The sequence below is a fragment of the Leuresthes tenuis genome, unplaced genomic scaffold (genome assembly GCF_036924035.1).
Source record: "Leuresthes tenuis unplaced genomic scaffold, fLeuTen1.0.hap1 SCAF_6, whole genome shotgun sequence".
NCBI lineage: Eukaryota > Metazoa > Chordata > Actinopteri > Atheriniformes > Atherinopsidae > Leuresthes > Leuresthes tenuis.
Window position 1 is genome coordinate 33,390,200 of NW_027325360.1, and position 72,089 is coordinate 33,462,288.

At 41.8% G+C, this 72,089-nt stretch overlaps 1 protein-coding gene across 3 annotated transcripts; it reads right to left on the minus strand.

Annotated features, from left to right (window-relative positions):
- Window positions 1–22,874: 22,874 nt before the first annotated feature.
- pias2 (protein inhibitor of activated STAT, 2) lies at window positions 22,875–37,133 on the minus strand. Of its 3 annotated transcripts, XM_072388572.1 has the most exons (15): window positions 37,048–37,068; window positions 36,375–36,474; window positions 35,234–35,412; window positions 34,243–34,330; window positions 34,109–34,159; window positions 33,187–33,277; window positions 32,963–33,097; window positions 32,734–32,839; window positions 32,309–32,382; window positions 31,954–32,114; window positions 25,950–26,083; window positions 25,410–25,602; window positions 24,082–24,218; window positions 23,960–23,997; window positions 22,875–23,285 (listed from the first exon to the last, which is right to left on the minus strand). In XM_072388572.1, the coding sequence occupies exons 3-15, from the start codon at window positions 35,343–35,345 to the stop codon at window positions 23,064–23,066; spliced, it is 1,542 nt and encodes a 513-aa protein (XP_072244673.1). In that variant the 5' UTR covers window positions 35,346–35,412; window positions 36,375–36,474; window positions 37,048–37,068; the 3' UTR covers window positions 22,875–23,063. The 3 variants fall into 3 exon arrangements, with proteins under 3 accessions (XP_072244673.1, XP_072244674.1, XP_072244672.1); XM_072388573.1 differs by lacking the exon at window positions 36,375–36,474 and having other exon boundaries at window positions 32,734–32,806; window positions 37,048–37,133; XM_072388571.1 differs by lacking the exon at window positions 36,375–36,474 and having other exon boundaries at window positions 37,048–37,133.
- Between the last annotated feature and the right edge of the window lie 34,956 nt (window positions 37,134–72,089).

A 72,089-nucleotide genomic window follows, 5' to 3' on the forward strand; every position in this document is an offset into this window, starting at 1 on the left:
GGTGTACATTCGGGCATTCGAACCTTTTCTTACCCGCTTTTTACAAACCATGGTCGGACTTTCACACCTTCTTGCAGCCGAACACCACCTCTCCCGCTTTTGATGATGTATGGTCCAGCATTCTTACCTTTTCTAACACATTTTTCAGCAATTATGGTCGGACATTCACTCCTACTCACAGCCGAACACTTCCGCTCCCGCATTTGATGGTGTATAGGCGGGCATTCTCACCCTTTCTTATCAGCTTTTTGTAAATTATGATCTGACATTCAAACCTGCTTGCAGTCGAACAGCTCCGCTTCCGCTTTTGATTATGTTTGGTTGGATATTCGAACCTTTTCTTAACTGCTTTTTACAAACTTTGGTCGGACGTTCACAACTTCTTGCAGCCGAACACCTCCGCTTCCGCTTTTGATGGTATGTATTCGGGCATTCGAACCTTTTGTTACCCGCTTTTTACAAACCATGGGTGGACTTTCACACCTTCTTGTAGCCGAACAACTCCGCTCCCGCTATTGATTGTGTACAGTCGGGTATTTTAACCTTTTCTTACTCGCTTTTTATTAACTATGGTCGGACATTCACACCGTCTTACAGCGGAACACCTCCGCTCCCAATTTTTATGGTGTATAGTCGGGCATTCGAACCTACTTGTTGCCCGCTTTTCATTAATTATTGGTGGACATTCACACCTTGTCGCAGCCAAACACCTCCGCTCCCTGTTTTGATCATGTATGGTTTGACATTCGCACCTTCTCTCACCCGCTTTTTACTATGGTTGGCCATTCACAGCTTCCTCTCCACCATACTTGTATGGTGTGATATTCACACCCACTTGCATCCGAAGACCTCCGCCCCCACTTTTGTTGATATTTAGTCAGTCATTCGCACCTTACCCGCTTTTGGTAAACTATGGCCTTCTTGCAGCCAAACACCTCTGATCTCGCTTTTGATGATGTAAGGTTGGGCATTCAGACCTTGCTTCACCTGCTTTTCACCAAATATAGTCGGACATTCACACCTTCTTGCAGCCGAACACTTCCGCTCCACCTTTTAGTGTTCTATCACACCTTTTTTTTCACCGCATTTTATAGATTATGGTTGGAAATTCTCAACCACTCTCATCCAAAGACCTCTCCTCCCGCTTTTGTTAATATATTTGAACTTTAGTCGGACATTCACACCTTCTTGCGGCTGAACCACCTCCGCTCCCTGTTTTGATCATGTATGGTCTGGCAATACTACCTTTTCTTACCCGTTTGTGAGTAATTATGGCTGGACATTCACACCTACTTCTTGCAGCCGAACACCACCTCTCCCGCTTTTGATGATGTATGGACCAGCATTCTTACCTTTTCTAACACATTTTTCAGCAATTATGGTCGGAGATTCACACCTACTCACAGCCGAACAACTCCGCTCCCGCATTTGATGGTGTATAGTCGGGCATTCTAACCCTTTCTCATCAACCTTTTGCAAATTATGATCTGACATTCACACCTACTTGCAGTCGAAGAGTTCTGCTCCCGCTTTTGATTATGTTTGGTTAGATATTTGAACCTTTTCTTACCCGCTTTTTACAAACTATGGTCAGACACTCAAACCTTCTTGTAGCTAAACACATCCACTCCTGCTTTTGATGATGTCTGGTTGGGCATTGGAACCTACTTGTTGTCCGCTTTTCATTAATTATGGGTGGACATTCACACCTTGTCGCAGCCAAACACCTCCGCTCCCTGTTTTGATCATGTATGGTTTGACATTCGCACCTTTTCTCACCCACTTTTTACTATGGTCGGCCATTCACAGCTTCCTCTCCACCATACTTGTATGGTGGGATATTCACACCCACTTGCATTCGAAGACCTCCGCCCCTACTTTTGTTGATATTTAGTCGGTCATTCGCACCTTACCCGCTTTTGGCAAACTATGGCCTTCTTGCAGCCAAACACCTCTAATCTCGCTTGAGATGATGTAAGGTTGCGCATTCAGACCTTGCTTCACCTGCTTTTCACCAAATATAGTCAGACATTCACACCTTCTTGCAGCCGAACACTTCCGCTCCACCTTTTAGTGTTCTATGGGGTATTCACACCTTTTTTTTCACCACATTTTATAGATTATGGTTGGAAATTCTCACCCACTCTCATCCGAAGACCTCTCCTCCCGCTTTTGTTAATATATAGTCGGGCATTCGAACCTTTTCTTACCCGCTTTTTACAAATTATGGTCGAACATTCACACCTATTTGCAGCCGAATACTTCCGCTCCACCTTTTAGTGATATATGGTTGGTATTTGCACCTTTTCTTACCCTCTTTTTATACTAATTGCTGAAGATTAAGTTGTTCTTTCTCAAACTATAAATTTTTTTTAATTGTTGAAACTTGATTTGAAGTGGATAAATAAGGAGGACAAACAGTTTTAAGTCAGGCTGATAGAAGGAATTAATTTTATAGCAAAATCTGTATTTCGTCATATGTCGAGAGATGCTTATTGCTGAAGAAATTCTTTCTCATTCTACAAAGTACAACATTGTTTATCGTTGAAACTTGATTAGACATGAATAAATATGAAGGACAAAGCAGTCTTAACTTGGTTTGAGTTAAGGAATTCGTTTTATAGGAGAATTTGAATTCGTGCATAACTCGTAAAATAGAGCTTATTTTCGGATTCCTGTAGAATGAGTCTGGTTCTTTCTCATAATACAACGTTTGTTGTTTATTGTTGAAACTTCATCAGAAGTGAAGAAATAAGGACAAACTGTTTTAAGTCAGTTTGATAGAAGGAATTCATTTCATAGCAAAATCTGTATTCCTTCATATCTCCTCGAGAGAAGCTTATTGCTAAAAATGCTTAAAATGCTGTTATGCATGTCTAAACCAATCCATTAAATTAGATGATTTTGGCAGTAAAGCGATCTACAATGTGCTTGGTCGCAAAGCTGCTCATCTGTGGTAAACAGCTCTTCAGAAAGGCATTCTTCAATTGATTTCACTAATTTTATGTAATAATTTTGTGATTTCCTACAAAACTACACTTCTTCTCCCATCTGTCTGAGTATTTAATATTGTCTGGGTCCCGTTAAAACATGTATTTTTCCCATCTAATCTCCTTGTTTGCTTTAAAACAAGTATTCCCCATTTTCTATCCCTTCAGTAGCCAACCAGTTTGTATGGAGTACACTGGAGCAACTTGACTGATCAGTAAAACACTGCTTTTGTTGTCACCGCAAGGCTTCCCCCGTCGGTTGTTTCACTGAGACACTACTGAGTAACTATAACTCAACACAGTTTATACACATAACATTCATATACATACTAACAAACAAACAAACAATTATTTATCGCAATTTTCTCATCTCTGTTTGAACGTACACCCAGGTAAATATTCCTGTAGTCTTCTCATACCAACTATGGACCCATTTATTGTTTATCTTCACTGTTTTGCAAATCCTAATTGAATATTACACATTGACATTGAACTTTACTGGATAAGCAGGTCTTCATTGCATTCAGCAGCCTATATGTGAGCATCTATGTGTAAGCTGTTCTTCTTTGCATTTATCAGCAGCAAGCAATTCTTCATTGCACATGCATATGAAAATAGTAAAACAATTCCAATGCGTTAGCGAAACCTTCTATATCAGGAGTGTCCATCATGATGCTGGGAATAGAACCTCTTTCCCAGAATAGTTCAACCTTCATTACTCAACTGATCATAACTCCGCAATGAGCACATTTCAAAGTATCATTCCTCTACATGTATTCAAAAATCTATGTATAAATGTTTAATATTTCTTATATTTGTTGATGTCATTCTGTGTGCATGTGGCCTAAACCCAATCTCTGTGTGGCAATTTTAATTTAAACTTTAGTTGAACTCTGCCTCTGATCATTTAAAAAAGGTGTGTACCAATATCAACCTTTCTCAGGTAATTACTGATCCTACAAAACCAAACTTAAGAGATCCTTCAAGGTTGTCCCTGATTGGCTCAATCTTAACAAATCAAAGGTAGAAAATCCGCAGTATCTGAACTTGGTGTTAGTTATCACTGCTCAATAGCCTGTATCAGAATTGCAAAAATGAAAACATTAGGTCCACGCTTGGTATCCAGATCCTGAAACATCTCCATGAGCAGGCTTTTTTTTTTACTGATCTGTTGAATAGTTATACTCATGACACTGTTAAAATCCCAGATGAAGATCTAGCACCTGACCATTTTTGTAAATCTTCTAATTCCATAGTTGATAAACACACCCCTTTTAAAAGGTATAGAACTTAGAACAGGTCTAGTCCCTGGCTTTCGGCAAAACTGTCTTCTTTACTTTTTTTTTTTTTCCCCCTTGTCCTCTTCAGCATTATGGCAGCAGAATTGTAGTCTGAATACCTTTGATGCCAAACAGATTTGCTTTGCCAAGGAAAGTTTTATAAATGTAAAGCTCCCCTTGATGGCCATTTATTTATTTCTGTTTACAATATATGACATGTAATAGAACTGAACCGGACCGGGGACAAGGAAAGAAGAAGAGGAAAGAAGAGGAAACAGAACAAAAATAGAAACAAAAACCAGACAACCAGCTGCTACACCTGTAAAAAACAAAACAGACAACAATCCATGGCCTCTGAGGGGAATCCAGCCTTAGCGCCACCAGGAGCACCTCAAAGCAGACAAGCAGAGAAAAAACAAACACACAAACAAACAAAAACAAGCACAAGAAGCGGCAATCGCATACAACACAGCTGTGGATATAGATGACCTGAGACGACATGATAATACATCAACTGCTTAGCGACCATGCTACTGGACTAATGAATGTGTGTGTGTGTGTGTGTGTGTGAGAACATGCAACACCCATGGCATAGGACCTTCATGATAACCGTGCTTAGTTATGAGTGTATAAGCGTACAGGGCCACAATCCACAGCCCCCCCAAGCAATCAGAAGCAGGCAGAGAGGGCCACAAGACCCAGGCCACCAGCAGCCCCCACAGAGCACAGAACCCAGGAAGCCCACCGCAGGGGCAACCACGCATCCACCCAGAAGACTGCAGAGGAAGCCCCCGGAAAGAGCCCCCATAAGCATAGGGCAGAGGCCCTCCGGGAGCCAGGGGCAACAGCAAGTCCCAGATCCAGCCCCAATTATTACCACACACACTTTCACGTCCCATACATCCACACGTCCTCCCTCCTTCGACTCCGCTGGGGTGTAGTGCAGCGGGCACACCAGGGGGCCAGCAGCCCCACAGCCACCACAGACCCCGAACCAGCAGAACAATTAATTAATCCTCTTGGCCCCTCCCGCCCCGAGCAGCAACCAGGAAGCAGGGGTGTGGGAAGAAGACCCCTCCCCTCTCCCTTTTGGCTCTTCAATATTTTCTAATAGTGAGCAATTAAAATTGAGGGGCAGCCAAACTTGTAGAACTGGGAGCGCGGCCCTCTGGGCAGCCTACATACCCAAAGAGCCCCGCCCACCAGATGCCACTCAGTGTAACCACCCCCCAAGACCTAATGTGTGTGTGTGAGTGTGTTTGATAAGTAGTAATGTCTAAGGTGTAATTAAAACAGGGGCGGGGAACTGCAGAGTGCAACCAAAGGGGACCACCTATGTGGCCCCATCCACTACACCCCACCGAACACACACGCCCCCAAAACCCTTCATGTGTGAGTGTGTGCTGTGTACAGGAGCCAGAAGGGAGAGGGGTATTGGGATATACACCGGGGGAGCTACTCTCCCCCAGAGAGGGCAGCCCGGGACTGGCTGCAATAGGCATCCCCGCTACCTGGGAGCCAACACAGGACTCTACAGTTAATGGGCAGAACTGTGGTCTTAGACCAATTGATAGAGTAGTCAGAAAGTGCTGAGAATTTATTTATGAGTGTGATCGTGTGAGTGAGAGACGTTTGAGAGTTCTGAAGGAAAAGTAAAACATCATCAGCATAAAGACTTATTTTATGCTCAATATTTTGGGGTTGGATGCCTTTAATATTTCTATCTTGTCTGATAGCAGCTGCTAAAGGTTCGATGAAAATAGCAAAAAGTGAGGGAGAAAGTGGGCAACCCTGTCTTGTACCTCTCTGCAGACTGAAGCTTGGAGAGGTTTGATCATTTGTCCTGACACACGCATTTGGGGAGCTATATAATATCCCTATCCAGTTGATGAAGTGTGACCCAAACCCAAATTTGTTTAATGCTGCGAATAAAAATTTCCAGTTCACTCCATCAAATGCTTTTTCTGTATCTAGAGAGACTATTGTGGTTTCCAGGTTGTTGAAGGCAGAATAGTCTATGAGCTTAATTAGCCTGCGAGTGTTAGTGGATGAGTGTTTACCCTTTATAAAACCTGTCTGGTCAGGAAGTATTATAAGTGGAGTTATTTTTTTCCATTCTTTTGGCAAGGGCTTTACAAATTATTTTGAGGTCTGCATTTATTAGAGATATTGGGCGGTAGCTGGATGGAAGTATGGGGTCTTTTCCTGGTTTCTGTAGCAAGATAATGTTAGCAGAGTTCATGTGTGGGGATAATCTGCCATTCTGCTTAACTTGTAATACCATTTTGTGAAATGCAGGTGCCAAAACAGTCCAAAATTCTTTGTAGAACTCTGCTGGAAAACCATCTGTTCCCGGGGCTTTGTTACTAGGCATATGTTGAAGGGCTTCATGGAGTTCTCCTATTGAAAGAGGTGAATCCAGAGCCATTGCCTGTTCGGTTTGTAATTTTGGAAGGTTGATATTACTAAGAAACTGATCTATGTTACTGTCTGATGGATCATTTGCTGATGAATATAAGGTTTTATAGAAGTCCCTAAAAGCATTGTTGATTACATCGGGGTCATGGGTGACATTTCCTTTTGAGTCTTTAACAGAAGTGATTGTTGTTTTCTCTTTGTTTCTCTTTAGTTGGTTAGCTAGGAACCTTCCAGATTTATTGCCGTGCTCAAAGTTCTCCAAGCGAAGTCTTTGTATCAGAAACTGTGTTTGTTTATCAATAATTTAGTTTAATTCAAGTTTAGCTTTTCTTAGTTCATTCAGTATGTGTTCCTCTTTGGAGGTACTGTAGACAATTTCTAATTATTTAATCCTGAGTTCTAAATCTGATATCCTTGAACTTTCCCTCTTTTTCTTATTTGATGAAAAAGAGATTATTTTGCCTCTCATAACTGCTTTTCCGGCTTCCCATGGAGTCCAAGCTGACATTCCTGGCAGGTCATTATTTTTTAAATATACAGACCATTCCCTTTTGAAATAATTAATAAAATCAGGGTCTTTTAGTAATGATGTATTAAATCTCCAATTCCTAGCTGGTGGTGTAACTCTGTTATTCTTCAGTGTGATAGAAACTGGAGCGTGATCACTGATAGTGATGGGGTGGATTTTGGCGTCGGAAATATCCCTCATCAAGGAACTGCTAACTAAGAAATAATATATTCTTGAATATGAGTGGTGTACCGGTGAGAAGAAGGTGTATTCTCTATGAGTGGGGTGGTGGGAGCGCCAAGCATCACAAAGACCAAAATCTTTCATATACTGTTTAACAATATTCCTGAAGTACTGAGTTTGTCTACTCCTGAGTCTAATACCATGTTAAAGTCCCCTCCTATGATGAGTGTGTTATCTGAGTGATCAGAGAGTGAAGTGAAAAAGGAGTGAAAAAATGAGGGGTCATCTACATTTGGACCATATATATTTGCAATGCATAAATTCATATTTTGAATAGATAAATTAACTATTAGAAATCTACCTTCTGGATCTATAACTGTGTTGTTTACGGTGAAATTTACTCTTCTATTTATCAGAATGGCTACACCTCTTTGTCTGGAGTTGTAACAGGCTGAGCAAATAGATACAAATAGATAGTGATAGTTAACAGACTAAACAGAAGAGATCTCTCTACTTGTTAATATTGGTATTCTGCTAAGGTTTCTTCTCTTTTTCTTTTTTTTCTTCATCATGTCAGTTGATGACTGTGTTTTGACTGTGGGAGTACAAATGGTCTTCCATACCTTTTCTCAAATGGAGTTCATCTTGTGCTAGTTGGAGGATGCATATATAGGATGGTAAACAGTAAACCCAATATTTCCCATTTCTTCCATGATTTTTTTCAGTCTTGACTTAATTATTCCATTGTGTCTCTCCACGAAACCTGCTGATTGTGGATGATATGCACAGTGGTTTCTAAGGTCAATTTTAAGTTATTTGCCATCAGTGAGATGACATTGTTTACAAAGTGTGTCAAATTATCAGGAATTTCAAATCTAGAAATGATTTATTTTACCCGTGCTTTTGCTACTGAGAGTGCATCTGCTTGTGCACATGGAAATATTTCAGTCCATTTGGTAAAAACCTCTGTTGTCACTGAGCAGAATCGTTTCCCTTAACATTAATTTAGTTCAATGAAATCTACACAATAATGAAATAATGAAATCCAAACAAATATGTTGAAAAAGATATACTGGCTTAGGGAATTATCTTAATTTTGGTCTTAGATTGCCCTGTGGATTGTATTTTGCACATATTTGACCTGCTAGACAAAACTTTATTCATTTATTTATTCTAAAAAAAATAGTTCAATAATTAGTAAAACCATATGCTGTAAAAACCTTGTTTATTATTGCTTCCATCCCTCCTGTTGAGACATGACATGGTCCATGGCTCAATACTGCAGCATATTTAAACAAATTCTTTGGCAGTATGGTTTTCCTTCCGGTCATTCATACGAGTCTATTGTAGATGACAATTGAATAACATCTAATAATGCTAAAATATTTGTAGTTTATACATTTAGCTGTGGATGTCAACATACCTGTTTTTCCAATGCTGTGTTAACACATGTACAGTTGAGAAGGCATACTAACTGTCAGTGTAAACGTTAACAACCTTTTTGTTATTTAATTTACAAGCTTCAGTTAAAGCTACCAATTCGACTGCTTGAACAGAGTAATTTTTTGGTAGTTTTAAGAAAACTTCAGTTTCTGTTACTACTGCAAATCCTGTAGCATTTGTGCAATCAGGGTTTTTTGCTTGACCTGTCGAATAAATATAGTTATTTCTGCATTTTCATAACGTATATCAGTTAAGTCTGGCCTGGGTAAAACACTGATGGTTATTTCTGACATGCAATCATGAGGCTTTCCATCTGTGGGTAGCAGTAGCAGTGTGGATGGATTAAGTGTAGCACATCTCTCGACAACAAGGTGTGGCTGTGAAAGAAGAACAGTTATGTAGGAGAGATGTCTGGTAAAGATATTTTGTTAAGTAACCATATCACAGCCACTGCATGAGGTACCTTAAGTGTTAATGGGTGAAATAACACCATAATTGTTGATGCCTGCACTGCCAATGGCTTCTGGCCATTGATTCCAAAATACGATCTCGTCACTTTTTCCCCCTTTCAGTGGAAACTGGCCCCTAATTACCGCAATTCAGCAGGGGGTCTTTCATTAGGAGTACTGGACTCCCCCTGTGCACGGTTTCAGCTCCGACCCTGGATGGCGGAAAAAACGTTGAGATCTGGTTTGAGGACCCAATTGTTGAGAAAATTCTCTCAATGAGACTCAGAGTTGCTGGAGTCAGTTAATGCAAAGGTTTAATCTTGCAGCAAGCTCAAGATTGTGTGTGTGTATGGGTGTATGTGTGCGAACGTGTGTGAGTTTGTGTGTGTGAGAGAGTTTAAAGAACCTGTTATCCACAGGCAGGTCTTAACTAGTATGGCACGGGTCCAGCCTGTCTAATCTTTTTGTGAATGTCAAACTATAATTACTGAAAAATGGGTAAGAAAAGGTGCGAATGCCCAATCATACATCATCAAAAGCAGGAGTGGATGTGTTCGGCTACAAGAAGGTGTGAAAGTCCGACCATGGTTTGTAAAAAGCGGGTAAGAAAAGGTTCGTATTCCCGAATATACACCATCAAAAACGGAAGCGGAGGTGTTGGGCTTCAAGAAGACGTGAACGTCCGACCAAAGTTTGTAAAAAGCATTTAAGAAAAGGTTCGAATATCCAACCAAACATAATCAAAAGCGGGAGCAGAGCTGTTCGACTGCAAGTAGGTGCGAATGTCAGATCATAATTTGCAAAAAGCTGATGAGAAAGGGTGAGAATGCCCGACTATACACCATCAAATGCGTGAGCGGAGTTGTTCGGCTGTGAGTAGGTGTGAATCTCCTACCATAATTGCTGAAAAATGTGTTAGAGAAGGTAAGAATCCCGGTCCATACATCATCAAAAGCGAGAGAGGTGGTGTTCGGCTGCAACAAAGAACAACATTGAACTTTGTAGTAGAAGAAGTTGAAATCGATCTAGACATAGATAAATATGAAGGACAAAGCAGTTTCCACTTGGTTTGAGTGAAGGAAAGAATTTTATAATAAAATCCGAAATCAGGCATAAATCCTCAAAAGGAACGTATTGCTCAACCAAAGGGATTTTTCTTTTTCATTCAGGGTAATATGAGGAACTTTATGCTTGATAAAAGATCTAGACATTGATAAATATGAAGGACAATGCAGTTTTAACTTGGTTTGAGTGAAGGAATTCATTTTATACATAAAATCCCAAATCATGCAGAACGTTTGAAAAGAAGCTTATTCTCGGATTCCTGCTCCTTCAGTGTTGCTCTTTCTTCTACTGCAAAATACAACGTTTTTCTTTGTTGAAGTCGATCTAGACATTGATAAATATGAAGGACAAAGCAGTTTTAACTTGGTTTGAGTGAAGGAATTCATTTTATAGCAAAATCCCAAATCATGCAGCACATATGAAAAGAAGCTTATTCTCGGATTCCTGATCCTTCAGTATTGCTCTTTCTTCTACTGCAAAATACAATGTTGTTCTTTGTTGAAGTCGATCTAGACATTTATAAATATGAAGGACAAACCAGTTTTAACTTGGTTTGAGTGAAGGAATTCATTTTATACATAAAATCCCAAATCATGCAGAACGTATGAAAAGAAGCTTATTCTCGGATTCCTGATCCTTCACTGTTGCTCTTTCTTCTCCTGAAAAATACAATGATGTTCTTTGTTGAAGTTGATCTAGACATTGATAAATATGAAGGACAAAGCAGTTTTAACTTGGTTTGAGTGAAGGAATTCATTTTATACATAAAATCCAAAATCATGCAGAACGTATGAAAAGAAGCTTATTCTCGGATTCCTGATCCTTCAGTGTTGCTCTTTCTTCTCCTGAAAAATAGAATGTTGTTCTTTGTTGAAGTCGATCTAGACATTTATAAATATGAAGGAAAAAGCAGTTTTAACTTTGTTTGAGTGAAGGAATTCATTTTATACATAAAATCCCAAATCATGTAGAACGTATGAAAAGAAGCTTATTCTCGGATTCCTGATCCTTCAGTACTGCTCTTTCTTCTACTGCAAAATCCAATGTTGTTCTTTGTTGAAGTCCATCTAGACATTGATAAATATGAAGGACAAAGCAGTTTTCACTTGGTTTGAGTGAAGGAATTCATTTTATACATAAAATCCCAAATCATGCAGAACGTATGAAAATAAGCTTATTCTCGGATTCCTGATCCTTCAGTGTTGCTCTTTCTATTACTGCAAAGTACAACGTTGTTTTTTTTTAAAGTTGATCTAGACATTGATAAATATGAAGTTAAAAGCAGTTTTAACATAGTTTGAATGAAGGAATTCATTTTATACATAATATCCCAACATATGCAGAACTCATGAAAATGTTATTCTCGGATTCCTGATCCTTCAGTGTTGCTCTTTCTTCTACTGCAAAATACAATGTTGTTGTTTGTTGAAGTCGATCTAGACATTGATAAATATGAAGGACAAAGCAGTTTTCACTTGGTTTGAGAGAAGGAATTCATTTTATACATAAAATCCCAAATCATGCAGAACGTATGAAAAGAAGCTTATTCTCGGATTCCTGATCCTTCAGTGTTGCTCTTTCTTCTACTGCAAAATACAATGTTGTTCTTTGCTGAAGTTGATCTAGAAATTGATAAATATGAAGTTAAAATCAGTTTTAACATAGTTTGAGTGAAGGAATTCATTTTATAGCAAAATCCCAAATCATGCAGAACGTATGACAATAAGCTTATTCTCGGATTCCTGATCCTTAAGTGTTGCTCTTTCTTATATTGCAAAGTACAAGTTGTTTTTTTTTTGTTTAAATCTATCTCGACATTGATAAATATGGAAGGACAAAGCAGTTTTAACTTAGTTTGAGTGAAGGAATTAATTTTATAGCAAAATCCAAAATCGTGCAGAACTCATGGAAGCAAGCTTATACTCGGATTCCTGAAACTTTAGATTTGCTCTTTCTTTTACTGCAAAGTACAACGCTGTTTTTTGTTGAAATCTATCTAAACATTGATAAATACCAGCCGAACATCTCTGCTGCCGCTTTTGATAATTTATGGTTGGGCATTCTTACCTTTTCTTACCCGCGTTTTACAAATTATGATCTGACATTCACACCTACTTGCAGTCGAACACCTTCTCTCCCGCTTATGATCATGTGCGGTTTCATATTCGAAAATTTTCTTTCATGTTTTCTAGCAATTATTGAGGGACATTCAGACCGTCTTACAGCGGAGCTCCTCCGCTCCCTCTTTTGATGGTGTATGTTCGGGCATTCGAACCTTTCCTTACCCGCTTTTTACAAACTATAGTCGGACATTTAAACCTTCTTTTAGCCAAACACATCCACTCCTGCTTTTGATGATGCTGTCTGATAATGTTACCTAATGGAAGCAAGTATAAAGTAAAAAAGAATCGGTCCAAGCACAGAACCCTGAGGAACTCCATGACTTACTCCAACGTGTGAGGAAGATCCTTCATTTACAAGAACAAACTGGAATCTATCAGATAAATATGAACCAGCCTAATGCAGTTCCTTTAATCCCAATAACATGTTCAAGTCTCTGTAACAGAATGCTATGATCGATCGTATCAAATGCAGCACTGAGATTCAACAGGACAAGCACAGAAACAAGTCCGCTATCAGAGGCTAAGAGGAGATCATTGGTAACTTTCACCAGTGCTGTTTCTGTGCTATGAGGCACTCTGAATCCTGACTGAAACTCTTCAAACAGATTATTTCTATGTAAATGATCACAAAGTTGAACTGCAACTATTTTTTCAAGAACTTTAGACAAAAAAGGGAGATTGGATATAGGTCGATAATTAGCCACCACTTCTGAATCAAGAGTAGGTTTTTTAAGTAAAGGTTTAATTACAGCAACCTTAAAAGTCTGAGGTACATATCCTGTCAACAAAGACCGATTGATCAAATCCAATATGGAAGTGTCAATTAAGGGGAAAACCTCCTTGAACAGTCTGGTTGGGATTGGGTCTAACATACAAGTTGATGGTTTAGAAGAGACTATTGCTGTTGTTAGCTCAGAAAGATCAACTGGACAGAAGCCGTCTAATAACAAATCAGGTTCTAAAGATACTTCTGAAGCTGCTCTACTTGATGATACATCAGTGATAATAATGGGAAGGATTCCATTAATCTTCTCTCTGATAGAAACAATTGTATTGATAAAGAATCTCATGAAATCATCACTGCTGAGAGTTAAAGGAATACATGGCTCAACAGAGCTCGGACTCTTTGTCAGCCTGGCTACAGTGCTGTAGAGAAACCTGGGATTATTCTTATTCTCTTCTATCGATGATGAATAATAAGCAGTTCCAGCTTTACGAAGTGCTTTCTTATACGTTATTAAACTATCTTTCCAGACTAATTGAGACTCTTCTAAATTAGAGGAACGCCACTGTCTCTCCAGCTTTCTTGCAGTCTGCTTTAACGCAAGCAGCTGTGAATTATACCAAGGAGCCAACCTCTTCTGACTGATTACCTTCCTTTTCAGAGGGGCAACATTGTCCAGTGTTGTACGCATTGAAGCTATAGTGCTGTCAACAAGAGAGTCAAGTTCTACTGGAGTAAAATGTAGGTAGCCGTCCTCTGTCATATCAGCATATGGCAGTGAAGAAAAGGATAATGAAATCAACTCTTTAAATCTGGTTACAGCATTCTCTGACAGACACCTTCTATATGTAAAATTCTTCTCAGAAGCCGTATAGTCAAGTAATGTAAATTCAAAAGTTATCAAAAAATGGTCTGACAAGACAGGGTTATGAGGGAACACTGTTAACTGTTCACTCTCAATGCCATAAGTCAGCACAAGGTCAAGGGAATGATTAAGGCAGTGAGTAGGTCTGTGAACACTTTGAGAAAATCCAATAGAGTCTAATATAGAATTAAAGTTAATATTTAGGCTGTCCTAAATTCCAACGGAGGCCCCAGCCACCCAGACATGGGCTGTGCACCGGACCCAGGCCCCAGGAGCCCGAGCGCCCCCAAACCCCCCGGCAGAGGCCCCACCCAATACCCAGGAGGGCCAAACGCCCCAGACAGCCACACAGTGGGTCAGCGCCTGCCCCAGTGCCCCTGGCCAAGTGCCCACAGGTGGGTGAAGCTGCGAGCATAAAGGAGAGGCAATGCCGCCCCCCCATCGGGAGAAGCACAAGCAGGCCAGGCGACAGCAAGTCTCAGATCCAGGCCCAATCATCACCACACACGCTTTCACGTCCTCCCTCCCTCGACTCCGCTGGGGTGTAGTGCAGCGGGCACACCAGGGGTTGTGGTTCTCCTGGCCCCTCCAGCCCGAGCAGCAACCAGGAAGCAGGGGTGTGAGAAGACCCCTCCCCTCTCCCTTCTGGCTCTTCAATATTATCTAATAGTGAGCGATTAAAATTGAGGGGCAGCCAATCTTGTAGAACTGGGAGTGCGGCCCTCTGGGCAGCCTACATACCCAAAGAGCCCCGCCCACCAGATGCCACTCAGTGCAACCACCCCCCAAGACCTAATGTATGTGTGTGTGTTGGATAAGTAGTGATGTCGAAGGTGTAATTAAAACAGGGGCGGGGAACTGCAGAGTGCAGCCAAGGGGACCACCTACGTGGCCCCATCCACTACACCCCACAGAACACACACGCCCCCAAAACCCTTCACGTGTGAGTGTGTGCTGTGTCCAGGAGCCAGAAGGTAGAGGGGTCTGGGGATATTGACCGGGGGAGAGAAGCTCCCCCGGAGAGGGAAGCCAGAGACTGGCTGCAATAGGCACCCCCGCTACCTGGGACCCAACACAGGGCAGGAGGGCCTGATGTCCACCAGGCTCAAATTTGGGTTTTAATTAGGCAACTTTTTTTTTTTCATGATTTCCACAGTTGGCTAGCTTTTTGACATTTGTAGTTTTATCACAAAATGCCTTTAGCCTCTTATCACTTGTAATTAAAAAAAAACACGAAGTGTCTCGCCTTTTTGTTTTGTTTCGTCTTTCTTCTTAAAGACGTAGTGTGTGGAGCCTTTCTTTTCCACTTGTAGCTCTAAAAAGAAAACGAAGCCCATCGTGGAAATCATGAAAAAGAAATTTGGGGATAAAAGTCTAAATTATTTAAACGTATGGACAAATGAGCTCGGATTCCCAATAGGGGGGTCCCTTAGTTTAAAGAATATAGAAAAGTTATAAGAAAAACTGAAGCAAAATGAACAAGAAATGAGAAGAAAAAACAAAATTTCTGTTAAGAAATTAGAATTTATGGAAGGTCAATAAGAATTTTTAGAGATGTGGAAAGCAGAAGTACAGACACAAAGTAAAACAACTTCCCTTTGCATGCAAAAAAGTTGAAACCAATGACAGACAACTTCCACACAGAAAAAGAACAGGAAAGGGACATGGCCGTTACAGGAACAAAAGAGAATTCCAAAGTCTGTTTTGTTTGTGGCCACCGAGGACACTGAAGGTGGTTGGGGGTTGCCAGAAAGAGATGGACTCCTGCTGAGAAGCCCAATCAACCTGTGGATGGAGAGGAAGGTACTACACCACACTCACAGACACATGCAATTGTCCTAACATATGTTCATTACACATCTGATCATTTCAAGAATTTCCACAACACACACTGAACATCACAGAACAAAACATTATATTCTTAGTTGACTCAGAAGCCACACATTCAGAACTTCAGAATTCACAAAAAAGCCAAAGCTAAGTGGAAATAATGTATATTCTATTGGTTCATCAGGTCAAACAAGTAGAGAGAACATGACCTTCCCACTCAAATGTGTAGATGAGACACATTCAAGCTTCCAACTTGCATTTTGCTCTCTACAATCTGTCCCAGTAACCTGACAAGCAGGAACTGGATGTGCAAATCAAGCCTTTGTCTAATCCCAACCCCAGAAGGCGTCAGAGTTCTCAGACTATCTGACCTGGCACCAAATGCTTCACACACCTTTGTCCACCACACCCCGAACATGACATATGCACATCAATAACAACTGCAACCATTAACAACCTTTCCTGAGTTTGTTTCAGCAAAAAACACAATTTCAACAGCCTCAACAGACTTCATGGCAAAAGAGGACCTGCAGTGTACCTCCCATCTGTCACCGGAATCTGATGAATCATACGAGGAAGGCTGGTTAGGGGATAGGGTTAGGTTTGACAATTTCACATTGAAACACATTTATTCGACACAACATAAATGTGCTGTGTCAGTTCCTCTCACACCAGCTCAATGGAACATGTACATCATGGACCACACATCCCTCTAGCAACGCACACATCGGATAGCTGGGAAGATTTGAGCCCAGTTATGAAATCATGTAAGCGTGCGGCCGAAAGGAAAGAAACATCTGATAGATGTATTATTTTTTCACCTTCACTGCAGTGCAACTCAAAAACGGTGACATCTGTTGTGCACACACAAAGAACAGTCACCGGTAAGTATGATGTTAACCTCGTCAAAGATTGTGAAAATGTTGTCATCACTCCAAAATCAGACTTTAAATCTGGCAAGGCTCAATAATCACTGAAACAAAAAGCCATTGATAGTATAACATCATTCTTTGAGTCACCAACAGAATGGCGTTTTTATTCAGGATCTGAATGCAGGTAATGCAACCAACTTTCAGACACCTTCAGTGTTCCAGGTCACCCAGGAAGCTAATTCCGGTTTGCTTTCAGCTTCAATAGGAGGGGCTACACATTCACACGTCTGTGCCAAGGATACTGTGAAAGTCCCACCATTTGCACTGAAGCTCTCAGACAGTCTTGAATCCTTCTGAATCCTTTGTTCTCTCCCCAGGCACTGCTTTGTTACAGTATGTTGATGACCTCATGATCTGCAGTCCGACCAATGAGCAGCCAGCACAGTCAAACCCTTGAAACATCTGGCTGAAACTGGTCACGAAGCCAGCTTGTCTAAACTTCAATTTGTCCAGGAAAAAGTTGTCTGCTTAGGTCATGTCATCACTTCTGAAAGAAAGACTCTTTCACCAAAAAGAGTTGATGCAATTCAGACTTTGTGTTTTTAATAACGCTTATCTGTAAACATGTGTTAAACATATAAATTGCATGAACAGAAAGAAGGGGCTCACCTGTTGAGTAACTCACATTTCCTTATACGGAAAGCCTTGTCGGAATGGTGGGACGTTTGAATGTCGGAATACCGGGATGTCGGAATGGTGGGATGTCGGAATAGCGGGACGTCAGAATGGTGGGATGTCGGAATGGCGGGATTTCGGAATGGGTGTTGCCACCCTTGTGTATGTGCTTGGCTGAGGAGCCAATGGTGCGAAGCTACCATCTGTGGGATTATGTCTGAACGCCTCTAAGTCAGAATCCCGCCTAGACGTAACGATACCGTAGCGCCGCGGATCTTCGGTTGGTCTCGGATAGCCGGCTCCGGCCGGTGCGGAGAGCCGTTCGTGACGGGGCTGGGGTGGATGGTCGCCCCTCTCCTATCGTGCACCGCATGTTTGTGGAGAACCTGGTGCTAAATCACTGCTCTTGCATTTCTTCGCAGGATCTGCGTTGTTAGTGTGAGCAAATCATTTACAAACAGAAATTGACTTTTTGGAGTAAAATGGCATCGAGAAGAGCTGCGACTTTGTCATGATGGTGAATGGGTTTGCCGTTAGATTTTAGGAATTGTCTGTGTTTCCACAGAGTGCCAAAATCATGCACAATCCAAACGCGTATCTGGAGTCAGATTAGATGGTTACTGCTTTGTTGTTAGCTAGTCTGCATGCCTCTGTCAAAGCTATCAGTTCTGCCGCCTGTACCAAATAGTGATGGGGGAGTGAACTGGAGAGAAGAGTTTCATGATTAGTGACAACAGCAAAACCAACTCTGTTGTGACCCGTTTCTGGGTCACGTGAAGCTGATCCATCTGCAAAGAGAACCAAATCAGGGTTTGTTAATGGTGTTTCTTGAAGGTCTTGGCGAGCAAACCGGTTGGGGGACAGCAACACAGTTATGTTGTGTTCTGTCATCTGGTGTGGGGAGGAGGGTGGCAGGTTTTAACACAGAGCGTTTGACGGTGATGTTAGACCTTTCTAAAAGTATTGTGTTGTATCGTAGCCGTCGTGCTCTGTAGAGGTGAGAAGTCTTTTGTTTAAGTGAAATCATGGACACAGCATGTGGAACCAGGAGAGCTACATCAGAATAGGCCACAATATCTCTGGAGGCCATAACAGCATTTTCCTCTACCACCACAGATCTGAATATATCTTTGGAGTTTTGAAGAAAAATAAGCTTATTTCCATGGTCCTGCAACAAAACAGAAGTCGTACATCTATCTTTTCCATCTACTGTTTGAGTGAACGGTCTGGTAGGGTCAGACAGGCCCAAAGTTGGAGTGCTTTGTAAGGCAAGTTTTAGTTCTGTGAAAGATTGTTCTGCTTCAGGAGTCCATTTGATCTCATGTTTTGCTTGCAGGCCTTTGCCATGAATGAGGGAGGTGAGTGGAGCTTCAAGAATGGCATAGTGAGAAATGAACTGTCTACAATAAGAGCACATACCAAGAAAATTGTGATGGGTTTTGGAAGGTTCTGAATTGCATCAACTCTTTTTGGTGAAAGAGTCTTTCTTTCAGAAGTGATGACATGACCTAAGAAGACAAACTGAAGTTTCGACAAGCTGGCTTTGGGACCAGTTTTAGCCTTTGTTTCAAGGGTTTGATTGTACTGGCTGCTCATTGGTCGGACTGCAGATCATGAGGTCATCAACATACTGTAACAAAGCAGTGCCTGGGGAGAGAACAAAGGATTCAGAAGGATTCAAGACTGTCTGAGAGCTTCAGTGCAAATGGTGGGACTTTCACAGTATCCTTGGCACAGACGTGTGAATGTGTAGCCCCTCCTATTGAAGTTGAAAGCAAACCAGAATTAGCTTCCTGGGTGACCTGGAACACTGAAGGTGTCTGAAAGTTTGATCACTGAAAAGAATTTTGCATTAGTTGGTTCCATCACCTGCTTGCAGATCCTGAATATAATGCCAGTCTGTTGGTTGATCTTTGCCTCTGATTTTATGACAGGAAACAAAGGCGTGCGTATTGGAGAATTGTTACGTGGAACAATTACTCCTGCTGCCTTAAGAGACTCAAAGAATGGTGGTATATTATCAATGGCTTGCTGTGTGCCATGTCCATCAGGAAAAACTGGACAACACTGACCTGACAGTAGGAGTTCATTTCTGTTACAGACCGGCATAGGCATGTGTTTGGTTATTTCAAATAGGGACCAGTGCACACTAATCTGCTTGTATTTGAGTATTAGTGAAAAACACATGGACATTTCATTTATGTTTATTTATAATGTTGTATTTATGTATGTCCAATGTTATTTATGGATAGTGTATGTTAATTATTGACATTATGATGCACAGTTGCAGTACAGCCCTGCACTACAGAGTAAAGATGAGAACTCTTTCTAGTTGCCTCCTTGTCTTTCATTAGTTGCTGTAACCTATAACTTGTGGAATGCATTAAATTCTTATTTACTCGTATTCTCTTTAAATATTCAGATATGCATTGTAAACATGACAGTTTTCTGACTATGATTGTTTGCTTGTTTGATCAGATCTACATGACACAAAATTGACTGCAAATGCAAAAAAACAACTTTCAGTCAGACAATTTTGTGTCCCGACCACTGTCAAAATCAAACCTACTCCCTTGCATCAAACAGTCACAAAACATCATTGAGAGCAGGGGCAGTGTAGCTTTCAAAGTTGATGTCCATGTCTTTGTCAGCCAGGAAGTCTCTTAGTGTTTTAACTGCCCATGTCGTGGTTTTCTTTGTTTTACCTCGTCCTTGTCATCCTCTAATTTGTGTCACCTCCTTGTGTCGCTTCTCTTTTTTTTTTCCACATTCTCTTCTCTCTTCTTCTTCTGCTGCATCCCAGTGTTCAAAGTTATCGTATTCACAAAATAAGTAAAAAGAATGATAAAATCCCTCATGTTTTTGTCTGTCTCACTGTTGTGAGAAATAAACTGTGAAATAACAGTCTCTGTTGCCATGGTTACCAACTAGCATTTGAGCCAGCGCAATCATTTAGATCTGTCATCAGGCAATTTGACCGGGATGTCTTTCCTAGGTGTCCATTGTCACTTTTTAACCTACACCCTCCATCCAATCAGAATTGAGTATCCACCCAGATCATGGTATAATATGAAGTAATGCAACTGTTAACCAGTGTTTCCTGCTGTTTCTTTTTGTATTCCATGTTTAGCACTGGAAAAAACATAGTTTGGTTAATTATTCATGTCATAACTTTACAGATATCCACCTGATTTTTGAGACACATAATCGTTACCTATGTTATATTATGTTATGTTGTTATTTGATGTCCTTTTATCATAAGTGTGTGTTATATCTTTAACCTTCATATCTTAACAAGTTGTGGTGTTTTCAGAATGGAGAAATCGAATTTCTTTGTTTCCAAAATCTCTTACTGATAGAATTAGTCTTACAAAATACGCCCAGGCAGACGTCACAACAGTTTCAGGCATACCATTGGCTGAAAGTGGAGCGTAGGCCTACGTCATGCCCCGCCTCCATGAGTCAAACCCCGGAACCCGCGTTACGACAAGCGAGAGCAGAAAGAGAACCGAAAAGGAGGCAGAAGAGAGAAATTAAGTAACCGGTAGGATGAAGGAAGGAAGAAAATGGAAAGAAAGAAACAGGATGAAGTAGAAAGAGACACTTTTGTGTTTTTTCATTGTCCACCGTCTCGTCTCCATGTCTGTTTACATTGCACGTTTTTTTAAACCTCCGCTGCTGCACGCCTCATCACATAGTTTTTCTTACCAAGAGAGCCAGCGTTAAGCTTGTCAACCTTTTTGTTAATATTTTGTGAATTTAAGTTCACCTCATCAGAGTTGGTCAGCTACCAAACCAACTCCAACACTTTTGTCAGTCTTTGCAGTGAACCCTCAATACCACCCAGTTCCGTCTCCTCGACCACCAGAAGCCCATTTGGCGTATAAGAGCGACCTGTCTCAGGTGACTTGAAAGTCCACAAAGTCACCTTCTACTAAGGAAGGCCTTGAGATGCAGAACCGAGAGAAATCCACTTTGACCCGCTGACGACTGTTGTGTTCCGAGCTGACTAATAGGGCTAAAGTGTGTCGATCAAATAAGTTCTGCCTCTTCTCACCACATCTCAGACGGTATGCGGTGGGTGTCGAGAGAATTCACTGTTAAAATGATAAATTAATCTAAGCTGTTAGCCTTCAACCTCAAATAGTACCAAACCTAGACTATTTGAATGATTCCGGTATCCATCCATCCCCTCTCCTTAGTTCCTTTCAATTCACTAAGTGTTTCTTATATAATCATCCATATTCAAAGCATTTCTTCTGTTGTCTTAAGGTTCATGTCTTTGGTCATATCGTATTAATGAATAATTCATATATAATTAACAGACTGTATTGTATGTTTTCTTTATGTATTTGTCAGTCATACCAAACAAGAATTCATGAGTAGCGCTATAAGACTGGAATATTTTAGCATACCAGAATTGTAAGTTTCTGTCTTTTTCCTTGGTGCCCATACATGAGGTTACATAAGGTTTAGATTGTGAGAACTTCTGGTAAATCCTTATATTTGATCACATTACACTACATAAGTTGATCCTCAACTTACTGCCATGATGTTGCACTGCAACAGTAATTTGGCTCACTAATTTTATTTTCACAACTCTGTTGAGGTTTCTGATCCCTCTTGAAATGCCCCCCCCCCCCCCCCTTATTAAAAAAAAAAAATATTCAAAGAATTTGAGGCCAAACTAATGTAAGCTCTGCTTAGGACTTTTTATGGTGCTGCCTGGCACAGTGAGAAAGTATGCTCAAATATATCTGACCGCATTAAGACAATGTTCATGTTGGGTCCCTTAATCCAGGCAGAAACACCATACACGTGATGTTTTTTTCAAAGCATATGCCAAGTTCTCCATCACCATATGTACACAGGACGAGGTCTAGAAGAACAGAAGACTTTGCACTACATGGATTTGGCTGGATCTGCAAAACTGACAACTGGAAAGAAACATACAGGAGTGGTGAGACAACAGTGCATACGCAGTGGCTGGGCAGGAACCTTACCTTGCTTGGTAAATTCAGCAAAAAGGCTAGTCCATCTGACATGGATGACGTGTGCTTTCACATTCAGCTCTTCCAGAAAATGTCTGAAATATTTCAGCTGCAGACTGAAAACAGTTTCATATAAATAAAATCCACAAAGCCACTTAATTACCTGCTGGTACCTGTGGTCCTGAAGCTGCATCCTTCACAGTGTTTCTTTTAAAAAATCTTGTTTCGCATTGCACTCGTTTCCTGTTTTTGCTCTTCCAGACATAGTGAAGGCACAAGCTGGCCTATCTGAGCCTGTCTCTGTTGGAGGTTTCTTTGAACACGGCATTGCACCGTTCACAGGGATTTTTTTAAAACTTTCTCTAGAATACTGGAAGTCTGGACCTCACTACAGATAGGCACTTTGTTCCTCTGAGTTCTCCTGTGATCATCTGGCCATTAATCACTGTACCACAGTGTATAGAAAGAAAAAACATTTTGCATTTTAATAGTACAAGAGGGAAAAAAAGCATGCCTGGATACAATTTTAACATAGTGAGAATGTCCCATTCAAAACATTAAACATTTTGGATGATCTTGTGGAAAGTCAACATGGCACACAACAAAGCCTTGGATAACAGGCATGAGGAGGTCCAGTGAGCTGTGGCTCAGTCTAGTGAAATGATATCAGATATGCTGCTGTCCGTGCCTCCTGCTGCACTCGCCCCTCCTGTTATGACCCGGGTCTCGTGGATGGAGCTGGCAGCATGGCTGTTGGTATCATAATGGCTGCTGGAGGAAGAAGACACCAGAGCTGCACTGGTGCTGGCTGCAGCATTGCTTTGCATGCTGCCTGCCAGGCTGTCCAAAAACATCTGGGGCCTGTAATGCTGATCAGGAAAAACAAAATCGAGCAGCATCAGTATGACTGCTTCCATACTGAGAATAGTTAGTATAATCGTCAAACAATTTCTCTTGTCCTATTATTCTCTGCAACATTTTGTATTCGTTTAGAACACTTTTTTATCACATTTTTACAGTTGACACAGAATGGGGCACATTTTTCAACATCTGAAACAACACAAAGCTGAAAAATGTCTTGGTTTGAGTGATATTTCCAGTGTCACTTCTGCATCCTAACAGTTGTTTACACCAGCACAGAACAACGGCAATACTTTCAGCAGTGTGTTCACGAACCGCCACACCATGTGGCGATGTGGACTGTGATATGGTGATCCAGCCTGTAACTGTTTGAGCCAGAGGTGGCACAGTTCTGAGGGACTTTTAGCTTTTGCTCTCTTGTCAGGAAAGCTTCTCATTCTCCAAATTGAGAGCACACTGACTGCTGTCTGCTGCAGGTGAGACACCGACTACTCAAAAGAATTACATACAATTCAATTTCACAATTAAACTAATTAAAAACACTTTAGACAGTCCAATGTTTCTACATCCTGCTGCCTATACACAATTGGGAGTAAATTGAACAAGCAGGATAAAGCTGTAGTGACAAAGTAGCAGCAGAAGACTTCAAATCCTGAATGGTGGGTAACCAAGCTGACCTTACCTGCGGATCTGCTTGAATTAATGAAAATAAATCCAGACCTGTAGGCAAGAGACAGAAATAGTTATGACTACCAGTGCCAGCATGTGCATCGAGCTTCCAGAGATTACATCAAACCAACTCACTCTGCATGTCTGTGGGGATGGTTGCCAGGGTTGATGGATGGAAAGGGACTGCATAGTCAGCAAGTGTTGAGGTCAGATATGACTGCTCCAGGGCCTGGACGTTTGGCACGTGCAAAGTGGGTTGGTACGTTAACAATCTGACAGAAAACAGCAAACTTGTCACATACTTGGTGGAGACAAATATTTCAAAGCTCTAATTAGAGGTGTGCGCTCCACTTCTTATCCATTCCAGACAAAGCTATGCTAATCAGAACTCAAGCTTAAACTACTTTGTCTATTCAGCATTATTGCTGTGACAGAACATAAATTCTGTGGGAGCTGGTAGTTTTGCTGGGTTAGGGTTAGCAGATACTGCAGGTCCAACCGTGACAGTAGGTCCGGTACCTGGCTGAGTGACAAAAAAGATTAAAGCAGGGCTTTACTCTACAAACACAAAGCTAGGTCTGTCTGTCAGAAAGAATAAGAGCAGAGCTAAAGTTAGAGGGCTGATTCAGTCAGTTAGACTGAAGACTGAAGGAACACATCTGGAATGAGATCCTGCAGAAGTTTGACTTGGTATTAGTGGTAATGGTCAGAAATCCAGCAAGACCAGAACAATGGAAAGAGTCCCATGTATGGCTCCAGTTTAAACTCTATAAAATAATGACAGTATATGACCATTAATTGTTGATTTTCTAGCCTCAGCTGAACTATAAAGTTAAAGACATTGTTAAGTCAATTTCAAATGCTGTAAGACATTTGACCTCAAGGGTAATAGGAATTCAAATTAAAGAGGACCCAAAGCTATGGATTCTGGGGGACATGCAGTCTTCGGGAAAAATCTAGGGCCCCTTTGTAGACATCCTTTCTTTCTGGAAAAAACACATTGTACTTCGCTGGTTTGAATGGTGCAAGGCTGGATAGATTTCTACTTGTAAATCTGCTACTTTTTAACATCTGTTATGATGCTTCACCATGCTAACACAACCAGAACGGACTAACTCGTAGATCCTATCAAACTTTCTTTGAATTTCTCCTCACATTTTTGAGTGTGTCGCTGCATCAAATTTGTTTCCATTTTCTTTCTTACAATGAAGTTGGTCAGCAAATACACAGAAAATCATTTATTTGGACCTCTGTCTGTTAAATAAAGGTTCACACTAATTACATACTTAAATGATCTTTTCAGAAAACTTGCAAATATTTCTAGAAATGGGGCCGACAGAAAATACTGACAGAAACTTTAGAAAGGGCATATAAATGTGGCTAATAAAGAAAAGTTAGACTCAACGTCAGCTTTGATTTAGAAACAATGTTGTTGCAAACAGTTAAAAAACAGATCTACTCACCCCTTTGCATGTATCTCCTCATTCTTAGACATGTAAATGCACTGTTTCTTCAGTGGAGGGTTTGCATCCCTCTCATCATCAGAGGAGGAAGAGGAGGAGCTTTCCAGGGTCAAATCAATCACATCTGCCTTCTTGGTCAAATTGGTCTCTGTAGAGTGGGAAACCACTGACAGATGACGCAAAGAAGCTAGTGCTGAAAGAAAAAGATAAATGGTGAAGGTCAGATTTGTAAACTCTGACATCCCTTTCACATTTGTAACCACATGGACAACTACCTGTAGGAAGGAAATTACACATATGCCCCCATGTGGGCAGTTGCCCTTTCAAGCTCGGGTCCTCTACCAGAGGCCTGGGAGCTTGAGGGTTCTGCACAGTATCTTAGCTATTCCTAGAACTGCTTTCTTACGGACAGAAATGTCTGATGTTGTTATTTATATACACATACATACACACACACATTTTATAAACATGTGAGTGTAATTATAGACATATATCTCAGTTAAGTTGAAATTTGCCAAATTGTCATGATGATGTACTTACGCTCAATTTTTGTGATCGACTGTGAGGGCACCTTGACCGCCTCTTTCTTCGGTCTCATTGGGCACCAGGTTCCATCCTCCTGGAACTTTATTTCATCCACATCTGAGCAGTCATTTAGGATCTCCAAGAATAAACTGAGCAAAGAGTGAAACACTGGTCTGGGTTGTGTGGTGGCCATAGTATTTCATTACCACATGGCTAATGAGCAAATCCATACATACAGGCAACAAAGAAGCTATTTCTCAATAGCTGTACCTTTAACTACATGTCATCCTCATTTAAGTTCTCTGAAATAATACACACACAGCATATACAGTCGTGTGATAAATCAATCTTCAAATTCTGAAGTTCTACAAATCAGGGCAGAAGAAAATAAAAATTAATCAATTAAAATCCCTTGGTCTGTGCCAAAGGGGTGTGCAACAAAGCAAGTATAGCACAGCCAAGTTGACTTTGTGTTGCCTGCCTGACAAAACCTAAACCTACAGTCAGATGCAACTGGTGCTATGATTCTGGTTTTGACCTTTCTCTGTTAACTCAGGCATTCCTCTTTGGGCTCGGTGCGCACACATAAAATGGGCATCATTTGGTGCTTCTTCCACACAAAATACACATCAACACACACCTTGTGAACAGAGAGGTGTCAAGAATGTAAAAATCATTACAATGAAAAGCACAGTTGCTACAATTAAGACAAGAGAGGAATACAACCTGAAAATCAATTGTGGTCCAAATTTTTATATTAATACAGGCGAAGCTGAACATAAAACTCTAAAACCTTTAACTTTTTTTTTTTTTTTTTACAAAGATTTGTTTTTATTAACAAAAGCTCTTACAGGATGTTTATGGTGAATAGCAAGCATCTACAGTTTGTTATATTGAAAATCATATTTTACAAAACGAAAATACACAATTGTATAACCTTACAGACACACCGTACAAGGATGATGGTTTTTTTAAACATCAGAAGGTAAAACAAAGAAAAAACAAAACAAGACAAAACAAAAAAATATTACACAAACTTTTCCCATCCCCCTCCTCCCTCATATGGGTCTCAATTCCCTTTCATTTATATACCTATACAGTCTATATACAGTTCATACATACACCCATCAGTACAAAATTATATATATAAATCAGTACAGTCCTCACAACAGAAACATCAATGAGGAAGTGATACAAGAAGAACCTGCAGGGGGCTAATTTGAAGTTGGTCCAGGAAGGCTCACACCACCACAGTTAGCCAAGTTCAGAGAAGGCAGGATATCTATAAAGGGGCCCTAGATTTTTCCGAAGACTGCATGTCCCCCAGAATCCATAGCTTTGGGTCCTCTTTAATTTGAATTCCTATTACCCTTGAGGTCAAATGTCTTACAGCATTTGAAATTGACTTAACAATGGTTAATTCAATGGTACGTTTCCAACGCTCGCATGTGTAGAACATGTGCCCCATCTTCTACACATGCTCTGGAGTTGCCCAATGATGCCCAATGCCCTCTGACATCTGGAGGAAATGTTGCTGTCAATTTTATGTAACCTGTAAGGGGTGTAGTATGTTCTATGGAATATATTAAATTGAATTTGCCTGTGTTTTGGGAAGGTTAGTACAGTCTGTGCCTGTTCCAATAGATGATGCCAATCTGCCTCCTCATAACACAGCCTAGGTATGTTTCCCATTTCTTTTTTGTAGATGTTTCATGACAAACAGGTAACTTTCCATTGATGATACCATATATTGAAGATATTATTCCTTTTGTTGATCTTCATAATTTGTTACATAGGTGGGTTTCAAGGGGAGTTTCTTTTGGGATATCTAGGAATGTTTCTTTAGATTTCTCCTTAACCCAGTCTCTAATTTTTAATAATTTGATGAAACTATCTTTGGGAAGGTTGAATTTTTTTCCAAAAAAGAGCTAGCAAATGTATCATTAATGTATAAATCAGCAACTGTTTGGATTTCTCTATTCCTTCATCCCCGTAACACTGAATCAGCTTTGTGGTGTGAGAGGTTGGGATTACCCCACAACGGTGCCCATCTCAGAAAATGTGTCCAGGAGTGAGTGAGATTCTTGCCAAGCAGCAAATGTGTTCAGTATTATTGAATTGTTTGTAAGTGTGACTAAACATTTTTTTGTACCTATGAATGGAATATCCTTTAAAAGCGTGGATTTCATCTCATGTTTCGCCACACGTCAAATATGCCTATATCTTTCATACCCAAATATTTGAAACCAATGTTGTACCATTTCAATCGGTCAGTGAGCACTCTAATACTGTTGTCCTGTATATTTAGTGGTAGAATCTCACATTTAGTGTAGTTTAATTTATACCCTGAAACTGCACTATATTCTCAGAGGCAATTCAATAGACTGATGTGTGTGGCTCGGTTATATATGATAGGAGATCATCTGCATACAGAGAAGGTTTATGTTCATTTGTACCAAATTTCTCCGTTTTTATCCTTCAACTGAATTTAATTTAAAGTTCAGGTGTTTATCAATGAGCAGGGCGACACCTCTTGCTTTTGAGGAGTAGGAAGAGTAGAAAACATTACCCACCCAGTCTCTATGCAATTTTAAATGTTCTGTGTGAGTTAGGTGGTTCTCCTGGATAAAGGCAATATCTACATTCTGTCTCTTTAAATATGTTAACATTTTCTTCCTCTTAATTGGCAAGTTGACCCCTCTTATATTCCAAGATATACATGTTAATTTACCCATAATATAAGTTCTTTGTATCAATGTCTCAGAAGGATAAGTATCATAGTGTTCAGCTCTAAGGATGTCTGATTGTAATCCTGCACTGAGTTTAAAGGTGCTAAAATAATGAACATGGGTGTAATGCTAAAACTAAACCCAGTCATAAGAATACTCTGGACATATGTGTAAGTAAGAGTTAGAATTTTAGTGAGAGACCATACATAACCCCAAAACATTAAAGTAAAAACCTGCCTAACAAAACCCCTGAAGCAAAACCACATTAAGTAGGTAACTCTCCTAAACAACAGTGGTGCCTCCAGCAACTGCTGAAAATTAGAAGTGGCCACTCACAACAGTCTGTACATGGCAAAGTTTTAAATTTTACGATATTAGAAATAAGGCCGATATGTAAGGGAAAGAGAAGTTGGTTAAGTAAAGTGTGACCCCCTTCTACCACTTGAGTGTAAACCATAACATCACGCTCATGAACCTGCGCACACGTTCTACAGTGTTATATATCTGAATGTACAGCCATATTGAATAGTGAACAATTGACCATGTCTCAGTAGACAGGTGCTGGTTTATCATCAGCCGTAAACATAACAGGATTAGGCTACTGTGCTTGAATCACAACCCTTCTCATCAGTGTCTATAACGGTGGACTGTGTACTGCAGTCACCTTGGTCAGCTTTAGGTTACCCACTTAGGAGTTCTTTCAAAAATCGTTGCGCTTCGGCTGCAGTGGAAGAAAACTTGACAGATCCCAGATGCTTGATGCGAAGCTGGGCTGGGTAGATCAAGGTATTCCACCTCCTTCTCTTCATGTCACGGAACTCGTTTCTCCAACGCTGTAGTCTGGATGGAGCGATATCGTTTTGTTCTCGTATGTCATATCTCCTTTACTTCTTGCCAGTCGAAGGACTTTCTCTTTATCTCTGAAGTTCAGGAACTTGGCAATGAGGAGCCGTGGTCTGTCTGACTTCTTTCCGATGTGGTGCGCTCTTTCCAGGGTAACAGGTGAGGTGAAGTTATCATTACCCAGGATTTGCGTTATAAACTTTTCCAAATATCCTACGGTATCACGACCTTCTGCATGTTCTGGTACATTTAATATCCCAATGTTAGACATCCTACTGCGGTTTTCTAGGTTGTCAGTTTCATCTTTGCGGTGCATTATCAGTTTCTCCATTTTGTCAACATGGTTGCGCGTATCTTTGATAACGTCTTTGTTTGCACTCACTCGTGTCTGTATCTCCTCGACCTGTTCGTACAGCGTGGAGAGCGATTTTCGTTAATGTTGTTTGTATGTCAGCAGTTTTCTTGTCAATATGTTTTGTGAGGTCCCCTTTAGTTTCTTGAATAGCATCGAGAAAATTGCTGAAGGATGTTTCCATTTCTCCGTCCATGTTTCTTGTGATTACAGCGTGCAAGTGCCGTGAAATTTGACTTGCCATACAAAAGTGTTCTTAATGGCTTCGCCTCTTGCATACAAATCAAAGTTATGAGAAATTAAATCAGGATAAAGGTAGATGTTAGGTACCACCACTAAGAGCTCACGAATACACGCCTGCACTCCTCTGCTGCATCCAGCCCTCTGAAACCTTTAACTTGATTAGAAGTGCATTTAGTTCTGACAATGATCCATAAGAACTGTGATATCAGGTGAACTGAGAAATTCTTTCAAAAGTCAAAACACTTCAAAAGTATGTAACGAAGGAACATACAGGACCAGGACACCTTCAGGTTCACATATTCTAGATGTATTATCTTGCACAAAGTTGTCAATAAAAGCATAGATAACAAAAAAAGATGAAGCTTTTCAGCAGTACCTGTCATGATGAAGCAATCAAATCTGCACATTAGGAGGTGCGGTTCATCACTGTGATAGTAGGACAGAAATGTCTTCCAAAATAAAGCTGCCTGTTCTGCTGGAAAATGGGATTTATCATGAAAATACAGACGGCTGAGAGCAGCACTGACCGCTGCCACTACAACAGCATAGACGTTGGAACTAGGGGTGCGCCATCCAGGATGTTGTATCCATCCTGCAAACCTTGCAGCCCCAAACCTGCTCCATGCTGTAAGTGGTGGAGAAGCTCATTAAGCGCTGTCTGGCCCTGCCCATATCTGATGCGGCATCCGAGCGCTCTTTCTCAGCCTTGCGCAGGCTGAAAACCTGGCTGTGCAACACCATGACGCTGGGGAGACTAACACATTTGGCCTTTATGAACGCTCACAGTGACCTTATGGATAAAAGCCATGTTTCGACCCTGCTTAAAATTTTCATCAGCAGGTCAACTGAGAGAAGGTCCATTTTTGGAAATGCATGAAATCCCTGAGTCATAAGCACAGACTTTTCTTTTTTTTCATTTGTGGTGTATTTTATCTGCTATCTGCTGTGTGTTAAGTATCGCACTGAATAAACGACACATTCAAGGATACAAATAATGCTGTTATGTTCCTGAAATGGCTTGATTCAGTTATCAAAGTTTCAACAATAAAGATGCCGTGTTCATCCATTCTAGTTCTCTTGTAACTGCATGCTATTATAAAATAACTTCAAATCAAATCCTTAATCATTGATAAGTGTGCATGCTTTCCCCGCCCCTCCAAACAACCCCCACCCCCCTTCCCCCAACCCCACCCCCACTAGTTCCGACGTCAATGAACAACAGTGGCATATCATTGGCCACTTTTTAGTCTGAATTAGTGTTTCACTGTAGATTAAACACTTCTGTAGTGTCACACTATCAGGCTCAGCAGGTTTGGAGACTTAAAATAATTCTTAACATCAGTTTGTTACAATATCAGACATCAACTTTTAATACGTCTTCCTGATGACATGTACATGTTGTCACAGTGTGATGTTGCTGTCTGGGAAATTATGAGGACAAGAATTTGTGAAAGCATAGAGCTTTTTACAGACCACTTAACCTGAAACTCCAAACAGGAACTGTTCTGGAGCAGGTCGTGTGTTTAGCATCTGTGTCCATGGTGATCCAAGGGTCAGTGGGAGATATATTCTCAAAGAAATCAGATGACACTAGCCCAAATAAAGTGGAATCAACTACAGTACCATATCTTAGGATGAGCCTTAAACATTTCCAATAAAATTATAAAAACTATTTAAGAGTCGCTCAACAACATAAAGAGAAACTCTGTCTACTGTGAGAAACACCACAAAGGTATTCACTACATGTATTCCCATAGGAGATAATATGCAATCTACTAAAATCTTAATGAGCAAGTGTTTCATCAGCACTGTGTGTTGGGTCATGTGGAGTAGCTGAATGGATTCAACTAACCCATCAATGATGAGGTTCTCATATGCAGCTTTCTTGTCACACACAGGACAGATCCAGGAGGGTTTCTTCTCATTCATCTGCAGATAGAGGGCAGCGTCAAAGCACTGCAGATGTGAGCATGTCACTGCCCTGCATGGCACCGTCAGCCGCATCTTCCCCAGCTTAAAGACAGTACAAACCTCAAGTCAGTCTAAACTCCTCGCACAATGCTGAATTCAAACTAATTCAGAAAGTAAGACTTCGACATGGCAAGCTAACAGACACGTGGAAACGCCATGTCACCTGATCAACAAACAACAGCTTTGAGGTTTGATGCGGACAGAATATTTTAAATGTGCACAGATGCTTGATTTACCGGGCACATGAGTGACACTCGAAGACTTGTTGTGGCTATTTCACTGTCTGGGTCTGCTGTCAACTTCTCTTTTACTGGAACACAGTTAAATCATAAAAATACATTCAAAATCACAAAACTTTTACCAGGACAAAACTGATTTTGTGTCTTAATACATGTGCAGCTGGGTTTCTAACTGGCTTAAGAAAATCAAGAAGCATGCTACTGGATCACTGTCACTTCAATTGGTTTTAAATTCTACACCAGGACATGTAAACATATAGTTTGGCTCACTGTATAAACTGATTTTTTAGAGTAAGCTGCCCACCTGTGTGCATGTAAACCAACCAGTGCATGGTAAAGGTACATGAAGATCTGAAGTGTTACTACATCAAGTAGAAACTACTGTGGTGTCATGCAGCACAAAAGGTTCAAGAGAAATATACTTAGTGCTCTGGAGTGGTCTGGGTTTCTGATGCCCTTCATCCTCAGCCTCTGCAGGAGCAGTGGTGATGTCAGCTGCCTCACCAGGTACACAGACATAGAATAGGTCTGAAAAGCAACCATGGTCAAACCCTCCATAGAAAAGTCCTCATCCCAACCCCAAAATAAGATGTACGCCTCAAGGGTGTGACAAAAGGAAGGAAACTAAAACATAGGCTTTTTTTCCCTCACCTTTCCAATTTCAGGTGCCCATGTGACTGATATCTGGTTTGGTACAGCAGATGAGAGTCTGACAAGGGAGGTAATGTTTAGTGGTCTACCAGGTCTCTTCTGTTCCACACCATTTTTTGGTGGTGGTGCATAACCCTACAGGAATGAAATGCTCAGTTAGTGTTTTTCTGACTAAATACTTGAATTGCTTTATTTGGCTGTTCTGGTGGAAAACAAGCACTTACAGGTAAAGGGAAAAGTTTCCCATTAACTTTTATACAAAGACTGTTGGGGTAGTTATCCTCTTGAGGGCAACTCGTTTCTGACAAGCAGAACCTTCAAACACAAAGACACATTTAAGAACCTGAATTTGCAGCAGTGTACAAAAGATTAAGAAAATCATCTGTCTTACATATTATTACATATCCTCAGGTGGCTATGTTGCGCATATGTTGCTTTTTAGGATTCTTAAACCTTTTCTATGTAAGTATTGACATTTTTGTGAGATATGTGTATGTCATAAAAGAAAGTGTTTTCCACATGAAAATACCATGTATTCACAGGATATCTATTTTGTGTTACATTTAAACTGATATTTGCTATTTTAGTTTGTATTATTCAGAGTTGTTAGTGTGTTTTTCAGATACTTCCTGTGAACACAGTACTGACCTGATCACACTTATCTGATCTGGAATGGGTAAAATAAAGGTCACAACTCTGAATGTTAAACAAGTCATAACAGGGAATGGTGCCATGTCATTTCCACACCACTTTTATTTTTCTTGGTCTTTATTTCTTTTGCTCGTCTTCAATAGCTGTTACTTTTCAAATATATGTATTGTGTTTAGTACAGCGTTTGTTATTTCTCAAGATTTTGCTATTACTATTTTACTATATTGCTTTTGCCTTTTCTCAATTGCATTTGCAACTGGCAATACAAAGCTGATGCTAAAGTAATAACAAAAGCAACTGAGTAAAAGCAAATGCAAAGCTACAGTGAAAGCAATGTGGGGAAAAAATCATTATACTCCATGACTATTAAAAGGTATTTCCACATTTATTCTTTAATTTTCCTTGACGTTTTTGTTCGTCCATTTTCTGCTGTTTGAAAGCAGGATGTGAGAATCCTGTTTTTTTTCCAAGTTGAAAGATTTTGAAAATCCTCACCTCAGTTGAATTTGGACCATATAGTCCCTTCTGCCACCTGGAAGAAAGTCTCTGTAAACGAACAGATCACAACAAACTTTAATGGGCATGCTTCCATCAGTGGCTGAAAAACACTTAACAACAAACAGGCCTACCGGGATATGCATACTTCTCGAACTTGCTGTGGTGTCAAGGCAAAGATAAAATATTTTTCTTGGTGGTACCTCTGTGCAGTACTCGCTCCTAAAAACACAAATGGCTGGTAGTTATAATGTGACCCATACGATGGAACAAGATTTACACGCACACACATTCACAAAATGAAAGAGAGTATGAACCATGGCTTGGGCGTCTTTATTAGTGCACACATATGATTGGAGGATTAGCTGCTAAACTCCAAGACAGATTGGACAGCATGTTGCTGATATTTGCAGTCTCACACAGACTGTGTACGTGTGAAACACCCTGAGGAGAAACTCTTGTTGCCTGGGGAATTTTTGGAGTTTCATGTTGTGGGAAAACATTCCCATTTTTTATCCCAAGCTAACTTCTTTGAATTGATTGCATTGCTGGACTCCTTCTTTTCATGCTCTATTGTAGTGCTCTTCCTTAACACTCTGCCCTTGCACTCAAAAAGTCCATGCTTGTGTGGAAATCTGTTCTGCTTCATGTGAAACTGTGTTTCTGCTCTCAGGCTGACTGCTGTTCTCCACTCACTCTCCTTCACTCAGGCTTCTTCAGTGCTCTTGTGAAACTTCCGCTTTGGAATATTCTCTTTTCACTCTCAGAATGCTGTAAAAACAACCCTTTCAAAATCTCCCCACCCAACTTAATGCTAAATATGATGCTGAGCAATCACATAACTATACAGAGTTCTCCCTTCAAAAAATGTTAGACAAACATTTGTGTAAGCTGTCAATTATAGCTCTCAGAAAGTAAGCAAGCTGGTATGATGAAGTCAGACTTAAAATAATAAAATTTGAATCAGCCAAGAAAATCAGATTGTACGCATCTGTGTTAATCCTGTCAATCATCGCAGACATCATGTTTGGACTATATTAATTAATTCAGTAATTTGGCGCTATATAAATAAAACTGAATTAAACTGAATCATCCTTGCAAAGAAAAAAAAAAAACATGACAGACCTAGACTTGAAGGCTTGATGAGAACGTCCAGCACATCATAGAAAGGCAGGGCTTTCATCTGTACATCAGGGTGTACGGGAGGGATGAATGGGGCTGGCTGCTGGAGGTTCATGCTGGTTTCTGAGTGGAGTCAGACAGCTGTTTCATACGTCAGGATGGCAGTGTTACAGGGCTGACTCCTGCAGACAGAGGTATCCACTATGGTAACCCATCAATCCCACAAATTACACCATCTATTCATTTACCAGTATACTGCACAAGGATGTAGAACATTTAAAACATAGTTCATCCAGTCATAAAGTCCTCAAAATGATCAACAACATGACAGTGGTGGGGGGCTGAAGCTTCTTCCTATGGGATGATGACCTGATGGTGAAGACCAAGTAAACACTTGTGGGTGCATTTGGTTCAAATCACCAGAAACAAGTTGCTAGATTACAGCAGTTAGTTCATTAAATAACAATGTAATTTCTTTATCATGTGACTGCTGGTTACCTCATGTAGTGAGGCAATGTAAACAGCAGCAACAAACATCAGCAAGCTAGATATCCACTGCCGGTGGACTGGCAAGACTGCTGTACGTTGCTACACACACTGCAACACCTTCTTTCATCTACATGAAGCACTGAAGTTTGGTTTCTGAACTGAGAATGTCAACACATATCATAAGTGTTATATTTGATGTGATTAATGTGAGTTACCAACCGACCAGTTCCCATTCATCCAAATGAGGCGTATTAAGTATTATTTCTGAGCACACCTGTCTGCAAAGCAGAGCATATATTTCTTTAATCTGAACCCAATTAATCATTTCAAATACTGAGGGCCTAATGGAAGCATGCATTGTTTTAAGGACACACAGCATGTGCTGTTGGTGCTGTGCTCCTCCTCTTTAGTAAACACTTCGAAGCAGCATGTGTCACTAAGATGTATGGAATATCAGCTTCACAACAGCATGGACTGAATGTGGGCCTGACTGGAGTTAACCTGCTTCGTCCTGCTCCCTCTTGTGTTCAAACAATGGAGACTGTTGACGTAGTCACACAGAAGTACATATTGCGCACATTTAACATTAACTAAGTTCTTCAAAGCACTTTACAATGCATTTCTTCTTCACACACACACACACAGTGCTTCTTACTGTAAAGAAAACTTCTGGGTGCATGCATCTGTCCCACAGACCACTGTACAGCTACAGCACAAGTACAGCTGTGAATGTACGGATGTTGGCTGCACGATCACTGATGAGAGTGTGTGAGTGAGAGAGAGAGAGAGAGAGAGAGAGAGAGAGAGAGAGAGAGAAAGAGAGAGAGAGAGAGAGAGTGAGTGAGTGGAAGCAGACACAACGGGAAGCTCCTGGGTTAGAGAACACAAATCAATCGGGCTGTGTAATTTTCTTTCAGTCATCTTGATTCATCATAAAAACAGCCTTCTAACTTTTTCTGAACAGCTGTATTCTGTTGATGTTAGTAAACGTCTAAACAATAATATTAAATCTATTTTCTTCTAAATATAATTGTTTTTAGATTACTTCGCAGGCTTATATGCACCGATACTTAAGAGAGTATCAGGCTTACAGTGACTTTTAAGTGAGTTTATTATATAACGGTACAATTTACCAAATTTGCGCATGAAAAATAAGTGTTAGCATAAAGCTACATGTTGAGCCCTCTACGATCTGATGTAGTAAAGCACATTCCTGCCCTTTCAGCACAGTCCGTCTGGTATCGGCTATTCTATTCGTTTAAATCTGTCGTTACATGCTCTAATTTAGCCTGGAATCAATCTCAATCAATTTTTTTCTTTTCGTCTACCTGAAACTCCCCATTATCCACCATCTTGTTGTTCCGGCTGTGAAACACCGCCCAGCGTGACAACTTCCGGGTGGTTTCTTCTTCTTCTTTTCTGAGCCTTTAAACATCCTAAAAGTTGCATTACTGTCATCCTCTGGGTTCAACTCATTACTGAGGTTTTCTATATTCTGGTGAAAACAGTGTATAAGCTCCTCTGCAGCATTAGAGATAATATATCATGAAAAGACAAAAGCCAGACCAGAAACAGTCAATGAAATAATCGTGTAAGACACAAGACTTATAAAGCAGTGTGTAATGTGGGATTTCTTTGGGTAACAGCTCATGTAACATTGATGTTTAAATGGCTTTCTGTATACAATGGAACTATATTTGGTGGTCTTTAATTCCAAAAGTTTAGTGAGAACAGTGGAACTGTGAGAAAAAAAGGGTGAACAATCTTTCTACTACTTATAAGCCAATACTCCCCACCTACTAGTTTTGACCTAAAGAACCATTTCAGATAAGAGGTGAAAGTTATTCAAGAACCAAGCAAAGTCCAGTTGCCCTTGTTCAAGCTCCGAGTATTACCATGTTGTGGATGACTAAGGAGCTACATAGACAAGTGAAGATGTTAAAGTTATTGAAAATTATGAACACAAGATGTGTATCTCATGCAGCCAGTGTAGTTACATGATCCCAAATTGAACTGGAAGTTATTGAGCAAAACTGCTAACATTTACATTTAAAAGTTGATATAAATTATGAATAGACCTAAAATGTAAAAACGTAGACATAGAATAAATAGAAAAAACACATAAAAAAAAAAACCCAATAAAATATGGTAAAAACACTGTTCAAAAAGGCAAACCCTAGGAAAATAACACAGCAAAGAACACACGGATAAATATGGAAGCCCGTTACCACCACTTAATACAACAAAAAAAAAAAAAAATCGAGATGTATTAAGTCAAAATTATGACATACTAAGTCAAAATGACTACCCTCATGACTACAAAGATTATTGGACAAGGTTATCCATTAACCCTAAAATTCTTGATTTTGACTAATAAATTTCAAAAAGCTATATCTTAAAACTGATAAGAGATAGAGACTTTCTGTAAATTAGAGAAATGTTAAGGATGACCCGAAGTGTATATAGGAAGCAAATCTACACACCTAATTTGCATATTATGACGTCATAGGGTGGGCCATCTCGGATTATAGAATTTTTATGAAATTTTCATGATTCAATGATGAAATGAAGCCTTTTTCCCCAAATATGCCCCTATTAATCTGTGTTCTATATTCAGTATCCTATATTCAATGTGCTAGACAATGCAAAATGTTCAGGGAAAAAGCAAAGAGTAAACCAACACTGTAAATTATTTCTAATAAATGCACATGAGCGATAACCTCACGTTTGCTTGCAGAGGTCAACATAGGCCTATGCCTGTCCATCCAGGTGACACTGTTTGTAGTTTTTTACGGTGTGATACCTCTCATTGTATGGTACCACACAAAGACCCACCCCACACTGCCTACAACTGTAATTTGTCTGACGGCGGCCTTTTGGCCGGGTTCGATCAGAACATACAACACAATCTGGGTGGTCATCAGCCTTATACAGAAAGTGACGTTCTGTAAGTCTCTGTGGCATTTCTCCTGATGACTTCTTCCTCCCTTTATGGCTCTCTTTCCTGGAGTAGCCTTCCAGTAAACCAGTTACCACGTCTTGCACAAAGACCTTCAGAGCCTTGTGAGGAGCCGGAATAGGGCTTCAGTAAATTATGTGAGCATTCACCATACTTATGCTAAGAATAGCATTGAAAATTCTGTTATATCACTTTCTTGATCTGTGGGGAAAGAGGTAGGTCTTCATTCTTTGATCTGCAGTGTCAATGCACCCCATGAATGAATGATAAACATCAACACACACAGGTGTATTTATTCATCTGTACCCACTGGTAGTGTGTTTTGTCCTGATGCGTTTTCGATTTCACTGACAGTTACATCAGACCACTGGTGAAATCTTGAATGTGGCTTGATTTCATGGGAGGCTAAAAACTGATGGGCATAATGATTTGTAATGCATGTCAATAAATTCCAGAAATCATCATTGAGAAAAAGTGACAAGAAATCTAGAGCCGAATCAGCATTGGATAGTTCTCTGTCCCCCTGATATCCAACTATTCAATTAAATGGCTTTATCCAATTTTGGTACCCCACCTCATCAGTCAAATACTCAAAGCCTGCATTTCCATAACCTGGCTTAGTGAGACGCATGTTGGCTGACTTGGCTCTGCGCGTCACGTCTCCATCAAGTGCGCCAACACGCGCTCCGGTCAGTGAACAGACAGCAAGGCTGCGTCTGCATGAACTGCGCCGCTACGTTTTCCCCCAGCTCTCCCACTGACACTTCGACCACGTCTGACATGTCCATCAGATTTGTCAAGCTACTGGCTGAGCAATCGCAGACACTTTGTGAAGGCACCGTAAAAAGACAGAACATGCACATTACTCCCAGCCTCGTTCCCTCCAGTACAACCACGCCTGCTAACTCCTCGATGCAAACTTCGACCCGTGAAACATTTTCCTCACCACCAACATTGCTGGGCAAAGGATCTGAAGTTGGTGTTTGGTGTAGGGAAACACTTTGTCCGACTGCTGGTGAGGCAGGGATGTGGGGAACTAGCGCTGGGACTAGCTAACAGCTGACCGTCATCTTCCGAAGGTAGATTTTCCCCTTCAGAATCACAATTAGCGAATAGAAGACCCAGCGCTTCTTTACAGGTAAACGTTTTAGTGGACATTGTGCGATTATTGGAAAAAAAAAAAAACACTTGCTAATTCTGACTATAAGTGAAGTGTGACATGTCTGTCAATCAGAAGTGGATAGTAGGAACAAAATGTGATGTTATTTTTGCCACAATGGGCCGTTTTATTCAAGGCGCCATCTTGTCGACTTAAGTCGACCATGGCGCTTAAAGGGTTAACCGGAAACGGGTCACCTGGCCCGGCCACCAGGCGTTCGCTACTGGGCCCCACCTGTGCCCATAGGGCTCAGTCAGGCACAGCCCGAAAATATGACGTGGGTCCTCCTTTCAACAGGCTCACCACCCATGGGAGGAGCCAAGGGGGTCGGGTGCAATGTGAGCTGGGTAGCAGCATCCTCAGCTACTGAAGCTGGCTCTTGGGACGTGGAACATCACCTCTCTGTTGGGGAAGGAGCCTGAGCTGGTGTGCAAGGCTGAGCGGTTCCGGCTAGATAAAGTAGGATTCACATGGATGCACGGCTTGGGCTATGTGCCCATCCTTTTTGGAGTCTCTGGAGGAGGTACTGGAAAGTGCTCCAGCAGGAAACTCACTTGTCCCCCCCCCCAGATCTGAATCAGAGTTCTGTTGCTGGACTTCTGAAGAGTGCAGACGTCTCTCTGCTTCCTCTTGTTGCCTACTGCTTTATTTGCTTTTAAATCATTCTACTCTTTTCCACAAGTCTTGGATATAATTTTATTCTTTTATTTTTTTTCTTTTAAGTGTATACTTGTAAACAGTATTAGCCCTCCTGTTTGCAAAGAAAATCGTACCGAACAATGTCTCCTAACCCTGCATTATCAGTGAAGTGCACAGAGTGTGAGCGACTCTCTGTGAGGATAACACAGCTCGAGAAGAGGATTGAAACGCTACAAGACATTCTTGCAAATGAGGAATTTATTGACTCTATTATAGCTCCTGTGCAGGCTGAGGAGCCTTCATGTGCCAAAGGACGCGGGATAACAGCTGATGTGGAGCCTCACGCTGCAGACCTGGCTGACACACTTCCCTGGATGTGTCCAAATGACACTGGAATATATGGTGAAGCTCCCAAACGGACCAACTGACATCTCTTACTAAAACAGTGTTGGTGCCAAACCAAAGTCATCAACCCCAGCCAGGACCTGGTCTCATGTTGTCCATTACAGAGGTAAACCCAGCATGAAACCTAAACCTCCCGCACTCACTCCACCACCTGAAGTCTCATTGCATAATAGATATGATCTGCTGACTCCAAACAGAGTGTGTGACAATGAATGTAATGCAAAAATGAATAAAAACAAGAGAAATGGCCCCAAACCTCAGCTAAGGACCTGGAGAAGCAGCATTTAGCTGTTATGCTGCAAACAAGTGGAACAAACTGCCAGTGGAGATTAAACTCTCACCAAATGTAGACATTTTTAAATGCAGGTTAAAAACATTTCTTTTCTCATGTGTCTATGCATGAAATCTGCACGAGATCTTTTTAATTGATCTAAGCTGTTGCTTGTCTTTAATAATTTCAATTTCATTTTAATTATTTTATTTCTTTATTTTTATATTCTTTAGTGTTTTTAATGCTTCTTCCGCTCCATGCTGCAATGCTTTTATTTTATGTAAAGCACTTTGAATTGTTTTGTACATGAAATGTGCTATACAAACAAACTTTACTTGACTTGACTTGACTTCTGTGCTCGTCATATACTATCCATAATGAACACCATGTTCAGGCATAATGGTTTCCATATGTGCACTTGGCACCAGAACACCCTTGGCCTCAGTTCGATGATGGACTTTGTGGTTGTATCGTCAGACTTGCGGCTGTATGTCCTTGAAACTCGGGTAAAGAGAGGGGCGGAGCTGTCAACTGATCACCACCTGGTGGTGAGTTGGCTCCGCTGGTGGGGGAGGATGCCGATCAGACCAAATGTATTATGAGGGTCTGCTGGAAATGTCTGGCGGAATCCCTTGTCAGAAGGAGCTTTGACTCCCACCTCCGGCAGAGCTTCAACCATGTTCCAGGAGAGGTGGGGGACATTGAGTCTGAATGGGCCATGTTCTGGGCCTCCATTGTTGAGGTGGCTGCTGGAGCTGTGGCCGTAAGGTGGCCGGTGTCTGTCATGGCAGCAACCCCAATAGCTTGACGCCTCACCAGCGGTGAGAGAAGCCGTCAAGCTGAAGTAGGAGTCCTATCGGACCTTTTTGGCCAATGGGACTCTGGAAGCAGCTGATGGGCCATCCGGCAGCTAGGGGGGGTGCACGGTCAACACCATATATGGTGGGGATGGGGCTCTGCTGACCTCAATTAGGGACCTTATGAGTCGTGGGGGGAGTACTTTGAAGACCTCCTCAATCCTACTGACATGTCTTCAGATGAGGAAGCAGAGTTGGAGAGCTCGGAGATGGGCCTCCCATTTCTGGAGCTGTTGCCGAGGTGGTCAAAAAGCTTCTCGGTGGCAAGGCCTCAGGGGTGGATGAGGTCCGTCCGGAGTTCCTCAAGGCTCTGGATGTTGTAGGGTTGTCTTGGTTGACATGCCTCTGCAACATCGCGTGGACGTCAGGGACAGTACCTCTTTTTTTTTTTTTTCCTCAACTCTCTTTATTGATTTTTCTCATTTTGAACATAAAACATAACAGTCATACAGACATCATACATATTTACATGTACACATTTACATTTAAGTAATTTAAGTTATTTTAACTTGTATATCACGGAATGAAAAATAGACAGAGAGGGGACCAACTTAAAATACATTATACATATGATCAGGAACGGCTGATATAATTGGGCTAACAGGGCTCAGCCCTCCCTACATTATTCAATAAAAATGAGAATATAATATATAAATAATTCAATAAAAACTTTAAACAATTTTTTTTTTAAATTTTTGATCAGAGGTGGAGCAAAATCTGAACTGAAACCCATGAAATTGGTGAACACGGGCTAATTATCTACAGCCCAAGCAAAGCAACTCAGTTACACTTGACTTTTCTTCAACATTTGAGTGACAGGTTGCAAGTACCGCCCCCTCCATTTGCGGCTTGTCTGTACAGCCCAAAGCCAGAAGATTTGGGCCAATCAAAGACGATTCTACTTCATGGGAGTTGTGCACGTGTCCTTGTGTGTGTGTGTGTATGTGTGTAGGGCGAAACTTTGACAATGGCAGGCATCGGCGTTAACGAAGTGGATTATTTACTTTCGAATCCGTTTTCTTCAATGTCCTTAGTAGAAAAAGTTGAGGTGAAAAAAGTAGGGGCACATCATTCAAAGGATATCCAAATTACACAGAAAGAAAAGCGCCAAAATCGTAGCTTTTGTGTAACTTAGTTTGAGAGAAAGGACTGGCTAACGGCTAGCCTAGCTAAAAAGTCACTTTTCTGACCCTGAAGAGGATCAAGTCTTTTCTGAGAAGTAGTATGGGACAGGAAAGACTGAATTCACTGGCCGTGCTTTCTATTGAGCGGGACTTAGTTCAGAAATCCCTTGACTTTAACGAAATGGTGATCAACCTGTTTGCATCCCAGAGAAATCGTTGTGCTGAGCTTCTCTTCAAATAAGGTAGACCACCCCCATTCATGTCACACAGATGGCACATTTTGTGGAGTATTTCTTTTAAGGCTTTCTTAACGTTCATTTTTCTGGAGTTACTATTTTAGTTTTGTGCTGATGTTTGGATTATTGTGTTCCAAAGCAAATTGCAATAGGCTAGAGTTGAAACCAATTTTTTAGCACAAGTCTGGGTTGACCTTTTTTTAAAACCTTTTATGGTGTGAAAGTATTTGTATTTCCAGAGAGATGGTAGATGGTATATTTTCCATCAGTGCTTTCTTCTAAAAAGTGTTTTGGTGGTTTGTTGAAAAGGCCCATGGTTGCTGTTGTGATAGTTTAAACTTACATTCTAACAGGACACCTTTTATGTTGAAATACAACTACTTGGCTTTTATAATACATTAACCCACCCATTCAATGTCACCACAAGCCGTCACTGCACATGATTATATATTTTTTTCAAACCAAAAAAAAAGGGGGTGATAGGAATAAAAAAAATACAGGAATAACAAATAAATACAATACAAATTAAATGAAAGTTCTTTCCTTCTATTGGGGGTTAAGAGCACTACTAAAACTTGCCATTAGACTATGTGTTGTGGTTAAAATAATCCATAAACGGCGGCCAAATTCTATAGTACTTTCTTTCCTGATTTTTCAGAAAGAATCTGATTTTCTCCAGCTCTAAATGTCTCATAATGTCCGTCATAATATTTGAATAAGTTGAGGCTATATTTTGTATCCAATTAAGTAGTATAAATCTTCCTACAAGTAGTTTGACAAACAAAACCATACTATATCCATATTGCTTTCCATCATACTTGCATCAATAATTCCTAGAACTGCCACCAATGGGTCTATATTAATAGGTCTATGTAAAATACTTGATGGAGTCTGAAAAATATTGTTCCAGTAATTTGATAGCTTTGGGCAACTCCAGAACATATGACCCAGTGTTGCAGGTCAGAGTCCACATCTTTCACATGAAGGATCTACTGAGGGAAATATATTATGAAGCTTTTGTTTTGACCAATGTAAACGAAACTGTGCATTATTTTAAATTGCAGGAGACCAAGTCGTACACATATTGAAGAGCTATGACTTTGTGCTAGGGCGGTCTGCCATTGTTCTTCCGTGATCTCCCTGCCTAGGTCGTCCTGCCAGGGCAACCTCAGATGATCCATAGTTGGTTTATCTGCCAAGTTTGACAGATTTTCGTATATTTTGGATATTCCTCTCTTTTAAGCAGGGTCTTGCATTTATAAAATCCATTGAGGATTGGTTGGGAGAGTTTGGATATGATGGATTGTTGTGAATAACAAAACTAAAATCTGTAAATATTTATAAAATTAACCTTGGAATATTGTATTTTTCCTGTAACTGTTCAAATGTTGGAAAAACATGATCTATGAATATATCCAAGAAGGAATTAATTCCTTTTTCGGACCAATCCTTAAATACTGTATTAGTAAATGAAGGTGTGATTTTCTATAAGAGGGCTTTGAAGCGAACAAGACCATAGACCAAGACCAAGACCAACCATAAAATTTTTGAATTTGGGACCAAATCTTGAGTGAATGGGATACAACCGGATTAGTTGATGAGTCAGGGTCTACAAAGGGCAGAGCTGAGAGCAACACGGCTGGAACAGAAGAGGGATAACAACAGGCATTTTCTACACTTAACCATAGCGGAGGCTTTTTTGTAGCCAGTAGGTCATCATTTTAATGTTACTCACCCAATAATAAAGTTTAAAGTTTGTCAACCCCATACCTCCTATCGATTTTGGCCTCTGTAGGAAGAACATCCTTACTCTAGTTTTTTTTCCCTATTCCAAATGAATTCTGTGATTATTCTATCTATGCTCTGAAAAAAACCCTTTTTGATATAAATGGGAATGCACTGATATAAAAAAAAAGAAATTTGGGGAGGATGGTCATTTTGACTATGTTGATTCGGCCTGCTAATGTAATGGGAATATCTCTGCAGATCTTCTGTTATAATGTCAAGAAATCTCTTTAAATTCTCCTTATATAGCTCTGCGAAAGTTTTGGTAATGTTAATACCTAAATATTTAAACTGAGTTGAGATCCTAAAGGGCAATTTATCTAAGAGTTGTTGATCATTTATGGTCTTTATTGGAAATAATATACTTTTGCTAAATTATATTTTATATTCCAATATTTGTCTGAATTTGTTCAAAATTGAAATTATTGCGGGGACTGATTTAGAAGGGTCCGAGGTGTATATTAATAAATCATCTGCGAACAGTGAAATCTTATGCTCCTTGCCTCCTCTATGGATCCCACTGTATTCTTTTGAAGCCCGTAAGGAGACCGCAAGAGGTTCTATTGCCAGTGCAAAAAGAAGCAGAGATAATGGACATCCCTGCCGAGTGGAACGTATTAAACTGAAGTACTCAGATTTAATCTTAATGGTCTGTACTGAATCCATTGGAGATGCATAAAGGAGCTTGATCCATGAAATATACTTTGAGCCAAAAATGTATCTGCAAATGAAGTGATTCATTCACCTCTCAAAGACAATGACCGAATAACTTGTGTCAATGTTTATGTTTATGCATTTGGCAGACACTTTTATTCAAAACGACTTACAAATGAAGATATAACAAGCTATATAAAAAGCTAACAATAAACTACATAGAAGGAACCCACGAGTCCGACTCTGTCAGAGGTGACAGAGTAGAGATAGAGTGCAGGCATAGAGGAAGTACAGAAAGATAAAGTGCAAAGATAGAGGGGGTAGGTAAGTACAAGGTAAGTGCTAGGATAGGAGATGCTCTCTGAAGAGCTGGGTTTTCAAGAGTTTCTTGAAGATAGACAGGGCGCTCGGTAGGTCATTACACCATGGTGGAACGACACATGAAAATAGTCTGGATTGTCTTAAGCGTGGTGTAGGAGCTGCTAGACGACAATCCTGGGACGAACGGAGGGACCGAGTTGTGACATAAGCCTTTGCAAGAGTATTCAAGTAGATGAGAGCCGTTCCATTAAGCACTTTGTAGGCTAACATCAGGGACTTGAATTTGATGCGGGCGGCTAAGGGAAGCCAGTGGAGTTCAATGAACAGAGGGGTGACGTGTGTTCTTTTAGGCTGATTGAAGACCAGACGCGCCGCCGCGTTCTGGACCATCTGCAGAGGTTTCACAGCACAGGCTGGGAGACCAGTTAGGAGAGCATTGCAGTAGTCAAGGCGGGAGATGACCATGGCCTGCACCAGGAGTTAGGTGGCATGTTGGGTTAGGTATGGTCTGATCTTTCTTATGTTTAGCAATTCAAAGTGGCTTGAACGAGCAGCAGAGGTAACGTGATCTTTTAAGGTTAGTTGGTCATCAATCATGACACCCAAGTTTCTAGCTACCTTTGGTGGAGCAAGAGAGGGTTTAAGTTTGGATGCAGATGCTGTAGTGTATGGTTGGTTTGGCTGGGAAGACAAGCAGTTCAGTTTTAGGGAGGTTAAGTTGGAGGTGATGGGCTTTCATCCATGTTGATGTGTCAGAGAGACAGTCTGAGATTCGTGTGGTCGTCAGATGGGAATGACAGATAGAGCTGGGTGTCATCAGCATAACATTGGTATGAGAAGCCATGTGATCGGATGATCTGTCCCAGTGACGTGGTGTATATGGCAAAGAGAAGAGGTTCCAGTACTGAGCCTTGAGGAACCCCTTTGGCGAGGTGGTGCGCTGCAGAAGTGTGACTAAGCCAGGATACTTTGACCAGTGAGGTATAATTCAAACCAGGAGTGTGCTCTCCCTGTGATGCCCATGCTGGAGAGTATGGACAGGAGTTAGGTGGCATGTTGGGTTAGGTATGCAGAGCTGTGTCAAATGCAGCTGATAAGTCGAGCAAGATAAGTACAGAGGACTTAGCTGTCGCTCTGGCTTCTTTTAAGGCTTCTGTCATAGCCAACAGAGCCGTTTCGGTGGAGTGTCCACTTTTAAACCCAGATTGGTTTGGGTCAAGGAGGTTGTTATGTGAGAGGTAATCAGTGACCTGCTTAAAGACCGCCCTTTCAATGGTTTTAGACAGAAACGGGAGGAGAGAAACCGGCTGATAGTTCTCCACGAGTTGGAGGGAGGGAAGGTTTTTTGAGCAGCGGTGTAACCTGAGGTTGCTTGAATGTGGTAGGAAATATGCCCGATGTCAGTGAAGCATTAATCACATGCGTGACTGCTGCAGTTACAGTAGGAGTAATGGATTGGAAAAGATTAGTAGGGACGGGATCCAGCGGGCATGTAGTAGGATGGCTATAGGTGAGAAGTTTAGACACACTGCTCTGAGTGAGAGGGGTAAATGAGGAAAATGATGCAGTAGGACTTCTGCATGCAGATTTTGTGGTACCAGGTTCGGTAAACTGTTTGCTTATAGCTGCCACTTTGTCGGTAAAAAATGAGGCAAAGGTGTCTTCTGTTAGATTGGTAGCAGGTGGCGGAGGCGGAGGATTAAGTAGAGTTTTGAAGGTGGAAAAAAGTTTCCAGGTGTCAGTAGTACTATGAATCTTGTTGATGTAGAAAGACTTTTTTGCATCAGTAACACTGGATGCGAATGATGACAGTAGCCCCTGGAGTTTAGCTAGATCTGCAGGATCTTTTGATTTCTGCCATTTCTTTTCGGCAGCTCTGAGATTGGTGCGTACTGGGAGGATCGAGCGGGTTTGGTGGATAGAGGACACAGACTATCCAGAGATAAGCTCAGAGTAGAGCAAAGGGACTCCGTGGCATCATTAACCTGAAGGGAGGAGAATATACTGGAGGTTGGAAGAGCGGAGGCAACAACGGAGGAGAAGCGGGTGGGCGACAGGTTGCAGAGATTGCGGCGGTATATGACAACCATATAGATTTTGACCGGTACAGTTACCAAGATGGCATGTAAGGTATTGTATTTAGCTTCAGGTAGCAGTTGGCTGTATTTCCATTTGTTGGAAATGAGCATGCCCGTTCCACCACCTCTCCCAGATGTAGGAGAGGTGTGGAAGAATATGTGGTTGGTTGAAAGTGCAGCTGGGGGAGCTTTGTCTTCAGGCTTAATCCAGATCTCAGTGAGAGCCAGGATGTCAAGAGACAGGTGGTTGGTATAAGCCATAATGAAATCTGCTTTGTTTACCGTCGATTGGCAATTCCACAACCCCACAGACAAGGGCGTGTCACAGAGTAAAGTGGGCTTTAGAGAGCGGAGGTTATTAAGGTTGCAGTGGCGTTTGGTTGTGTGAAACCTTCTATGCGAGCCGGAGACAACAGCAATGGGATTGAGGCACATTTTAAAGCAGGTGGTGAGGCCAGAGTGACATAGATGAGACAAGTAGGACAGGTTTGCCTTGTTCAATGGTCTTGCTCAGTGGACACGCGCAAGTAAACACGCTAGTCTTTACCCAAGAATGTCTTCACATGAGAGTGGCTAACACTTCAGACGCTTTTATGGTGTGCGCGCAATTGGACATGGCCGTTAATGTGTTAGCTAATTGCACTTGGCTGAGACCGCCCACTGAGAGTTAACCAAGAAGTGGTTTCAGAGAGGGGAGTTACCGCCCGTTCACAGCCTTTGATTATTCTGATTGATTTGCGATGGCCCACCCGAGGCTACTAGGTAACAGGTTTCACCCATGGATGGGTTTTGATAACTTTCTCAACAGTAGATATTGATTTTGGCAAAGAAGCTTAGAAAAACTTACACTTGCAGACACACAATGTTCTTTCTGTGCAGTTCCGATGATTATCTATTTTCTTAAGATTATATTATAGGTTTAAGAATGTATACATCCAAAGCCTAAGCACATAACTGACACAGAGGGAAGTACAATGTTTATGAAAGAGATAAATAAAAGGGAAAAAAAAACAAATGCAAAACCAGTTATGTCGAATATTTTCATATAAATCTTGAGCCAACTCAGATCACTACTGTTACTTGCACTCATGGGGATCAGTCCACTCTGGCGATCTTCTGGTCATAGAAATCTTCAGCAGCTTTCGGGAAATCAAAGGAGTGTCTGATGCCACCCACACTGATAGCGAGCCTGGCTGGGAAGAATAGGCTGCATGTGACTTTGGCCTCCCGGAGTTTTGTCTTTACTGGATTGAAGGCGGCTCATTGTTTGCTGACCTGGTCAGCATGAACACCTGTTCTCCCTTGTATGTCAGTCGCCGTTTAGTTTTGCTTGCATCCAGTATCTTCTGCTTGTCCGTGTAATAGTGTAATAGTGGAGGCGGACAAGGATTGCCCGCAGTCTCTCCCCGCTGGTTGGCCACGTGGCAAGTGTATGTGATGTACCGGGGAGCTGAAACTGTTGGGGGGAAAGAAATCCGCGAGGAACTTGATCATGTTGCCTCCTTTGGCTCCCTCTGCAATACCGACCAGTCGTAAATTTTTGGCATGGTAGCAGGTAATCTCTCCAGTGTATCCATCGCTGCGTTGTCAGCCATTATTGCGCTGCCTCGTGCGAATGGAGTTATCGTTTTCTGTACCCGTTTTCCCTGCTGTTTCCCTCTGCGTGAGCTCTTCTTCATATCAGGAGTTTTGTTACAAAGTGGTTGAAATTGAAGTTCCCCTTAGTTTTCTTGTTTATTTCAGTGTTCATTTGTCGGAGCTCTTCTCTTCTGCTCCCTAACCCTCCCGCTTGATAGGGGCTGTTTGGTCTCTGTATGACCAATGTCAGAGTTTGGTCCGCTTTGCTGGCAGTAAGTCAGATGTGTTTCCGGTGAGGGTTGTACTCCGCCAGGGCTGCCCTTTGTCACCGACTCTGTTCATAATTTTATGGACAGAATTTCTAGGTGCAGCCAGGGCATTGAGGGAGTCCGGTTTGGTGACCTCAGAATTGAGTTTCTGCTTTTTCTGGATGATGTGGTTCTGTTAGCGTTGTCGGGCCGTGACCTTCAGCTCTCACTGGAGCGGTTTGAAGCTGAGTGTGAAGCGACTGGGATGAGAATCAACACCTCCAAATCCGAGACCATGGTCCTCAGCCGGAAAAGGGTGGAATGCCCTCTTTGGGTTGGGAATGAGATCCTTCCCCAAGTGGAGGAGTACAAGTATCTTGGGGTCTTGTTCACGAATGAGGGACGAATGGAGTGGGAGATTGACAGACGGATTGGTGCGGCATCCGCAGTGATGCGGGCTCTGCACCGGCCTCCGCAGGGTGTCTGGGCTCTCCTTTAGAGATAGGGTGAGAAACTTGGTCATCTCGAAGGGGCTTAAATTAGAGCCGCTGCTCCTCCGCATCGAGAGGAGTCAGATGAGGTGGCTCGGGCATCTGGTTAGGATGCCTCCTGGACATCTCCCTGGTGAGGTGTTCTGGGCACGTCCCACTGGGAGGAGACCGGGGGAAGACCCAGGACACATTTGAGAGACTATGTCTCTTGGCAGGTTGGCAGGCCTATGAATGCTTCAGGGTCCCCCCGGAAGAGCTGGAGGAAGTGGCCTGGACGGGGAAGCAGCAGATGATGGATTGATGGATGAACAAGTCAAAATTATGAGATAGATACTAAGTCAAAACTAGAAAATTTCTGAAGAAATTTTGATGGGTGCCAAGCTGCTTCCCGTCTTCTGCCCGTCCACACAAACACACAGATGAGAGCTGAGAGCTGCTAGTTGCCAGATATTTCAAATCCAGTCTGAAAAATGAGATTTTGGGTTGTTCTGGTGAAATCTGCCTGCTTTAGACACATAAGGCCCGGTTGATCTGTTCAGAATAATGGAGAACATATGAGTTAGTGCGCGCTATTGCGCGCATTTGTCTCGTCAGCAGCTGGCATGAACCAGTTAATCTGTTCAGATTAATGGAAATTTATGAGTTAGTGCGCGATATCGCGCGCATTTGTCTCGTCAGCAGCTGCCATGAACCTGTTAATCTGTTCAGATTAATGGAAATTTATGAGTTAGTGCGGGTCATCGCGCGCATTTGTCTCACGAGCAGCTGGCATGAAGCTGTTTAACCATGTTGGCTGCCCTGCTGCTGCCCTTATGCTGCCCTAATGCTGCCCTAATGCTGCCCTTCTGCTGCCCTTCTGCTGCCCTTCTGCTCCTGCCCTTCTGCTGCCCTAATGCTGCCCTAATGCTCCTGCCCTCCTGCTGCCCTCCTGCTCTTCTGCTCCTGCCCTGCTCTTCTGCTGCCCTTCTGCTCCTGCCCTGCTCCTGCCCTTCTGCTCCTGCTGCCCTCCTGCTCCTGCCCTGCTCCTGCCCTAATGCTGCCCTCCTGCTGCCCTAATGCTGCCCTCCTGCCCTGCTCCTGCCCTAATGCTGCCCTAATGCTGCCCTTCTGCATTGCTCCTGCCCTAATGCTGCCCTCCTCCTGCCCTCCTGCCCTGCTCCTGCCCTAATGCTGCCCTAATTATGCCCTAATGCTGCCCTCCTGCCTTAATGCTGCCCTCCTGCCCTCCTGCTGCCCTTCTGCTGCTATGTTTACTCTGCCCTCATCCGCCATCTTGGCTCTGCCCTCATCCGCCATCTTGGCTCTGCCCTAATCAGCTGTGATAGAACAGGGCAGCCATCTTGGGTGTGGTCAGCATTAGTTGCTATGGGCAACAGCTGTGCCTGCCAACTGCCAACTGCCAAATCTGCACCTCACTTTGTCCCCTTAAAATCATGGGGTTTTCATATTGAGGCAAGTCTGGAACAAACGGTCGCTGTTCGAAAAGTAGAAGTCGTATCCGAATAATTCTTTCACCGTGAGCGCCAGAAGGGACGGGGGAAGCAAGCGGTGTAATTTTTATTCTTCTACCCCCCGTGGCTCCTTTATTATGGCAGTTTTAAAATGATTTTTCCGACTGATTTCAGGGCTCGGCCGTTTTATAATGGGATGGAATGTTCTCTTCGCTCAGAGGGGATTTGTGAGAAATCTGTGAGGCCCAGCTCAATGACAGTCACATTGGGTGAAAGACAACTAAAATACCTACGTTTTGATGTATAATTTATCCAGATCAGGCAGATAGTTTGGACGTGAGAGGCATTTGTTCGAGAAATTGCTTTTTAAAGATTTTTAGAGTGACAGTTAGAGTGTAACCGACATGAGACGACCTCCTCTGGACAACTAAAACGTAAACTGCCATTGTGTCAAAGCTGTATAAGCTATTGACAAGCCCTTTACCACAGTTAAAGCTGAGTCTTTCCTGTCACACACAAACTTTGAATGATGTGTGTGTGACACTGTATGGCTGAGTTATGAGGCCTCCAAGGGGAGGCCTCATAACTCATATGTGTGCCCTGCCTTTGGCATTGGGCACCCATAATAAAAGCACTGGAGTAGAGTGCTGCATTGGAACTAAGATTCCAAGGGTCCCGTGGGACCCAACGAAAATCTTGCGGAAAAGGGTGTTTTTAAGATTACCATGGGAGAAGCCAACAGCTAAAAATAGACAGCAGGTCCCAAGATCTTTGTTGGATGAAAAGTTCAACTATGGAGAGAGCAACTGAGGTTGGTAATAAAATTGGAATAAAAAGAATGCAAAACTATCCATCCATCCATTTTCTATAACCGCTTAATCCATTTCAGGGTTGCGGGGGGCTGGAGCCTATACCGGCTGTCATTGGGCGAGAGGCTGGGTACACCCTGGACAGGCTGCAAGTCCATCACAGGGCCACACAGAGACAAACAACCATCCCTGCTCACGCTCACTCCTAGGGACAATTTAGCCCTAATAGAAAACTAGACATATGGAAAGGCTTTAAAATGTTTGCGTATTGTTTTTTAAAACTGCGCAGATATTTGGACATCTGATTCGTTTTTTGCCTCAGTTGCGTAGATTGTATTTGCGTTTTTGTGAATAATATGGTTATGGTAAAATGGTACATAATGCTAAAGCGTGTATCTTGTGGTACATCTGCTGTTGAAATGTAATCTGCTGGATTTCATAATGCGTATCATAACCCATCCAGTATCACCACCAGCTGTCACTGGTGGTCACAGTTCTGTACTGAATAGAGCCACATGTCGAACTGTTTTTTATCACCAAAGCCTGCCCTGACAAAACTTGAATTCACATGGTTTGAACTATTACATAAACTATGAAGCCACCCCAAAACATACATTTCCAACTTTACTCAGTAGGTCCTTAATCTTTCCATTATGCCTCAGTTTACATATTATCATTATTTATTTAGGATTCTTTCTGTTAAATGACAGTTCTTTACCATGACACAGAAATGCTCACACTCAGAATACTCAGAAGTGCACTGTCCTACAGAACTAATATTTAGCATGTTTGCTTATGTAACGCCCTTTAGTTACACACATATTGTAATCCCTAATATTTCTAGCTTAACAATGTTGAGCTATACAGTCTGAATGAGTTTTGTAGTTGTTGTAGTTAATTTATTTCTCCAGCAGGGTGTATATTCATCATCAAGTGCTACTCGTGCTTTTGGTTCTTTTTTTTTCTTTTTGCACCAATGCAGGTGAAAGTAGACACGTTACATCCTAGAGAGAGCATATTAATGTTAATAACTCAATGAAGAGTGATTAAAATTTTGTTTCATTTTGAGTTATTGATTCCTGAAAGTATTTGCACCCATTAGGAGGTTTTTGGGTTGCTGGATATCACTGTGTTATTGAGTCTTATTGAGGGAAAACTCAGGTGAGTAATAACCATTAGTGCTTCGCATAGTATGCTAGCTGGTGCCGACAACGGCAGATTGCTCACTCTTGACCTAGTTGTACCTTTCCTGGATTCTGGCATTGGCTGACGGCTTTGCTTTGCGGTAAGACGTATTGCATCACTTCCTGTTGCTTTGTGTGTGTGCACTGTGACAGTTCTCGCTCCTCTTGAACTACTAATAATCACCTTATTTCTCCCTATAATTTTCGCATCTTGCATAGTTAACTCTATCCCATACTTGTTATATTCTAACACTCACTCTTACAGATCTTTAGATTTTATTTTTCACTTTTTAGCAGTGTGTCGGGTTCTCTAGCTTAGCATGGCTACCAGTTCTCTTCCTCTATCTCCTGCTTTCACCTGCTCCGTGTGTCAGATGTTTAGTTACTCCTCTGCCTCCTTTAGTGGTAATGGTACATGTAACAAATGTAGTCTTTTTGTAGTTTTGGAGGCAAGGTTATCTGAATTGGAAGCTCGGCTCTGCACTGTTGAAAACCACCTGATAGCGAGCCAGGCCCTTTTAGTCAGTGCGGAGCCACCTAGCGTAGCTAGCTCTGTTAGTCGTCCCCGAGCAGATCCCGAGCAGCCGGGACTTAAGAGTGGCTGGGTGACTGTCAGGAAGAGGAGTCATAGTCCTAAAGTCAAGCCCGTGGTTCACCATCAACCTGTCCACGTTTCAAATAGATTTTCCCCACTCAGCGACACACCCGCTGAGGAGAAAACCCTGGTAATTGGTAGCTCTATAGTCAGAAACGTGGCATTAGCGACACCAGCGACCATAGTCAAATGCATTCCAGGGGACAGAGCGGGCGACATAGAATCCTATTTAAAACTGCTGGCTAAGGATAAACGTAAATACGGTAAAATAGTTATTCACGTCGGCGGTAATGACACCCGGTTACGCCAATCGGAGGTCACTAAAATTAATGTTGCATCGGTGTGTAATTTTGCCAAAACAATGTCGGACTCCGTAGTTTTCTCTGGACCCCTGCCAAATCTGACCAGTGATGACATGTTTAGCCGCATGTCCTCATTCAATCGCTGGTTGTCTAGATGGTGTCCAGCAAACAACGTGGGCTACATAGATAATTGGCAATCTTTCTGGAGAAAACCTGGTCTGATGAGGAGAGACGGCATCCATCCCACTTTGAAAGGAACTCTTCTCATTTCTAGAAATATGGACGAATTTATTAGTCATCCAAAAACATGACAACCCAGGGTTGAGACCAGGATGCAGAGTTGTAGTCTTACACACTTCTCTGCGGCTTCCCACCTGATGCTGCCCCCCCCCTCAATCAAAAAACACAAAAGGAGCAAATCCTCTTGTGCAAAAAAAAAAGAATTTTAAACAAAACTTTAACTGAACAAAAACATCAAACTATTAAATGTGGTTTGCTGAATATTAGATCTCTCCCTTCGAAGTCTCTGTTAGTGAATGATTTGATTTGTGATCATCATATTGATATATTTTGTTTTACAGAAACCTGGCTGCAGCAGGAGGATAATGTTAGCATTAATGAATCAACTCCCTCTGACTATTTAAATGTTCACGTTCCTCGAACCACAGGTAGAGGAGGAGGAGTGGCAGCTATCTTCAGATCAGGGTTACTAATCAGTCCTAGAACCAAGATTAGTTTTAGCTCTTTTGAATCTCTGATTCTCAGTTTTTCCCACCCAAAGTGGAAATCACAAAAACCTCTTGTGTTTGTTGTTGTGCATCGTCCACCTGGCCCTTATTCTTAGTTTCTGTCTGAATTCTCAGAGTTTTTATCCCAGTTAGTGCTGAGTACAGATAAAGTCATTGTAGTGGGTGACTTTAATATTCATGTAGATGTTGAAAATGACAGCCTAAATATTAACTTTAATTCTATATTAGACTCTATTGGATTTTCTCAAAGTGTTTACAGACCGACTCACTGCCTTAATCATACCCTTGACCTTGTGCTGACTTATGGCATTGAGAGTGAACAGTTAACAGTGTTCCCTCATAATCCTGTCTTGTCTGACCATTTTTTAATAACTTTTGAATTTACATTACTTGACTACACGGTTTCTGAGAAGAATTCTACATATAGAAGGTGTCTGTCAGAGAATGCTGTAACCAGATTTAAAGAGTTGATTTCATCATCCTTTTCTTCACTGCCATGTGCTGATATGACAGAGGACGGCTACCTACATTTTACTCCAGTAGAACTTGACTCTCTTGTTGACAGCACTATAGCTTCAATGCGTACAACACTGGACAATGTTGCCCCTCTGAAAAGGAAGGTAATCAGTCAGAAGAGGTTGGCTCCTTGGTATAATTCACAGCTGCGTGCGTTAAAGCAGACTGCAAGAAAGCTGGAGAGACAGTGGCGTTCCTCTAATTTAGAAGAGTCTCAATTAGTCTGGAAAGATAGTTTAATAACGTATAAGAAAGCACTTTGTAAAGCTAGAACTGCTTATTATTCATTATTGATAGAAGAGAATAAGAATAATCCCAGGTTTCTTTTCAGCACTGTTGCCAGGCTGACAAAGAGTCCGAGCTCTGTTGAGCCATGTATTCCTTTAACTCTCAGCAGTGATGATTTCATGAGATTCTTCATCAATAAAATTGTTTCTATCAGAGAGAAGATTAATGGAATCCTTCCCATTATTATCACTGATGTATCATCAAGTAGAGCAGCTTTAGAAGTATCTTTCGAACCTGAATTGTATTTAGACAGCTTCTGTCCAGTTGATCTTTGTGAGCAAACAACGGCAATAGTCTCTTCTAAACCATCAACTTGTATGTTAGACCCAATCCCAACCAGACTGTTCAAGGAGGTTTTCCCCTTAATTGACACTTCCATATTGGATTTGATCAATCGGTCTTTGTTGACAGGATATGTACCTCAGACTTTTAAGGTTGCTGTAATTAAACCTTTACTTAAAAAACCTACTCTTGATTCAGAAGTGTTGGCTAATTATCGACCTATATCCAATCTCCCTTTTTTGTCTAAAGTTCTTGAAAAAATAGTTGCAGTTCAACTTTGTGATCATTTACATAGAAATAATCTGTTTGAAGAGTTTCAGTCAGGATTCAGAGTGCATTATAGCACAGAAACAGCACTGGTGAAAGTTACCAATGATCTCCTGTTAGCTTCTGATAGCGGACTTGTTTCTGTGCTTGTCCTGTTGGATCTCAGTGCTGCATTTGATACGATCGATCACAGCATTCTGTTACAGAGACTTGAACATGTTATTGGGATTAAAGGAACTGCATTAGGCTGGTTTAAGTCATATTTATCTGATAGATTCCAGTTTGTTCTTGTAAATGAAGAATCTTCCTCACACATTGGAGTAAGTCATGGAGTTCCTCGGGGTTCTGTGCTTGGACCGATTCTTTCTACTTTATACTTGCTTCCATTAGGTAACATTATCAGACAGCATGGCATAAATTTCCATTGTTATGCTGATGTTACTCAGCTGTACTTATCTATGAAACCAGATGAAACCAACAGGTTGGTCAGACTACAAGCCTGTCTTAAAGACATAAAGACCTGGATGACTCAGAACTGTCTGCTTTTAAATTCAGACAAAACTGAAGTTGTTCTCTTTGGACCTGAGCGCTTCAGGGAGAAATTGTCTAGTTATATAGTTACTCTAGATGGTATTTCCTTGGCTTCTAGTTCTACAGTGAGGAACCTTGGAGTTATTTTTGACCAGAATTTATCATTTGACGCACATATAAAACTGGTTTCTAGGACTGCCTTCTTTCACCTTCGTAATATTGCTAAAATCAGGAACATCCTGTCTCAGGGTGATGCAGAGAAACTAGTTCATGCATTTGTTACTTCAAGATTGGACTACTGTAATTCCTTATTATTGGGCTGTCCCACATATTCTCTGAAAAGCCTCCAGCTGATCCAAAATGCTGCAGCCAGAGTTCTGATGAGAACTAACAGGAGAGATCATGTTTCTCCAGTTTTAGCTTCTCTTTATTGGCTCCCTGTTAAATTCAGAATAGAATTTAAGATTCTTCTTCTCACATATAAAGTTCTTAATGACCGAGCTCCATCATATCTTAAAGATTTAATTGTAAGGTATTTTCCTAACAGAGCACTTCGCTCCCAAACTGCAGGTTTAGTTGTTGTTCGTAGAGTTTCTAAAAGTAGAATGGGAGGTAGAGCCTTCAGTTATCAGGCCCCTCTCTTGTGGAATAAGCTGCCAGTAAATGTCCGGGAAGCAGACACCCTTTCCACTTTTAAGATTAGGCTTAAAACTTTCCTTTTCGATAAAGCTTATAGTTGGGGATGGCTCAGGTAATCCTGAAACATCCCATAGTTAAGCTGCTATAGGCTTAGACTGCTGGGGGACCTCATCTGTCACACCTTTCCTCACTTTGCTCTCTTTTTTCCCCCTGTTTAATTTCACAATTGATTTTATGTACGTGTGACATTATTGTGGTTATTAACGTATGTTTCCCTGTTCCAACAGATATCCTTTGAATGGTGTTATGGTGTTTTTCCCCCCTCTTTTCCCTCTTTTCTGACTTCTCAAACCCCAGTTGGTCGAGGCCGATGGCCACCCTTCCTGAGTCTGGTTCTGCCAAAGGTTTCTTCCTGTTAAAAGGGAGTCAGGACGGGAGATTGGACTGAAGACAAGTTTCGGTGCTATCTGTTGGTTTCCTTAGCTAGGATATTCATTTTTTGAATTGGCTCTATATGAATTAATTGGATTATGATTACAATGAATTGAATTCCAATTGGCTTGAATTGGACTATATTACTTAAGTGCCTTGAGATGACAATTGTTGTAATCTGGCGCTATATAAATAAAATTGAATTGAATTGAATTGAATTTAATGGAAATGAATATCTTTGTTACTATTGTTATGTTTTGGAAACCATGTTTAAAACCAACTGGAGACAGATGAATGTATATGTGTGCATTTATGAGTTTGATGGTATCTTTATGGAAAATTGTCTGTGCTAATTGAACTATTGCTTTGTGTTTGCAGCGGAGGTAATGCTATATAGTTAAACAAGCTGGTCTTGAAAAAAAACTTAGCTGTGTGCATTTGGCTTATTGAGAGACAGTAATTCAATTAATTAGATTAAATTCATAAATGTACACTATGCGGTGCGAAAAGCTAAAAGGACCATTTAAAATAATTCACATACACACTATTTTGTGTGTGTTGCCTGTTTAAAAATTAATTTTATAGCTGTATATGATGCCTTAACAATGTGAATGGTTCATGTTCATTGATTTGAGATTTAAGAAAAAAAAGAATGAGAAATACTGTACAGTTGATTTAGATGGAAAAGATAGGAGAATAATATAAAAAACAACTGCTGCTCTATGCAAGTTGTTTTTTGTTTTGGTGTATGAGTCCATCTGATGGTGAACTAAAGCCCAGACCCAAGAAACGTGGAGCAGTACACCATCTTACAAGCGTGCAGTGTGACGTTGGAGGCAGCTTCATTGTGCATCTGGAGAGAGGACATATTTTACATCATACAGATGAGAAACAAAATCACAATACCCGAGTAGATGAACAGTTACATAACCATACACTGAAAGACTAACACTTACTGAATACGGGAGACTGAAGGACACTGACTAATTGGGACAAGTGACTTTATGTGAACTTGAAACTTTGAACAGTATTACTTGTGAATTCATATTGTGAATTGATTTTGCTGTTGTTTACAGCTGAGGTTGCTACACAGTAAATTTCAGGTGATTACCGGGTTGTTTTGATAGAGAAATATAAATTCACCTGTTAGCTGAACTATTTCAGTTGGTGAAATCGAAGAGTGGCTTTCCTGCCAATAAAGAATATTATTGTTACTGTTTATAAACTGTTGTCCTTGTCACATATATCTGTCACAGTCTGCTCTGTAAACAGTTTGTCATGTCACAGTTTATGTTAATCAGGTTATGTTCTGGTCATGTTTTTCCCCTGTCACGTTCAGTTCACTCACATCACCTGTCTCATTGTTCACAGCTGCACCTCATGTCACTGATCACTCCCTCCACAGTATTTAGCTTCCTGGTTTACTTTCAGTCACTGCAGAATCCTCATTATCCCTCCATGCTTCGCCACAGAGATAAGTCTGGTTATGCCTCATAGTCCTGTTTATTAATAGTCATAGTCTTGTTTTGTATTTCACAGTCTTGGTTTTTTGTCATAGTTAAGTATTTTTGATCCGGTCCTGCTGCGCCTTTTGTTCTTGTCTTTTGCTCCTTGCTTGTGGAATAAACCCTTTTTGTGAACAAAAAGAACTGCATCTGGGTCCTACCTCTCCACAGTTCCTGACAATATCCTCCTTGAGCGAAACTATATCTTCTGATTTGGCCTAAATTTAAAGTACATGACAGTCATCTTAGCTTGTGCACAGAAGACAGTGTTACATTTATAATGTCAGACTGATCATGTTTTCACATTTTGATGGGAAGGCTGATCAGATTAAGTAATCTCTTTAGCACCATGAACAGACTGAACAGACCATAGCCACACCCACTATCTTTTATATTTTGACATACAACCCCTGACACTAAAAGGTTTGTCAGCATATGCAAAACCCTTTCATGGTGTAACTTTATTTAAATTGTGCATTTTCACAAAACATATCCATCGCCAATGTCATTCCTCATAATGAAACAGCATGCAACCTCCAAGCTTTACCAAACTTTGCAAGCCAATGCAAATATTTTGGGAATGTACCAAAATGGTTCAAGAGCGCCATTTACAATATTCAGCCCCACAGCCTACTTTAATTCACACATATGGAAATTTGCACAAACATTCCAAGCCTCTTGGATCCATTGAGTAAATCAAGCAGGCAGTTGGCCATTTTGATTTGAAGCGTGATTTGAGGTGCAATTTTTTCAGGTGTCCTATTTTAATGAACTCCTCCTACAGATTTTATTTAATCACTCTGAAACTTGGTCAGTACATCCCTTATCATTAAAGGTTATTTAAAACTTTACATTAGCCAAAGGGCGTGGCCACGGCGGCTGCCTGAATTGGAAGGTGTAATCATTTCATAGGAATTTGTTTACTTGATCTTTGACCTGTTTTTTTTAAACCTTTTAGCCACTTCAACTTAAAATGTGGTCAAACTACACATAAGTAATTGATGATGCTTTATACTGAAAAATTTAGGTTTTCGCTGGAGGGCGTGTCCATGGCCATGGGGAAAATATCAATATCGAGCTATGATTACAAAAGTCATTATAATCGTTCATTTTGCATCTGAGCAGCACCAAAGTTACATAGTGTAGTCTCCTTTGGGCCCTGATCAAATCAATATAGATATACTCTGCCAATGTCGTAGCCCCACCCACTAAGAACAGGAAGTAACAGTTTTTAGTTTATGACTTACAACTTCTCAGTGACTCAGGAAGCCATCTATACTTTCATCTATATCAAATGAGGTGGGGGGAGAACATCTCATTGTGACAGTGGCTGGGGCAACGTGGCAACGTAGGTCTGAGCGCAGCCAATGTGCGAGGGCCAATCATCGATGCTTGCAGATTTAATTCCTCTTCTTCCTCTACTTCTGGTAAATTAATTGCTTATTTGGGGACTGCCCATGCCCCGAAACTCATGAAATTTAATTCAATTTAAGAGTGGTAAAAAGCCACCAAACCAACTAAACTGCAGCCTCTCTTATTACGTTCACTGACGTGCGTGAAAATGGGAATATATATCATGCCAGGACGAAAATTCCTCTTGGAGGTACAGACTAAACCCAACAGGAAGTCAGACACTTGGTCCAAAGGTGCCGTTTTGCACATCAGGCTGTCGTTTGAGAGGCAGGGTACACCCTGGACAGGTTGCCAGTCCATCACAGGGCCACACAGAGACAAATGGGACAAATAACCACGCACACTGGGGTTAGTTTAATTTGACGTGCTTATTTTTGGACAGTGGGAGGAATGTCATCACCAGACTTAACATATTTGATGACAGTCACCCTGAACACAAAAATTAGAAATGTTAAGAGATTAAAAAAATGAGAGCTTAATTAATTATGATCTGTAATTAATTTATCTCTTTTTTTAATGTCACCTAAAAATTGCTGAGAAAAACCCTCAACTTGAAGTATTTTCATTGAGATTCATTACATTATTGTGGCAGATCAAAAGATTGATATAGAACAAAAAAAGTGGCTTTATTAAGTCATTTATTGTTTCTAACTGTGAGGACTTGAACAGATGCAGTCCTAGCTATTTACATTCTTCCGTGTTTGAGACTAGTCCCAATTACTGCTTCCAAACTTTACTTTTGACCACCAGGGGGGAATATTGCTGTGTTCTTTTGTCAATCTCTAAATAATTAGAAAATAAAAATAAAACACTTTTCTGAGCAATACAAGTATTGAACACTGAACATACTTCACTCCCTTGTGCGTGGGGGTTGTGGAATTTCCAATCGGCAGTTAACAAAGCAGACTTCATTACGGCTTATTCCAACCACTGTCACAGTTTAAGTTTTTTAATGTCACAGTTTATGTTTTGATCTTCATGTTTTCAGCTTATGTTCTTGCCATGTTTCTCCCCTCAAGTTAGTCTCACTCATGTCACCTGTTTCATTGTGATCAGCTGCACGTCATCACTAATCACTCCCTCCACAGCATTTAGTCTCCTAGTTTCCTTTCACTCATTGCAGAATCCTCACTAACCTTTCATGCCACCGTCACTGAAAGCTAAGTCTGATTTCCTGCCTCATAGTCACAGTATTTATTTCATGCCATAGTCTTGTCTCATTTACATAGTCTTGTTTATTCATTTAGCCTTGCCTTGTTTTTTTCTAACATTGAGTATTTTTTAATCCGGCTCTGCCACGCTTTATGTTTTGGCCCTGCTCCCTGTTTTTGTTGGAAATAAACCTTTTTTTTAACTTAAAAGAACTGCATCTGGGTCCTACCTCTCCATCAATCGTTACAACCACAAATCACTTGACATCCTGGCTCTCACTGAGACTTTGATTAAGCCTGAAAACAATGTTACCCTTAATGCACTTTCGACCAACGTCACATTCACTGGGCCTTCAAATGGGCCTGCTAATTTCCAACAAATGGAAATACAACCAACTGCTACCTAATGCTAAATACAACACCTTTTAATAACATGCCATCTTGGTAACTGCACCGGTCAAAATCTACATGATTGTCGTATGTCTTCCACCAGGAGAGGGGAGTTTTTGGATATGTGGCTCAGCCGCGTTTTCTGTTTTTGCCTATTGGAATAGACCTTTTTGATTTGTGAAGTCTGCATCTGGGTCCTCCCCTCTCCTCACGCCATCGCTCTTGACAGAAGGATTTCGCTTCTTCGACGCTCTCCGGAGCCGACCCGCGATCTTGTACAATTGCTTGGCTGAGGGGGGCCGTCAAGTTTAATCGGTGGAGGGTCTCTGGTGACTGGTAAATCCTGGAGGTGTTCCGGTGGGGGCTGGTTTCGGGGACCTCCGCACTCCAGGAAGTCTGGAAGACAGTGAGACAAGTTCACTATGCGGGAATGGTGGACATGTTCAGTGCAGACTCAGCCGAGGCGCTCCACCAGTCTCTCACCTCTCCTTTTGCTTCCCCACACTGTAATGACGTTGTATTGAAGCAGATATAATTTAAGTGATTGGCAAAAAAGTAATCAGTATATATTAGATGTTTCTATGCACGGCATGTAATTTTAGTTTTAATAATTTTTGGTGATCTGCTTTTTATTTACATTTAATTTTATTTTCATTTTTTGACAATGTGCACTGCTACCAGCAGAGCAGTGTACACGAGAGGAACTGTTGGCACTGTCAAGGATAGGACGCGGAATTAAACATCCAATTCCAACTGAGCTAAGAAAGCTGTACCGTGGATGCAGACCTGGAGCAAAACTAAAGGCAAAGAGGCACAGCAGGAGGTGGCGGTACAAGTTTTTGTCTGCCCTCAGTGATTATGGGAAATGCTAACTCGCTATCAAACAAGTGATGAGCTAGAGGAGCTTGTGTGGAACCAACAGCTGTATAAGGAGAGCAGTTTGATCTGTCTGTCTGAGTTCTGGCTGAACGTAAACACTCATGTGTGGACATGCTCGGCTTCACAGCCATACGAGCGGATCAAGACCTGAGTGTGAGCGGAAAGGCGGGGGTGTTATCCTGTTTTTTAATCAGAGATGGGTTAACCCCCGCAATGTGACTGTTAAGGAGAGGGTATGCTGTCCAGACACTGAACTGCTGTCAGTTGGTTTCTGTGCGTTCTATGTGCCCAGAGAGTTCCCATATACAGTCGTAATCACTGTTTACATTCCACCGAGGCGGCACTAACAATGGCGTGTGACGTAATCCATGACGCCGTTACTAGGATACAGACCCAGCATCCTGAAGCGTTCATTGCAATCACAGGGGACTTAAACAACTTCTGTCTATCCTCCTGACTGGCTTTGTACAGTATGTGGACTGTCTGACATGTGGAGAAAGGACATTAGATCTGATATATGCAAATGTGAAGGAGACTTACAGGGCAGTGTCTCTTCCATGACTGGGTAGATCTGATCACAGCATGGTCTATCAACAGCCCACATACAGACCTTGTGTGAAAAGACTTCCTGTCTTCCTTCCAGATCTGTCAGGAAGTGGTCACCAGAGGCAAGTGATGCACTGAGAGGCTGCTTTGATGTCACCAATATTACAACAGGTTTGATAGAGTGGCTTTTTCCACCTCTGCTGCTGCTCCCTCCACCCCCACCAATACAGCTGCTTCCTCTATACTGCTTCCGCTGCCCAGCTGTACTTCCACCTCAATGGCAACTTGCATCGTCGAGCCTCCTCCTCCCAGCTGCAACTCATCCTCTGCAGCAGCTCTCATTAACAGGCTTCCTCCATCCAGCTGAACCTCCACCTCTATGGCAGCTTCCACCGCCAGGCCTCCTGAGCACAGCTGCACATCCACTTCTGCGGCAGCTTCCATCGCCAGGCCTCCTGAGCACAGCTGCACCTATACCTATGCAATAACTCCCACCACTAGCCCTCCTCTGTCCAGCTGCACCCCCACCCCCATCTCTATGACTACCAACATCACTCCTGTCGCCATTGATCCACTACAAACTGAGCAGCTCCCCCTGTCTCAACCTATAGAGGAGGTTGAAGCTGAGCTCAGGAGATGGAGTCTGTCCAAGGCTTCTGGGGACTGAGCTGGTCAACTAGCAGTCTCTCTTCAGAGGCTCTTCAATATGAGCCTTCAGATGGAAAAAGTCCCGGTGTTGTGTAGAATTTCTTGTCTCATACCAATGCCTAAATTAGGGCAACCAGTGGAGCTGAATGACTACAGACTGGTTGCTTTGGCATCTCATATCATGAAGACCTTGGAGAGACTCCTTGTTTATCGCAAATGATTGCAGGTTGCTTAGGATCTTGACTCACTCCAGTTTGCCTACTAGAAACACATAGGAGTGGAAGACGCGATTCTGTACATGCTGCATCGGGCATTTGCTCATCTGGATGTGCCTGGTTCATATGTGAGAATCATGTTCTTTGGCTTCTCCAATGCCTTCAACACTATACAGTCTCCCATACTGATAGACAAGCTTCTAGCTATGGGTGCGGCACCCTCCCTGACATCGTGTATTATAGACTATCTGACTGCCAGACCACAGTATGTCAGGATGGGGAGATGTGTTTCTGGAACACTAGAATGCAGTACTGGGGCTCTGCAGGGTACTCTTTTGGCTCTTTTTCTTTTCACCCTGTACACATTGGACTTCAGGTTCAACTCAGAGTCCTGCCACATACAGAAATATACTGATGATCTGTTGTGGCATGTGTGCGCGGTGGACAGGAGAAGGAGTACAGGGACCTTGTGGAGTCCTTCAATGGCTGGACCAAAAATAACTGTTTGCTCCTGAACACTACCAAGACCAAAGAGCTGGTGGTAAAATTCTATGCCAGTAAGTCTGTATTTATGGAGGGGAGATGGGGGTGTTGCTGGATAATAAACTGGAGTGGTCTGCCAAGGTGGAAGCAGTGTACAGGAGGGGCCAGAGCCGTCTCTTCTTCCTGAGGCGGCTCAGGTCCTTCAATGTCTGTAGTGATATGATGAGTATGTTTTATCCCACTATCACTGAGAGTGCACTGTTCTATGCTGCTGTCTGCTGGGGGAGTTGTATCACACACAAAAACTGTAGGTGCCTGGACAAACCAAAAAAGGCTAGTTCTGTATTAGGCAGAAGGCTAGACCCTCTTAGTGCTGTGGTGGAGCAATGGATGAGGAGGAAACTATATTCTGTTTTGGAGAATAATAAACATCCTCTCCACAGCATCCTGGCAGGACAGAGAAGCAGTTGCAGTCTCATCTCACTGCGCTGCAGGACTAAGAGGTTCAGGAGGTCCTTTGTCCCCACAACCATAAGGAATTTTTGTTTTGCCAATTTTTTTCATAGTTTAGGTTTTGTATACCAGCTCAGCCACGCTTTTGTTTGGATTGTTTTGTCTGTATTTAAATAAATCAAGTTCTAATTCGGAAATATCTGCATCCAGGTCCTCCTTCACCACGCCATTCAACCTATGTGACATTAATTTGCCTTAAAAAAAGTCACAGCTTACAGGCAGATGACTTACTCTTTGTACTGTCTTGAAAGTTTTAGTTCAAAATGTACAGTGAGGACAACTAGAAATGCAAGCTATACCCAACACACGACAGTCTTATGTAAGAGAGCTATTATTGTGAGGACAGGAATTAAGATTTTGTGTGTATACTGTGTGTGTGTGTGTGTGTATATATATATATATATATATATATATATATATATATATATATATATATATATACACATGTGTGTGTTGTAGTGAAAAAGCATGGTATAATGTATTTAATAAGTCCAGTCATTATCTGAATTATGCTGTCTGCGGGCCATAGTTATACATAGGATACACCAGACATATAATGTGTATCGAGAAAAAGTGATCTGATTATTCTCCAGAACAGAACTATGTTTAAAAAGATTATGCTGATACCCCAGCAGAGCCTACAAGGGGCTAAACAGTATGCTGCTTATTCCTCTCCACTGTGTCAGATTCAGGATGCATTAGAATGTACCAAGACTTCATTGTGCATGGAGCAAATGGTAAATGTCTCCAAAAATATTGCTGACATTGTGTTGTCTTTTCACATCTTCATTCAACACCTTCACTGCAGATGTATGCCTCCCTTTATTTTATAGCAGTGCTATTGATTACCTCTCTGCCTGTCAGTCGTGCATAAAATTAACACTGTGTTAAAAGGGCATGGATTTCTGTCAGCCCCTGACAAGATAACCTATTATTGGAAGACTACTCCTAATTTGTTTTTGTTTATCCAGAAGGATAAACTTACATTCTACGAACTCCCGATAAGTCTATTACAGAAAATCCTAGTCACACCATCAATGACCACTAATCATTGCTACTCCTAATTACATCAGGATTCTCAGTCTTAATTAACCAATCTTTACAACACTTCACATCCTTAATGCTGCTCTCAACAAAACTGCATGTTTGTTAAAGTTCTTTAAAACAAAAAATATCAACAAATATTTCAAGATATTTGCACTGGATGGAGGAAAGAAAATTGTTTTCAGTATGCAGTGACATAACAATGCCAGCAGAGCACAAGGCTTCACTCTTCATGGCCTCACTGTTGGCACTGAGTTCAACACAGACTTCAGTTGAAACTTGAAGTTACCTAGAATATCATATTTGTTCACCAACAGAATCATCTGCCGTTATAATTATTCACCTTACAAGCCAAGACATGCAAACCATGGGGATAAAGCTAATTGCAGTGGCTGAGGATTTTGTTAAGCCATGAACTAAGCTTATCGACCTGGAAAGCATAACACTGGGAGCATGATAATATGGCACTATCCAAGAAAATGACACATTTGTTTTCCTCAAATACACAGACAATATCTTAAAAATTACAAACTACATCCATGACAGATTCTATTTTGAGATTCTATATAGTAAATGGTTAAAACTGAACCCAAAAGTCCCAAGCCCACGAGATATACAAAAATAGTCTCATATATTATTCCCCAAAGATCATTCTTTAGATAGTAACCACATGTTAAGCACACTTTTGGTGTACCCTTTTTTCAAGATCATGGATAAAAATTGGCCATATCTGAGCTATACCACTGATACATATTCACTTATATTTTTTATGAAACCAGATTGCTAATAAATGTACAATCTCTCCTCAATCAGCTTATTTTACATGTGTTTAAAAATTATAACTAAATTTAGATTCACATACATTTCTTAACTTGTAAATATTTATGCATAGTCACTGTTGGATCAGCAACAATGAATGTTTAACATAGAAGGTATTCAATATTTTCTTCAATCTTTTTTTTTTTTCCTCCCCTTGTCCTGTTCAGCGTTATGGCAGCAGAATTGTAGTCTGAATACCTTTGATGCCAAACAGATTTGCTTTGCCAAGGGAAGTTTTATAAATGTAAAGCTCCCCTTGATGCCCATTTATTTATTTCTGTTGACAATATATGACATGTAATAGAACTGAACCGGACCGGGGGACAAGGAAAGAAGAAGAGGAATGAAGAGGAAACAGAACAAAAATAGAAACAAAAACCAGACAACCAGCTGCTACACCTGTAAAAAACAAAACAGACAACAATCACCAGGAGCACCTGAAAAGCAGACAAGCAGAGAAAAAACAAACACACAAACAAACAAAAACAAGCACAAGAAGCGGCGATCGCATACAACACAGCTGTGGATATAGATGACCTGAGACGACATGGTAATACATCAACTGCTTAGCGACCATGCTACTGGACTAATGAATGTGTGTGTGTGTGTATGAGAACATGCAACACCCATGGCACAGGACCTACATGATAACCGTGCTTAGTTATGAGTGTATAAGTGTATAGGGCCACAATCCACAGCTCCCCCAAGCAATCAGAAGCAGGCAGAGAGGGCCACAAGACCCAGGTCACCAGCAGCCCCCACAGAGCACAGAACCCAGGAAGCCCACCGCAGGGGCAACCACGCATCCACCCAGAAGACTGCAGAGGAAGCCCCCGGACAGAGCCCCCGCAAGCATAGGGCAGAGGCCCTCCGGGAGCCAGGGGCAACAGCCCACCAACCCCGCCAGGCCCCAACCGCCCAGACACGGGCCGTGCACTGGACCCGGGCCCCAGGAGCCTGAGCGCCCTCAAACCCCACGGCAGAGGCCCCACCCAATATCCAGGAGGGCCAAGCGCCCCAGACAGCCACACAGTGGGTCAGCGCCTGCCCCAGCGCCCCTGGCCAAGTGCCCTGGGACTCAAGACGCGCCCACAGGTGGGTGAAGTCGCGAGCAGCGGGGAGAGGAAACGCCGCCCCCCCCATCAGGAGAAGCACAGGCAGGCCAGGCGACAGCAAGTCCCAGATCCAGGCCCAATCATTACCACACACACTTTCACGTCCCATACATCCACACATCCACACGTCCTCCCTCCCTCGACTCCGCTGGGGTGTAGTGCAGTGGGCACACCAGGGGGCCAGCAGCCCCCCAGCCACCACAGACCCCGAACCAGCAGAACAATTAATTAATCCTCTTGGCCCCGAGCAGCAACCAGGAAGCAGGGGTGTGGGAAGAAGACCCCTCCCCTCACCCTTCTGGCTCTTCAATATTTTCTAATAGTGAGCGATTAAAATTGAGGGGCAGCCAAACTTGTAGAACTGGGAGCGCGGCCCTCTGGGCAGCCTACATACCCAAAGAGCCCCGCCCACCAGATGCCACTCAGTGTAACCACCCCCCAAGACCTAATGTGTGTGTGTGAGTGTGTTTGATAAGTAGTGATGTCTAAGGTGTAATTAAAACAGGGGCGGGGAACTGCAGAGTGCAACCAAAGGGGACCACCTACGTGGCCCCATCCACTACACCCCACCGAACACACATGCCCCCAAAACCCTTCATGTGTGAGTGTGTGCTGTGTACAGGAGCCAGAAGGGAGAGGGGTATGGGGATATACACCGGGGGAGAGTAGCTCCCCCGGGGAGGGCAGCCAGGGACTGGCTGCAATAGGCATCCCCGCTACCTGGGAGCCAACACAGGGCAGGAGGGGCTGATGTCCACCAGGCTCGGGGCCTGCAGCGACCATATTCCGGGAGCTACTGTACCCCCAGAAGGTACCCGTCCCGCCCCACCCCACTCCACTCAACCCAACCCCACTCCGGAGGACCTCTACAAAAAACAAACAAACAACAAAAAAAAAGAAAAAAAAACACCCGGTCACACCAGTCGCAGCAGCCCGGGCCTGAGACCCCCCCTCACCCAGCCCCCCCCACCCCCCCCCCCCCCCCCCCCCCTCACCGCACGCCCCAACACCCTGAAAAAAAAAACCCCAACCATCTGCGGACACCTTGGAGGTCCCAGAGCAACAAGCTGTGGCGCGTCCAGGGCAACCTAGCCCCCCCAGGCACCGGCAGGGGCCAGCCACCAGGGCCTAGGTCCAGCACCACCACCCACGCCAGAGCGGCCCGGCCACCCGGCATAGAGCCAGCAGCCACCACCCCAAGGCCCCTAAGGGACCCCGCCCCACACCGCAAGACAGCCCCACCCGCAAGCCCCCAAAACTGCCCTCCAAGCCCGACACACAGTCCCCCCCAGCAATGACCAACCCGGTCCCCACGACCCGAGAGACCACCAGACGCCCGAAACCACACAGCCCCCCCCAGCACACACCCAACCGCCCAGAGCGACGGGACAGCAACCCACCACCACCACTATGTGATAAAGCTAATCAGAGGGGACCAGAGAGAATGAAATTCAGCCAATTGATGTTTTGAGGAGGCAGACATTGTTTCCATGCTAATATAATCTAAAAGAAAATTTCTCAACTGGTTAATACACAGATTGTTCTTTGCTTTCCAGTTCATGAGAATAGTTTTCTTTGCGATACATAACACTGTGAGAACCATGTGTGCTGAGTTAATTTCCATGTTGATGTTGTCTAAGTCACCCAGTATGCACAGTGTGGGGCATGCAGGGATGCTACACTTTAGCCATGTTGATAGGTCCTCACAGACTTCAAGCCAGAACTTCTGGACAGGCGCACAGAACCACAAAGCGTGTGCATAATCATCAGGTGCGTTATATGTGCAATGTGAGCAGATGTTTGAGTGTGTTAGACCCATCCTGAACATCCTTTGTCCTGTATAGTGTGTTCTATGAAGGATTTTGTATTGTATGAGCTGTAAATTAGGATTCCGAGTCATTCTGAAGGTGTTCAAACATATTTGTGGCCAGAAGCTATGACTAGAACTGTTGGATAAATCTGCCTCCCATTTTGAGGATGGAAGAGACATTGTGTCATCTATCTTAGACAATAATTTATATATTTTTGATAGTAGTTTTGGGGTGCAGATGCTTAGAAATTCTGCTACCCTAGTCGGGAGTTGTAAGTCTGGTTGGTGGAGGATATATTTCCTGGTTATTATAGACTTAAGTTGTTGATATTCTAGGAATTTATTGCTGCCTATCTCGTGTTGTGATATGAGCTCATCAAATGAAAAAAAATTTCCATTTTCGATTATATGTTCCAGATGTTTGATTCCTTTGATCTTCCACAGAGTAAAGTTTAGCATTTTTTTGTTTTTCAGTATGTCAGGATTGTTCCAGATGGGTGTAAGCTTACATGGGACAATTGAAGACTTTGTTATTTTAAGAAATTCCCACCAGGCTGTCAGAGAGGTCCTGATGTTAATGCTTTTGAAACATTTGTGATTTTTTACGTTTTGACTAATAAGTGGCAGGTCAGAGATTTCCAGATTATCACACAATGCTTGTTCTATATTTATCCATGGTTCATCTATTGGGCCAGGTTTAAACCATTTTGATATATACTGTAACCTATTGGCTAAGGAATAGTGCTGAAAATTAGGTAAATCTAATCCACCACAGTCCTTGGTCTTCTGTAGGGAATTTAAACTACTACGTGGTGGTTTGTTTTTCCACAGAAATTTGGAGATGCATGAATCTAGTGACTTACACCAAGTAGCAGATGGTTTTATGGGGATCATTGAGAACAAATAATTAACTTTCGGTAGTATCATGATTTTAATGGTTGTAACTCTCCCCATAAGTGATATAGGTAAGGACTTCCAACGAGAGAGAT

Coding starts and splice junctions, on each gene's coding strand:
- pias2 (XM_072388571.1), bottom strand. CDS start 35,345: ATGAACCTCCAGCAGCCAGCCCCATTCATCCCTCCCGTACACCCTGAT. Junction 34,160..34,242: donor CGAGAAGTATGCATATCCCG/GTAGGCCTGTTT, acceptor GTTCGTTTACAG/AGACTTTCTTCCAGGTGGCA. Junction 32,840..32,962: donor GGGCACCTGAAATTGGAAAG/GTGAGGGAAAAA, acceptor GTTGCTTTTCAG/ACCTATTCTATGTCTGTGTA.